Below are 50,708 nucleotides of genomic sequence, written 5' to 3'. Positions count from 1 at the left end.
CAATCATATGTGACATACCTATTTATTATTTCTGTCTGGTTCTCTTTCTTATGGAGAGCAGCCCACAAATGTGGAATGGACTACTTTACAAAATGGCCTGAATCTTACCCAATAAGGAACAAAAACACAGATCAAGGGAAAAATTTCAAATCAAAAGTATTTCAACAGATTTATGAGATTCTAGGAATCCATAAGACTCCAACCACAATCGGATGGGAAGCTGGAATGGGTCAAAGGCTTAAGCAGGCTAACTTTCTAGAACAACATCAGACTGTAACCAGCATATCCCATTCCTTTTGATGACTTATAAGATAGTCAATGAAAGTACAAAATGTACCCCAGCACACCTCATGTTTGCACATGAACTGGTAACCCCCAGTAAATCTCTTCTATAGAGTTTCTGGGAATGAACAACGGAATTTGGATCACTTGAATGATGTAGATATTCTACAGCCCAAAATTGAAAAAGCACACACATTTCCTAGGGAAAATTTGAAAGCATTTGAAAATGAAAAGACTTTATGGTTAAATGTCATATGGTGAAACTTTTTTTGAGGGGGAGGGGACCTAATCTGATTCCACAGTCCTAGTGGGATGAAGGGTAAGAGCCCCAAAATTGATTAATTACACACCATGCACACTTCCTAAAGGAGTCCCATTGCAACCCCAGACACCAAGCAGAAGGCAGGTGGAGAGTATTAAAATGCACAGCAAGATCATAGATTTCTCAATTGCCTCTTCCTTTAAGCAAGTGTATTGGACTGTTTGCATAGGAATTTTTTGTAATAACCTATGGTGTGAATTTAAACTGATATAATTATATCAGTATAATCCCTCATGTAGACACTCTTATTCTGGTATAAGTGTACCTCTGGTTTTGGTTTAATTAATGTTGCTTGGGAAGGGGTCATTGAATGTGCTATTGGGAGAAATTCATGTTTGATGACTACTTAAAAATTAGATCAGTTATGTTGCTCTGGCCTGTGACCTAACTCCAGATGTAGACACAGCTAGATGGACAGAAGAATTCTTCCATCATCCTAATTCCTGCCTCTAGGAGAGATGGACTAACTACGTTGATGGAAAAACCCCATCCATCAATGTAGGAAGGATGTACACTATGGTGCTAGAGTAGCACAGCTGCCGCGCCGTAGCTCTGCCACTGTAGTGGCTGTAGTGTAGCCATACCCCCAAATACTATGGTGATGATGAGCATGGTATAAGAACCTACATAGAACAGAATAGAATAAACTTAGTATGTCTAATAGTGATCTGTACAAGTAACAGAATATTTATATAATTTACCTTCACTAGTGATTTCCATATTTTGTAAAGCTTATGCATTTTAAATTGTAATGTTACTAAGTCTATTAATTGCTGGTACAATGATAAATTTACAAGGTTTTTTATGGTGAAATTTCCTACAAATAAGGCACAAGTATAAAATTAAATTGACATAAATACTTTGTGCTACATCAACATTTTCTAACTTGGATACCAACATATACGGACCTATGCACCACCCCGCCCCTTTAGTAGAGCTGTGTTCTTTCCCTTCTCTCACTGTTTATCTCATCTTCTCCTTTCCTCCATCTCTTCCTCCTTCCCAATCCTCCTTGCTTCTCCTTCCTAAATTATTCACAGACTCTCCTCCTCCTCCCCCCCCACCCACCAACCTTAGACCTACACTCAAGTCTTTAATTTTCCAAAATCCACTCACCCCCAACCACTTATGGGGTCTCATTCACTCATTGCAGGACGTCAGTAGACTTCTGAACCAGAGAGAGAAATGTTGGTGAGAGTTTTTCACTAGCTTCCATGGAGAAACTGACCATCTGCTCCTTCCTCCAGTAGAATGGAGGGCCACATGGGTCTGTGCTCCATTTCTAGAGACAGAGATCTTGTTTTTTCTTCCTCCAGCTTCGGAAGGGAGGTTGTAGAAGCCTGTAACTATTTTGCACCAGTAGATCACAGTTCAGACGTGATTGGGCCAGGCCTTGGTTTCAGCTTGCTGCTTGGATGGTAAGGCCAAGTCTAAGATACAAAGGGGGACGTGATAGAAGCTACTAGTTAAATACTTTGAATAGTTGCTTTATAAACCTAAATGAGAATTGGAACTGTTTCAGCCCCGAGATGGACACTCAACAGCAGGGAGCAGCAGTCTGCAGGAGATAAAATCTTGCATCGACTACTTAGATTCAGTATTCCTAAGGGACAGCTGAATAGGTGGTTGGAGAAACCACAGTTATGTTATAGCATGTCTCTTGAATCGAGGCCTCAGTGGGTACTAGTGTAAGTTAATAAATAATAATAAAATGAAATAATATTGGGGAAAAGGACTGTCTCTGACCATGTGTTTATACAGCACTGCTTTCAGTGGAAGGATCAGAAGGAAATGAAGAGTGGTTGGAGCCACTCTCCCTTTATACCAACAGACACTGCAGTCTAGAAGCTCATGGTGCATGTGCAGAAGCCACACCCTCAATGAAGGAACTGCTTGCTCTCTTCTGCCTCCCTCCGCCCAGCTCTGCCCACTACCCAGTCCCAAAACTCCCCCTTCCCACATTGCTCTCAGCTCCAGGACAGGGGACCTTACGTGGCTTCAGAGGGATCTGACAATGGCTTTACAGGCTCCTGAAGTGGCACTTCCCTGCCCTGGAGCCGAGTACTGAAGATTGGCGACGAGACAGGGGAAAGGCATATTCTACAGAAGCCCCTACCCAAAAGAGCTCTAGCCAAATCCTCCCACCAGCTGGCAACTGCCTCTTGCAGCAGCCCCAGCCCTTCTCTCCAACCCAAGAGTCACAGGACAGCTTTCCAGTCGGTTTGTGACTCAGCAGCAGCCCCATGCCAAGGCCCGGAGAGCTTGAGTAAACAACTAATCAGCTCAGGTCCCCAGAGCCAAGGCCTCCTGACCCAGGGAAGGAGCAGAGCTGACTGGAAGCCAAGGAATGACAAGGAGAGGACCCCAGCCCCTGGCAGGGCTGCAATGGGGGCAGAGGGAATCACAGAACCATTGGTCCCTTTGGGGCAGGAGGCTCCCTTCCCTGCCTGCAGACGGAGCGCGGAGTCCTCCGAAGTATCCCAGCCTGGAGCAATCTAGTAGGGCCGAGCCATCCAGCTGGCCTACCAGTCCGCCTCAAAGGGGTAAAAGATTCGTCAGACCTTAGACAAGGATGACTACATCAAGGGATTCCCAAACTTTTTTCTCTGAGGCCCACCTGTGCAGCTGCAATGGACACTGTGGCCCACTATTCACACTTCTTAATTTTAATTATTACATACATTAACTTCACTGTAAATAAATGTGTTTCCTTTGCATTTTGACATAAACAGTTATAATGATAGAAATCTCTAGCAATATGCACTCAAAGAAATGCTTCAAGGTCTTTGAAACCCAACAATTTGAGTAAAACTACACTTTGAGTAAAACAGCATGTTGAGAGCAAAATGTGGTGTTCAAACAGGGACCACATAATTGTGTATAAAACTGAACAATAAGCAACACAACAAGATTAACAAAATTGTTTAAAAACATATTGATATTTGTTGATTTTAAAACAAAAGAGTTGTCCAAGTTTGAACAGTATATTGTGTTTTTGATTTATTTTTAGTGTAAAATCTGAATTTCTGTGCTGTGTAAGTAAAGATCCAACCCGAATGTCTACTAGTTAGAAAAGAATTGAATATTGTAAATAAAAACATAAAATAACTTACAGACCAAGAGTCTTTCTAATGGGATGGAGGTGCCTGCTTCTCCTTGCACAGTTTTTCCAGCTGGTGCCATTAGTTAGGCTCAACCTGATCTCATCTTCAGTGTTCAGCCCCCTGCTGACTCCAGCCCTTAAGCATGGCCCCACCTGCTTTCCCTGTGCAGGCTCTATCAGGCAGGGAAAGTGGACAGGGCTGTGTCTCTTGGAGCTGCATTAAAGAGTCAGGAGGGGAGTGGAAAGATTAAGTTTGGGGGGGCAATACCCCAAATGCCCCTCCACCCAATCTCCTCCCCTGGCTTGATTGGAGAATGCAGTTGTGCTGTGGGCTACCTGGAACTGTGTTGCAGCCCACAATTTGGGAACCACTGAAGGAAGAACTGATGGCCTGGAGGGAGTTGATGGATTGGATAAGGGAGGAAGGGAGAGTTGATAGATCTGTGTGGGGAGGGGAAGGAAGAGTAGTTGATGGACTCAAGGGCAACTGAGGGAAAAGGGGGAGAAGTGATGTATTTGTATATGTAGGCCCCTTGAAGCTTGATGGAGGAGATTTGATAAGGACTTTGTACCCTTTGCAGCCTCTGGCTTCTGGAAACAGTGAGCTCACTTGATTTGTATAGTGTGCCTGCGGTGTTGAGCTCTAGAGCACATGGCTTAAATTTTGTGTGTTGGCAACAGTGAGAGCCCCTACACCTCTGACACGTACATTACCTAATTTGTAGTGCAACCTCTACAATGTTTGTAAGCCTGATACGGTAGCTACATCATTGCTAAACCCTTATAGCCATGCCCTGCAGTCCTCCCCCCTACACGATTCTCACTCGGAGCCGCTGACCCCCTCATGAGTCACGTAGTCCCAAACTGTGGGCCACAATCCTTGATGGTCCATTGGCACAACTACATTCTCCAGTCAAGCCAAGAGCAGAGATTGGGGGGGGGGAGGGCATTACCGCCTGAAACTGCATCTTTCCATTTCCATCCTGACCTTGGCTCTTCAATGCAGTTCCAGGGCACACAACCCCATCCACTTGCCAGGTCTGACATAGCCTGTGCGGGAAAAGCACACAGGGCCATTGACATGACAGTCTTACTGTGTTCTTGATAGCAGCCAGTTCTTCCCATCTGCTACAATCTATCTGTACAGAAGCAGCACAGTAAGTGAAAGCTGCAAACCCTCCTCCCCCCCCCACCCCATCAGGCCCTTAAGGGGTGGGGAGAAAGAGCTATTTGAACCCCTTCCATGGTTATACAAGTGGCCCCTTGCTTACCAGTCAGCAGCATTCCAAGATTTTTTCTGGTCACTTTGTTTTTAACTACAACTAAAGATTCAAAAGCTTCAATTTGATACAAATCAAGTCATAAAACTGAATTTAAGCCCCCAGCACTTCAGAACCAAATTCACCATTGGCTATAGTACAAGGGGTTAGCTGTCAGCAATTCGGTGTTGGCATTATAAAGAAAAACATTGATTCAACAGCCATTCTATTTATCAGCTATTAAAAATGTGTAATGATAGTGCATGGTTTATGAACCTCACTTACATTGTGAATCATAATAGAAAATATTATGAAGTTAGAATCCTTCCCACCAAAGCAACAAACCAAACATTTCATATTGCTGGTGCCCAGATCAGATGTGAAAGTGAGGCGCTGACTACTGTGATAGTTAAAAGACTCCACATGGCCTCTTTCATATGTTAAGCCTTAGGCTTGGCAAAAATGAGTAGTGACAGTAGTTTCTATTCATGTAAGTCCTTAAGAATGCCATTCTTCAGTTTGAGGCCCAACCTACACAAAACAATAGTGATGCCTATGTCTGCAACATACTTTATTTTTCTTAAGGATTAAAGTGCTGTAATAAAGGTAGTGGGCCCATTCAGGAGTCCAGATGGAAAAAAATGGAGGAACATACACATCTTCCAGCTCCTCCAATCCTAAAGTATGTATCTGAAATTGGCACAGAATTTGAGTGCTAGGAACCCTAACTAAATTTAACAGGAGTTTGAGTTGGTACAACTTACTTGCATGCCAAAGGGCCGGAAGACAAAAGTGCAATGAGGAAAGCAATGCACAGACGAATGACTTTTCAAACTATGACTAAGGACAGAGGTATAGAACCCAATATATACCATATTAAGTAAATGTCAGTTGACAAGGATATGGACAAGGTTTCTGTGAAACTTTGAACACTATGCAAAGAGAAGTGGACTGCTGCTGGACAATATATGAAATAGGGAGGACAGAAGTGCCAGATGTCAACTGACACAGCTGCACATCAGTGCATAAGTTAATGCCCCTAACTTGTTTTTAATAAACTGATTTAAACTAAACACATAATAATGGAGCAAGCGCTTGCACAACTGCAATCCTTCAGTGTCAGGAGGCTGTGGTAGAGCCATGGGAATGAATGCTCCGTTCCCAAATGCAGGAGTCCCTATGCCAGATGGTTGCTAGCTAATTGAGCAAACAGCATCTTCAGAATACGCTCACATCACTTTTTTCAAATTCTCTCTTTGGTAGATCTAGTGTTTACACTAGCTATAGCCATTCTATAGCATGGTGTCAGTTCCAAAGCATAAGTTAGAAGCTATGGAAATAAGGAGACCATTTGGATTTTGCAAGCCCAAAAGAAAATGTGTACTACCTACAAGAAGTGAATTTTCCAAAGACAGGTTTGCAGAAACGAGATTTTATTTACACAAGCAAGTCTATCTTGAGACTCTATTCAACTCTTTACATTTCTAGAATATTTACATGATTTCAAGATGCTTCATGAGAAGAGTGATGAACAAAAATTACAAAAGCCATCAAAAGCTTAGCAAAACAACAACTCATCCTTGTGCTTTAAAACTTATGGTCTAGAGTAATGTAGAAGAAATGTAATGTTAGCACCTGGGTCATAACGGTCATGCTATATATTCATGTAAGACACTTTTAGATAGCAGTAGGGATTTCAGAGGTGACCGTATCCAGAGGCTGCCAATGACAATTCATGAGTGAGTCATAGAGTTCTTCACTTCTCTCCATAAATTGTCTGTTCATTTCATCAACATCCAGATGGAGCTGTGGATCTGCAAAAATAAACCCAGTAAATAAAAATAATTGGACCCCCAGCACAAGACCTACAGAGGCACACAAAAACATTAAAAGCAAGAGCCTCATGTGTGACATGTGGTTACTTTTATTCATTATATCAAACAAACTTTCCATCTCAAAAACCAACCAAATAAACCCTCTTCAAACTGGACTTCAAAAAGACACACACAACTTTAAATTACATTAATGCTTAAGGTTAAAGGTATGGAGACAACATTATTACTTTGTAAAAGAAATTCAATGCTATTAAAACAAACTTGCAGACTTGTTGAAGGTCTTACCTAAATTATACACCCATTACTACAATTTTGGGAAATATTACTATCTCCACATTTGAAAAGAGGGAATATGTATGCCAGGATATGCTTTTCTAATATCTCAGTATCAAGCATACACTGTATGTATCAGGCATGAGGATGAAAAGTTGCTGAAGGAGTTAGGGTCAAAGTCTTACTTTGATGTCTGGTCAGTTTTAGACAATCATGATAACCAGCAATTCAAGCAGGGAAAGAGCCCTTGGCATAAGCTGGAGTGCCATTAGGGTTAGATAAATGGCAGGGATCCCTACTTTGTTTGGAAGGAGGCAGAAGCGTTCCATACAAAATGTAGCAGAATGTCTCTTACTTTTTAGCGTACAATTCTGTTAAACAGTATCTATACTAAACATGCTGTCCAAGATTTATGAAAACTGTTTCCTATTGAGATATTTTTAAAGCAGAGCCAAGGCTGTAAAGATAAGCTGGAGAAAATATTAAGAGATGGACAATAAGCAAATGGATGAAAGACTTATCTTCATGTAAGAGCAAATTAGAAGAAAGTCATTTGTTTTAAAAAGCACCAAGTCTGAAAATTCCTCATTCTACAAACAAAATGGTGCCTAAATTACATTACATTCCCAACTTCCTTACTTCTGTGCCTGTATTTAGAATAACTCATTTGGAAATGGAACATATGTACAGATATTCTTCATGAACTAGCACTACTTTGACTTTATAAATTTTCTACACAAAACAAACATTATCAGGACTAAATGTAATCTGGAAATATGACAGGGTTAGCGTTACCTTCAGTTATTAGTTCATCATTGCTTTCAGCCACAGTTGAGGTCTCCTGAAACAAACAGAAACACATTTATGTTAGTTTTATAAAAGTGTAATCATTATTAATTCCAGGTTCTTCAGAAAATCACATTCATTATCTGAAAAAAGGATTTTCAATGTACTCATGCTTCTTCATTAAAAGAAAAAGTCTTAAGAGCTCTAAAAATGGTGTTTTTCAACCCCAATCCATTTCCTTTTTAAAAAATAGACAATTTGTAGTTGTTTTAATCCATACTAAACTATAAAACTGTTTTTCTTCTGAAAAAAATTAAAGTATGTGCATTATGGACACACTGCTATTAGGATAAAAGAATTAAATAAAGATAACGTCAGAGCCACATTTGGCCAAAAAAAATATGCAAGAGCAAATGGTACACATTTAGAGGAGTATAGAGGTTTAATACTAGAGAAGTTTATCACATAAAGGCTTGGATTTTCAGTTCACCACTTTAGTCCCCATTTTACGTATCATCATAGGTTTTAAGTATGACTTATTTTAAGACCGGAAAATGGGGGGAAATGGCATGCAGGTCTGTTTGTTATAAATTACACAATTAACTTCACAATTTAAAATTTTGGCAATAAGTTATCTTTAATGTAAATTCAGTAACATCAATACCTCAAATACAGCTGGAGTCAGCATCGAGTCTCCTATAACAGAATCTCCAACAGCCTGCATGTTGTCATAGGAGGCATAGCTATAGTTGTAATCAGCATAAGGATCATAACCCCACTGAGAGTAGTAGTTCTGATAATCTTGATAATAATCATTATAGTTATAGGACTGATACCGCTGGAATTCTGCTTTCATTCTAAAAACATTTAAAAAAGTGTATAATTAGAATTTAAGAACTGGCTGCAAAATTGATTTTAGATTAAAATCAGACAATTCAGTAAACCTTTGTACATCAACTTTTGAAGATGAACATTTCTCAGAAAAAGTTGCCAGAAATGAAATCATTGCACAGTACTTTTCACCTGTATTTATAAAGAAGTAAATGGTCTCACCTCTGCCAATACGAATAGTAATTACTTCCCTGGGTAAAATCCAAACCCATGGAACTATTACTTCTATCCATTTACTTTAAAGTAAGTTTCAGGGTCAGTATAAGCACAGCTTCTGCAGCCAAAGCCTTGTGCTCTGCTAAAGATTGGTTAATTAGTACTTGTCAGACAGCTATCAAGGCCAGCTGCTTTAAAGCTACATTATTTTTTAATTAGCCCTTTATGTTTTACTTGGCTAATTGCTAAATCTTTATTCCAGAAAAAAAAATCCCCAACAGATCCCAGATTATATTTTAAGGCACAAATGACACTGCTGGGATGTTTATTTCTCTCTCTTTTTTTTTTTTTTTAAATAAACAAAAAAAACCAAACAAACAACATTTCCCCTCCTTTCCTCTCCCGCTGCTTGAACTTATTTTTGGGTGTTCAGCAGCTGCCAAAGTTTATTTCCCATCTGAAGTTATTCTATTTGTGACCATCATTACCACAAATTATGAAATCATAGAGAAGTGGGGAATAAGCAGCAAAAGCACATAGGCTCCTTTTTAGAGTTTGATTCATGTATTAATAAAGAACGAAGGAAGAAATGTAAAATAGTTGTTTTTGACAATTTTTCTTCATGATTAGAAAACTACCTATTTTAGATTAATTTGATACTCATTCATCATTATAGTCTATAAAATGAAATCAGATGGTCTGATTGCACATTCCAGAAAAAAAATCCAATTTTCTTTATTTAATGCCCAAATCTGTGCAGGCAGATTCTTGTGCTCATGGGACCCCCATTTACTTTGATAGGTCTCTAAAGAGACACAGAAAAGCCAGTTGTAAGGTCTGCGCCTTAACCAAGAAAGCAAAACCTAAAATATACCAAAAATAAAGTAAAACCTCTAGTTTAAACCTAAATTTGAAACAGGTTAAATGTCTGTTGGGTAATGTCTTCCAGATTTTAGTTATTTAAAAAAGAGGCACAGAAGTTGACCAGTCTGTCATTAATAAACTAGTAACATAAATCACTACAGGACCTACCATACTGCCTTTGTCATTAAAGCTGCACCTACACTTTAATGACACAGCTACTAGAGTAACAAGAGAATGGGATGGATATGTAAACAAACAACCAAATGATCTTTTCTCAGTTATTACACACAGGAACAATCAAGTAATTTTTACCAAATGGAAAAGGAAAAAAAGTCAGAGAAAGACACTGAAGTTTTTGAAAGGTCCTTATAAAAAAATAAAGAGCTTTTTGTTTGTTTTTAAGTATCCAACACCAATCCTGTTTTGGGATGTAAAAGAGACTTAAACATACCTCATATCACAGGATCACCAAAAGGAGAAATAGACATTTTGTTCATAACCTGACCGTTTGAAAACGGTGGTATCTAGCAAAAACAACAAGTGTGGTATCTAGCTATCAGATCAGCTTTGGGTAAGTGCTAGCTTGAATTAAAAGATTTATCTCCTTTAAAGTGGAAGAGGCAATATTTAGGAGGTCTGGGTTTAAATAGGCATAAAGGGATATTTACTCATTTAATTTTTGGATATTTCCCACCGCTATTAACAGGAACATAAGGCAAGGTAATTTAAGTATGCTTAGGAATTTTCCTCCTCTTTGTTACATGCAATTTCACCCACATACTGGATGAGAGAATATGTCAATTTGATATCAACCTACTCAAACCTAAATGGTGAAAGAGGGGATTGTCTCATAAAGTGTCTGTAACTGACTAAGAGTTTAGGAGGCAGAACAAGGAATCTCTTAAGAATCCTTATTTGCATGTTAAGAACTTCAAAGTCAGGAATCCTTGGACAACAAAGCACACTGATGGAAGTTGGTGTACTTTCTGTGTATCACATTTTGGATATGGTTTTGGCTTTTGTACCATCAACTTTTTTTTTTTTTTGGTTCTTTCTGTTTAAGAGTGCTCAATCACCTCACCAGACCACTATAAAATAAACCCTGTGCTATTTTCACAGGAAAAATATTTATTTATGATGTGCCTAATTTTGCTATTATGAGTAGTCACATTGATTTAAATGGGACTACTCATAGTAAAGTTAAGGATGTGCTCACTTACATGCTTTTGAAAAATATTTACCACAGGATTCTAGCCAGGCTTGAAGTATTCTCATGTTTACCAGAGATGAGAAGCACTAACTAGAAGAAATGCAAAACTAGATCTTTTATGTCATGAAATATGGGCTGACACCAGTATTATGGTAATTGAGACATGCTTGGACAAGGTGAAGCTACAAGTGTCTAATGAGTATCTTTAAGTCCTGTATCAGTACAAGGCTGATTCATTACCTTTTAGAAATTCCTATACTCAGTCGGATTCGTTTTCCACCTAGACCTGGTGCATTTTGGCAGTCTTGCAGTGCTCTCATCTGATCACCTTGTTCACCAAATCTGACAAAGCCATACCCCCTACAAATTCCAAAATGTAGAGATTTTAGTAATTCCAGTATACACACCAACAACATTATAACATAGTTAATAAGTTTAGTGTTTTCTTCTGCAGATAAAACCCTTGTTTGACATTGTAGCTACTAGGATTTACAGTACATATTTGGTTTCTAACCCCTTTTGAAAAATAAAAAAGGAAGAAAAACAACCAACTATGCTAAATGCTTTGGGAGCTCAAACTTGTGTCAAAAAGCAAATACTGACAGCTGATTGCAGTTAGATTAATTAATAGAGCAAGTTTCTTTTAATGCTGGTTCTCAAAAAAAGAACAAATAAAAAAAATAACATAGTTGCCTGTTGTCTAGCCAATCTCCATAATAATGGAGTATATGGCAACTAATTTACCCACATTCTCAATTAGTGTTAACCAAGAGTTATTAGTTTACAGTACTTAGCCTTTTAAGAAAGGGGAAAAAAAAAAAAAAGGCCACTCTCTCAGTACCTTGTGTTTCTTGCCCTCAAGGTGTAGTGTGGTCTGAACAGAGAACCAGGAACAAAGAGTTATAGTCCCAGCTCTGCCCCTGATTCATTGGATTGCCTTGGGCAAGTCACAAACTCTCTGGGCCATTTTTGTTGCTGGTTCAGCAGGTTCAAATTCACTGACTTCTGTTTATGTGGCCTCTTGTCTATTTTCTCCATCCATAAAATGGAGATAATACTTAGCAAATGACTGAGTAGATGCACTGCTGTATATAAGCAGAGCCCCATTAATTCAATGCACTTCTCCGTTGCTGCCCAGGTAAAGTTGCTGGCATGCAAATATGTGCTGAGTAAAGTCAGAATTTAGCTTATTAAGTGTCTAATCCAGACAAAGACTTGATATAGCACAAGGGATTTCCTCTAATATTGCTTTGTTTTTAAACTAACCTTTGTTCTACCTTCTCTTTGCCTTGGAAAAAATAACACAAACATGATACAAGTTTAAATGTGACTAAGTGGTTTATAAATATTAACTGTCTACAGTCTTTTTATCAGCAGCATTTTGATTGTGTAAAAATTACCTGGAGTATCCTAGTAGATCTGTGGCTATTTTGCAGTCGATGCATGAAGGGTATCTTTTCAGAAAATAGTCATAAAGCAGAAAATCATCCACTTCAGGAGTTAGCTCTCCTACAACTATTGAGAAATCTGGTCTAAAAAGGATTGAAAAGAAACAATTAGACTGCAAGAACATTGAAAACTTAACAGACTGGTCAGAAAGCTGTTAATTGGTATTGTATACATACAATGAATAACTAGGGGACTAATCCTGCAAACACTGCTGTCTTCTACAGCACTACACACAATAGTAATCATTGCACTTGGCAGTGTACATGTTTGCAGGATTGTCCAAATCTTGCAGTACAGCCACTGTGGTGCAACATGCTTAAAGATAATGAGTCCAGCCTACTCCTTTAGCTAAACCGGTTTTATTTCTCCTTTGAGAGAGCACAGATGTCCAAGTCAAGCCATCTTTTTTTTTTTTTAAATAAACTTTAATTGGATTTTTACTCTCTCTTAGCAAGAGAAAAGGAGTGATAAAAATACCAGCATCAAGTGAATAAATGTATAGTTTATGGATCTCAACGTACTAAGTAAAAAGGTATCCCAGTAAATCCCACAAAATACACTACTGGTGTCACCCACTTCTCTGCAAAGATTTAATAGCAGAGTGGTACAATGAAATCTCATTACAAAGACTTTGTTACTTTTACAAAATATACTAACAAATACTTGACACTTACATAAGAACCTCCATTTAAGAATCTCAAAGTATTTGTTCACTGCTTACTATTGATTTAGATGGATTGTTATGGACAGGGGCTAGTTCTTTAATTCTGTTTCAAGAGTTCTTTACCTGATTGAAAGATTAGCAAGACTAACATAGTCTGTTCTTCCTGCTTTTATTTTGTTCTTTTTCTTTCGTTTTTTCTGTGGTCCTCTCCACCAGCTATAGGCTTGTAGGCACTCTCTTTTGTGCTTTCCCATTATATCCTGCTGGAATGAAAAAAAAACTTTATAGTACTTAGTCTCATTTAAATTCCTCCCACCCACTCCCCATCACCACAGGTGATTTCCCCATATTCACCTTGCCCTTGAAAGAAGCCTGGGGTCCCATCTCTCCCTCCGCCTCCCATGAGGGAAAGCAGCCTCTGGGGAAAACGCCTGGCAAAAATAACAGAGCCAAAGGATTGTATGAACAGCCATATTCCCCTGACTTGTCAAACTGGCTAAGGAGTGAAAGCTTCCTCTTGGAATTAAAAAAAAAAATAAAAAAATAAAGCAGTTAGCTCTAGATGCTGGCCAATCCTAAATGTTAATCACCTTAAGGACTGGACTGTGCCTAAGTGTTCCATAGGACTTGCTAGAGCAGTGTTTCTCAATGACTGGTCCGAGATCTCCCTGACACAGTTTAGGAAGGCAGCAAGCGGGTCTTGGCATCAAAAAGTTGAGACACACTGTGCTAGAGCATTCTAGTTGCATTTTTGGGTAACTGAGAGGCACAACCAGGCCATCACTCTTGCCTAGAATGAGCCTCAATTGGCCCTGCCTCCCTTTTGCTGGGTGCTCTTCCCCTCCTGCTGCGAGACGCCTCTCCTTGCAGCTAATTGTCAGTCACTCGCTCAGGCCAAGATCCAAAGGGAGGTTGGTAGATGGGATGCAAGATGAAAGCAGGCCAGGGACAAACAGACTCTAGTTTGGATCCCAGGGGAACTCATGCCCAGATGCAGGGCAAGGAAGAAACAGGCACAAAGCATGCCTCATTCAAAAAAGAGGAAGGAGGTAGGACAACTACAGAGAAGAGAAGGAGGGAGATGATAGCCGAGTTAATGCAGGTCACGTTCCTCACCTTAGAATCTTAAGAATGAGAATTCTCATCCTTAGGGCTCCAAGAATTAATACATTTGGTATTTCTCAATACATTTTACTTACACAGACATTAATGTTCTACTTATAGGGAGTGCTTGCATATATCCTACTCAAGGAATGTTACAGGCAAGCCCCTCCATGAGAATTCACTTTTAAACAATGGGAAGTGCAATGCTTCATGTCAGGCTCCCCCAACCTGCTTCAGTTGATATAATTAGGTTTCCAGAGCAGGTGAGATTAATTAGTTAGCAAGTTACTTGGAGGAACCACAGGGCTAGAATCCACCCACTCAGAGAAACTATTTTAGTTTTATATTCTTGGTATGGTTTAGTATCCCTCCTGAGCACTGTGAACCTGGACTTGTTCTCATCAGATGATCTTACCTGGTTTGCCACTGTTCAGAAGTTTTCTTCACAAGGAATACTGCACTGCTTCACAATTTTTCCTGATCCTCTATCTAAAAAAAAAAAAGGGGGTGAGAGGAGAAGCTTTTATGATAAGTAATTCAGCTTCAACTAAAAAAATTGTTGCTGCATAGCCAAGAACTTGTTCACCTTGTCTTAAATCTGATTTAAGAGATTTATTCTAGAGGGCAGTTGGGAGCAGTTATTCTGCCACTACCTCAAGGTTTTACAAATATATCTGGTCCATGCCCTGCTATTATTTTAATAATGTGCTTGGTTAGGAAGGGAGAGGGCAGGTTAGAAATGAGGAAAGATCTACCATCCAAAAGCTTAAAAAGATAGCTAGTTCATTTCTGCGATCCAGCAAACACAGAACTAGATGGGCCTCTGGGTTCTTCCTCTATTTTGGCCAAATTCATTGGTGCCCTGATCGATGGTGTAAGAAGTTACATATCAATAAGAGAGTGCACAGTGGTGTAATGTATATATGGAAGAGGCAGCTGTAACAGGAAAAGCAACTAACAAGATGGTATAAGATAAAGCAGAGGGAGTTTATGCCCTCCTGTATCTTTTCTAGCTATCCTCTGCCTCCTTCCCTTCTGCCAGCTCGGTATGTAAATTTCACTCTCTTACTGACTTGTAACTTACATAGCCATTTACTGCCTCTGAATTGAGCCTTATTATTTGTATTACAATAGCAGCCAAAGGCCTGTGCTATAGCTACAGCTCTGTGCAGTCCTCTCATTCGTTTCAATGCCTTTTCCCTTTAACTCACTCATTTGTTCTGTTCAATTTTTAAGGAAAATCAGAAATAGTCATTCACTAAGTATTTTCTTTAAAATCACCTACCTAGTTTAAGTTGGGGATAAGAGCAAGACAGTGCACACAGCACTTTCTCTCAACAATTTTTCTAAACTCTCAGTTAGTCCATCACAAATTATTTTTACATTCAGTACTTTGTAATAAATGCCTGACTTATGAAATTTCACCCTATATTATTCCACATAACAGATTTTGTAACATACTACTCTAAAGTGGGATCTATGCAGCAAAATACATAGTGTAATCTTTCACTCTAATGACTATGGAAAAACTGTTAAAACTCCAGTACTGCAAAGATTTAGGGCTTGTTGACACAGAGTTATTCAGGAACAGCTATTTGCACTTTAAATTCACACCCTCCCTTAATGCAAATTAATTTTCATGTGTAGACAAGCCTTTAAACACATAACTTTAGACAGGTGAGTAGTCATTCACATGCTTTAATCTTTTCAGAATCAGCACCTTACTCTGAATTTAAGCAATTAATTTTTAACAATATGGGAGACTTTATAACAGCAATCTACTGTTAACTCTTTTATATGAGACAGTGATAGATGTCATTTTGCACAAATTATGAGGGATATAGATTAGCAAAATGTGCATTAGCAAGGTTCTACTATAGTTCTGCTATTTAAAGGGACACAGCCAACAGACTTCCACCCTCCCCCCCTTTTCTTTTAAATAAGAAAACCAAAAGTTCTAATACTAGGCCTTTAGATTAAAAGCTATCTAATTTACTTTTCATCATTTATACTGTTTGTTTTTTTAACTTACCACTCTGTGCACATTTAATGCAAGCTGCTGCACAATAAAAGAGCAATCTGACTGCAGAAAAATTGTATCAGAAAAAGAAGTGATGCAATAATATCTTGGTCACAGTTATTATGGTCTTCTATAAAAAATAGTAGTTTTGGTACTTTATTCTCAGAGCTTGATTGTTGTCTTTTGAGCCTTTCACTGCAATTCAAACATTTTTTTTTAAAGTTAGAGGTATGCACATTAATAGGATACATCACATATAGCAACATTAGCTACATGGATAGCTTATTATTTAGTTATTAAGGTCCCAATCTTGGAAAGACTTACATGCTTAACTTCAAGCATTTAACCTCAATAAGGCTACTCAATGGGACCACTCATGTTTAACATTAAGCATGGATGTAAGGACTTGTCTACATCAGAAAACTGAGTTACTTTAATTATACTCGTATAGTTAAAGTGGCACAAACACCCTAGGGTGAATGTAATTATACTCATATCAAAATGCTTATACTAGTATAACTTTTTCTGGGTTGGGAAGCAAAATAAGCAACATCAGCATACAGTACTTTATACCTGTATAACTGCATTCCCACTATGGCTTATAATATGTTGGTAGAAAATCAGCCCTGCCCCCAACTGACAGAGTCCTACCAGTAAAACTTTTCTAGTGTAGACTAGGCCTTGCTATTGCAGGTAGTGGCACCAAGAAAATATTTTTAAAAGTAAGATCAAAGAAAGACTTATGAAACTAATGCAGTTTAAATATCCTCAGCTGTGATTTTTTTCTCAGACTTTATATTAAAATGCAAAATCCATGGCCAGTGAATCAGATATTGAGGGTGGTGTACGTCCCTACACAGTAAAAACCGCGCGGAGGGAGTGTGTGTGTGTGTGTGTGGGGGGGGGGGGGGGGGAAGAGAGACACTTTCGGGATCTGCGGGTGGGGGTGGCTTGGGCTAGGCCTGGGCTCCGTGGGGCTGGTTATAACTGATTGGCGGGGTGGGTGGGAAGCTGTTGCCTGGGGTCTGGCTGTGACGGTATATTTGTCTTGCGGGGCGAAGGCGCAAAAAGCCTTTAAAAGGTCGGTGGGGGGGAGGGGATGTTTCACCCCGACCCAAGGACGCGACCCTCTCCCCCACGCGGATTGCCCCGGCGACTCCCAACGGCCGCCGCCCAGGGAGGGGTGGGGGGACGATGAGCCGCCGACGGTGGGGGTGGGGGCGGCTCCGCGATGGGCCCGGGGGAAGGTCAGACGCCCCCTCCCCCGCCAGGGGCACGATAACAACCCCGCGAGAGCGAGAGAAGCCCCCCTCCCGCCTGCCCGCGAGGCCCTCACTCCCCCCCCGCCCCAGTCCCGGCACTAACGTCTCCCATCCACGGCGTCGTCGCCATAAGGAGCAGTACGGGTCCTACTTCCGCCCCCGCCCGGGACCTCACGCCGAGGCTGCCCCCAGCAATGCCTGTTACGCCGAACTCTCCCCCCGGCCCCTACCGCGCCCGCAGCCCCAGTGTTCCGTATCCGATTCGGCAACTGCAAAGGACCCGCCCTGGCTAGGAGACGCGAGAAGTGGGCCGCGGGCTCGGAGTGTCCAGGCTTTGTCAATTCCGGCGCAGGCAGTGACCGGGCAGACTCTGCGACGGGCGGGTAGAAAGACCCCAACCGGCGCTGCTACTGACTGAGCGCGCGGGGGTCGGACCCGGCGGCGCGCGCGCCAGGCAGATGGAGGTGGTCGGTGGCTGTTATGAGCAGATTCTTTTCGGCTTCGCAGTGCGGCCGGGAGAGGTAACGGCGCTAGCGGCCCGGACCCTGAGTCTCCCAGTAACTTACCCCGGGGGGGGGGCGTGTGTGCGCGACCGACGATACCCGGCTCCACGCACGCGGGCTTTAAGCGGCGTGGTTGCGCGCGCGCACGCGCGCGCGACGCCCACGGGCTCTCCCCCTCCCCCGCGCGCGCTGGGCGCTCGTGGCCGGCTGGAGCCTCGGCTCTACGGCTGTGGGAGCCGGGGGCCGGGCGGGGCTGCTCGCAGCGGAGCCGATCGGGGCCCGGCGTGCGTTGCGGGGGTGCCGGAAGCCCTGCGCTTGCTGCACGTCGTCGCCACCAGCTCGAGGCCTGCCCCTGGGGCCGTCCCAGACACGTGGGCTGGTGCGACTCCGCACCCCGGGGTGCCTTGTGCACAGCGCAGCTGTAAGAGCAGGGGAGCCTTATGGCAGCCCGAGATGAGCGGCTGCAGTCAGCATGAGGCCCAGCCGCCACTAGAGGGGCCCAGAGCGCCACGCTTTGTGTGGATCTTATCTTGTGTGTTCGCTGTGGTAGAGCCTCACGATCGAGAAAAGGGCCCCGTGTGGCTGGGCCTTGTACAGGCGTAGAGCACTAGACGGTCTGCGTCTTGAAACGTTTACAGGCTAATTAGACGAGACAGTCACGGGGGGTGGGAAGGCGTATAACCTATCAATGGAATACACCATGTGATTGCAGCTAATGGCACATGGGTTACACGATTTACCATCTCCACCTCAGCTAGAAAGGAGTGGGGTATGTCCTGAACATAGAAATATAGAAGTGTATGACAGGAAAGGACCTCAGTAGGTCATCTAGTCCAGTGCCTTGCACTCAAGACAAGACAAAGTAATAACTAGACCATTCCCAACAGGTGTTTGTCTAACCTGGTCTTAAAAACCTCCAGTGACAAAGATTCTACAACCTCCCTAGGTAATTTGTTCCAATGCTTAACTATCCTGATAGTCAAGAAGCTTTCCTTAATATCCAACCTAAACCTCCCTTGCTACAATTTAAGCCCATTGCTTCCTGTTCTATCCTCAGAGGTTAAGAACAGTTTTTCACCCTCCTCCTTATAAGAACCTTTTGTGTAACTGAAAACTATTATCATTCACTCCTTCAGTCTTCTTTTCTCCAGACTAAACAAACCCAATTTTTTAAATCTTTCCTCATAGGGAACGTTTTCTTAGACCTCTAATCGTTTTTGTTGCTCTCCTCTGGACTTCTCCAGTTGGTCCACCTCTTTCCTGAAATGTGGCACCCAGAACTGGACACAATACTCCAGTTGAGGTCTTATCTGCGTGGAGTAGAGTAGAAGAATTACTTCTAGTTGTTTTGCTGACAACACTTCTGCAGATGCATCCCAGAATGATATTTGCTTTTTGTGCAACAGTGTTACACTGTTGATTCATATTTAGCTTGTGATCCACAATAACCCCCAGATCCCTTTCTACATACTCCTTCCTAGGCAGCCATTGCCCAAGTGCTGAAGGAGAAAGGGCAGATTGGGCTTGTGTTTTCTGAAGAGCCTCTGGAAGCCATAAATCCTCTTTCCACACAGCACTAATCCCTCCCCCCCATCACCAGTCACAAGGGAAGCTCTGGAGACTGGAGAATCGTTAGGATGATAGTGTCTTTCTAGTCATACAGTGACCATTAGGAAACTTCCTTCACAGGTCTCATTAGGTTTGTAACGGATTATAACTTTTTTGTGTGTTTGGTAAAATGAGCATGGCTTGTTGTTGCTATTTTAAAAATTAGCCTTTGGGTATATTATGATATGGATGGTCTAATCAACTTACAACACATCACACTGGGAATGCTTCAGAAAAGGCTCATTCGTTTTATATTTCATTTTCAGAACTGGACACCTGTTCCTGACTTTACCCATCATGCCCACACTGCCTCATTAACAGCAGTAGCTGTGAATAACAGATATGTAGTCACTGGTAGCAGAGATGAAACAATCCAAATCTATGACATGAAAAAGAAGATAGAACATGGGGCATTGCTGCACCATAATGGTAAGGGAACTTTTCTTCTTACAGGTATTAATTACATGATTTACTGACCGGTGTGTCTCTGTAACAGAGAATTGTCAATTTTTAATGGGCCTCAGTTGAGATACTTTTGAAATGGACTAAGGAATTATCAAATACATATAAATAAATACATAAATAAATTACTTTAGAGGACGAGGGATCAGACAGAATTCAAAATAGTATGCTGCTACGGACAAGGACAATAGAAAGGCATCATGATTTAGAATTGTAGTTAAACTTATTTTCATGAAGAAATGTATGTAGGTAAGCCAGGTTTCATCTAATAAGTAGAACAAAAGGCTGGCATGTTTGGGAGTTAGAGCAGGCTGTTCTTTCACAGTTCCAAAGGTACTGCTGCATGTTTTGTGCATGCATTATTCTTGCAAATACTGTATAAGAACGGCCATACTGGGTCAGAACAATGGTTCATCTAGCCCAGTATCCTGTCTTCTGACAGTGGCTAATACCAAGTGCTTCTGAGGGAATGAACAGAACAGGTAATGGTGTGTACTTGTAATGTTGTAATTCCTAGACAGTTGTTATGTAAAAATATATCTACATTACAGGTGTGATGCAAAATGAAATCAATTTAAGTGACTTACATTTTGCACTTCATATGTGCACTTCATATAGTTTCATATGTGTGACTTTATTGGTACTTATGCAATTAAGTTTTAAAATACTAGCATGTCTTTAATTGAATATCTTGACATTTTATATAAAACATTTCTTTGTGTAATATTTTTATTCAAGATGTCATAATGTAGATTAACAGTGCTGATCTTGATCTGTAGGCACAGTAACTTGCCTGGAGTTCTATGGGAATGCACACTTACTGAGTGGAGCAGAAGATGGATTAATTTGTATTTGGGACACAAAGAGATGGGAATGTCTGAAATCCATTAAAGCGCATAAGTGAGTCTTCTTTTTAGATATATTTGGCTATTTATGTGACAAAGAAAATCCATGATTAACTTTTGTTGTTGTTGACTTTATTAGGGGGCATGTGACCTCTCTTTCTATTCACCCTTCTGGAAAATTAGCTTTGTCAGTAGGAACAGACAAAACATTAAGGTGAGTCAAAACTGGCTGAAAATCTTATTTAGTGATATTTACTAAATTATCTCATTGCATTATAAACAAGGATTATATATTTGGGCTAGACTGTGAAGCAAGGATCAGGAAAGCATCTGTGACACTGCTCAGTTAACCTATGTAATAGTATATGTTTTCACAACTGCAGGATTCCTGGTTTATCAAAAGTTTACCTTTTAATTTCACTTTGTTTTATACTAGGCAGAGATTATGGAGGGGATAAGGTTCACACTAGAATCTAGACAGAGTTCATCTGTGGCATGGCCTACACTTAAGTTAAGTCAGTGTAGCTGTGTCAGACAGGGTTGTGATATATATGTGTGGTTTTTTAAAAAGAGAAAATTGATGTTAAACTCCTTCCAGGCTGTAAACTATGTGGTAAATAGTGGTATATAAAATAAGTGCAGACACAAGTTTACCCACCCGATAACTCAGTGTTACAAACAACATATCTGGTAATTAGTTGCTCTAGTTTTACAATACAGCATAATGCTGTGAGCCACTTTAAATGTTTCTCTTCAGTGTCTATGGTTAGTAAATGGTACTTTAATTTCTCTGTTATTTTTAAGTGATGTATATTCAACCCCCTTTTGGATTTTACAGAACATGGAATCTTGTAGAAGGACGATCAGCCTTCATTAAAAATCTGAAGCAAAGTGAGTGTGTCAGTCTAATCTGCAAAATATTTATTAAAACTAAAATTAGATGTGTTCATTTTGCATATGTGCATGTTTATTTAAAAGGTACACTGGGGTAGCCTTTGACTTGCAAAATGATTGACTTTTTGATTAATTCACTCTGCTCTACCTTTTACTAAAGATCAAAAGTGAATGTCCTCAATACAGAAATTGCCATGAACAGGCTGTAGTAATACTATAGTAAAAATCTTATTTCTTTCCTCAAAGACACATAGTTAGGCTAAAAATATTTTTTTTAAATGCTTTACCTCTTTTAATTATAACACTTTATATTAACACAACTGAAAAATTAAAATATTTAGTTTACTATTTATTCTATTTTTTTATTACTTTATTATATTATTTGTATTACTCATTTACATTTTGCATTTATATCTGCTTGGACATTGAAAATAGACTAGCCAGTTTCTAAAGATTTTCACTTTTAGATTTTTATGCACTAACATACATGAATCTGGGTTGCAAAGACTACAGAAGAATGTTTGTTTTAAAATATAACTATTGGAAGTTTCTGTTTTTAGTTCTTCGAAAAGTTGATTTTTGGTAGGATTTTGTAAAAGCTTGTTTATACAAAAACTACATTTTGGGGCCTAACAAATGTCTAAAATCTGTTTGGCTAGTACTAGATTTATTCCAGTAGAAGGTTTGATATGATTTATCCTTCTGCTTGGTAATATAATCCTCTATCCTGCAAACACATGTGCACATGTTTACATTCACTACCGAGTATCATGGAAGTCAATAGTACTAATCCTGATAATTAAGCATGGGCGTAAATACTTACAGGATTGAAATCATATACTGTGCACGTTAGAGATTGCAGAGTGAAAATGTTAAGAATGAAACAGAGTTTTTTAGTTATTATTAAGGCAAAACTTATGTTTCTTCTGGTTGTTTTTTACTTAAAATTATTTAGATGCACACATAGTTAAATGGTCTCCCAGTGGAGAGAAGTATGTGGTGGTTGTAACTAATAAAGTGGATGTCTACAAACTTGAAACAGCATCTGTCAGCGGTGCCATCACAACTGAGAAGAGAATTTCTTCAGTTAGATTTGTAACGGTAAGTACATAAAAGAAGGCAGTGGTAAGCTAAATTGCTTGGAACATTTGAATTACTTTACCTACACCTGTATTTTCTTCTCTCCGTCTTCAAGGATTCAGTCCTTGCTGTTGTTGGAGATGATGAAGTTGTAAGACTGTATGATTGTGATTCACAAAAGTGCCTTTGTGAATTTAAAGCTCATGAAAACAGGTATTTTATATTTGTCCTCTTCAATTGTTTTAAAACTTATGGCAGTTCTGAATGCACACTTCAGCATGGTTAGTGGATTCATTCAGCACATCTTGGCTTAATACAGTTTATTTTTAAAATAGAAATAAACTGCCTTGTTTCTGATGTACTGAGTTGCAAATTCAAAACAAATTTGTGCATTCTCATTTTGTGTGAGTGTATGCATATTTTATATGAATCATAAGGGGATCACCACGGTATGAGAGTTAATTTAATACCTCCCCACAGGATACATAATGATGTTGAGAATCATGTGGTCTGGATGGATCCATGTTAACCCCTAGTCGAGTGGAAGGACCATCCCCCAACTGTATAAAAGTTTTGGGAGGATGGGGAGCAAAATGGAGAATGTGCAAGGAAGTCTTTTTATATATGGTAAATACAGTATGTTAAGTTGTGTGTATGTGATTTTAAATTGTCATGCCAATATTTTCCCACAATAGCATGAGCTCATGTCTTCTGTGGATGTATTATTTTTTTTAATCCATAAAATAGTTACAGCACAAGCATTGCATAATTACCTGCTTTGCCCCACCAGTGTGCCTCAGATCAGTTCTTGAGAAACTGCTTTTTAAGAGTGATAAGGATTTCAGGTTCCATTTCCAATCAGTCCCTGGCAGCAGGGCTCCTCTTGGTGTCTTGGCATTTTTTTTATATTGTTCTCCAGAATCTCAGTTTACTCTTTTTTGGTGTTTGTTTTTCATTAAAATTTCGAGCCCATATGGTTGAGGAGAGTAAACGGATGCAGAGAACTGGAAATCATAGCTCTGAGAGGTGTGAAGTGCTCTGCTAATCTAAATGGATTTAGCTCAGATGCCCAGTGATGATAATTTAATCTATATTGTTAACTATTTTACTACTGATCAAAGCATGTAACAAAGGAGAAGAGGTATTTTTGAAGTATAGATTGCCAAAGAAGGATACAGACAGTGGAAAAAGAGGTGGAACAAGTTCAGTTGGCGAAATACCCAATTTGGCCTCAATTCTACTCTCATATACATCAAAGGGAAAACTCTTATTGACTTTATTGAGAGCTAGGTAGGCTTTTTATATCCCAAATTAACAAACATGGACCATAACGTAGTTGCTTTGGTAATGTCTGCACTTTTTCCAACAAAGCAGTCATGAGTCTTGCCCAACACCAAACATTAACTCAAACAGTTGTCTGTCATTATCAATTTTTAAATCAAGATTGGATATTTTTCTAAAAGATACGCTCTAGGAATTATTTTGGGGGAAGGTTTGGCCTTTGTTATACAAGAGCTCAGACTAGATGATCACAATTGTCGCTTCTGGCCTTGAAATCTATGCATAAAAATAGAAAAAAATGGCACATGAAGTCTGTTATTTCACATGCTGTTACCAATTTACAATCTTACATGGGTGTCCATGTAAAATAGCACAGTTGGACGCCATCTGGGTCAGTAAAAAGGGAATCTTATATGTTCTCTTTTATCATTAAAGAAATATCTATTACTCTGTCCTAATTTAAGTGCCAATTCAGCAAAGCATTTAACCATATGCTAAAGTGCTGTTGATGTCAGTGGGTGTTCAGCATGTGCTTAAAGATAAGCATTTACTTGCTTTCCTGAATCAGGCCCCTAACAGCCTTCAACATGCGTTTTTAAAGGGCACATATTGCATGTGTAGAATGTTATCTCTTCATTTTTAATATCCGTCAACTTTTTACTGGTTGGCCTTATTGTTTGAAGCCAGATGTTATGGTATTAAGTAACCAAGTATTATATTTTGTTCTAGAATAAAAGACATCTACAGTTTTGAAAAAGAAGGACTACAGGTTATCGTTACTGCATCCAGTGATGGATACATTAAATTGTGGAGTCTTGAACTCGATACGGTTAGTACATTAACAACTCATGGAAAATTTCTGGAGAACTAATTTTCAGATTAACATTAGGTTTTAAAAAGCATGCATTTCGAGATTATTTTTAAATCCTTGAATAAAGCTGTTTGCATTTTTGGTCATGATTTTAAAAAATCTGAAATTCTCAACCCTCTATCTTGTGCAAGGTTATGTTCTTCCTGATATGTAACTGTCCACACTTATAATTTCATTATCAGTCTTTTATGTTTTGGTGGTTACTATGATCTTTTGTAATGTTGGTGACTAACACCACTTTTTAAAAACCACAAAATATATTGTTTATTTTATGTGTGCAAGAGGGGGAAAATACTGTCTTGATTGAAAAATATCAAAGATGGTGATACACTCATCATTTCAATTTTATATTGAGCACCTTTATTCCAGTATTCATTCCAAACATTTTATTTTTTAACGAAGCAGATGCTTTTTATCCTAACATTTTTTTTCATGATGCATAAGGTGAACAGTTTTAGTAACTTTAGTTAGCCAAGGTTTATAAATTACTTATTCTTCTTTGAAATTTCATAGGCCTAGTCCTCACTACAATTTTTAACCAAGTTTGTAGCCAATTACTGCCTTGGTTAGCTCTAGTCGTGGGTTGTCCTCACGTTTTTTTTATCATTATTGTTATTACACTAGCATTTAAGGACCTCAGAAATGGCCTTTATTGTGTTAGGACTGTACACATGACATAAAGACAATCCCTGATTCAGAAAGTTCACATTCCAAGATTTAAACAATATTATTAAAGCTCAGTTAGTAACCATGGCAGCTAACAGTGTTTGTTTGATTTCAACCAGAGACCTAGGCTGGCACATGATTGTTTTACTGTTACTGATTCAGCACGCTTTTTCCCCAAAGTGCAGCTGTCCTAAACATGTTTACATAACTGGTGTGCCTGCTCCTTCCTCCTCCCAGCTCTCTGTGTCATCCCAAACTGCAGTGCTTCCTGGACTGCTGTTGTAATTCTGCATGTCCTCGGGACGCACTGTGTCTTCATGAGATATTATGGAGTGTTTGTATGAGTACACCTGGGGAAAATCTGGGCAAATATAATTAAGCCGGTATGGTAGATGTAGATGCACAAATGTGGTTGTGATTGCAGAAAAGCTGCTGTGTGCACATAAACTAAACCACCTTAACCACCTTACTTGTAACCAGTTAGGCCCAGTATTCGAGGAAATAAAGGCGGTATGGGGTATGTTTCAATCATGTTAGCTTAACACCATTGAGCCCCATTAAGTTGCAGAAAAACTTGTCTGAAGCCCTGTTAGATAGCTTTGTTGAAGCCTAGGTTCCCCCAGGCTACAGCCAGCCCGTTAACAGGGTTTCAGTTGTGCTGCGCTCTCAGTTGAATCAACATGATTAAAAAACACACCCATCTTGCCCCTCAACATGTATTCTTAAGGCAGCCATGGTTCTGACAGCATTACAAAACCACCCTTAGCAGCCGTGATGTGGAGATATGAGGCCTTAGAAGTAGATATACAGGTTAAGTGACTTAAACTATACTGAAATAACCTTTTAATGAATCCATTTCTATATTTTCCTCAGATCCAGGATATCCCATCTTTGCTATGTGAAGTCAATACCAAAGCCAGGCTTACATGCCTTGCAGTATGGCTAAACAGAGCTTCAGAAACCAAAGAGAACCCTGACAAAGCTACAACCTCTTCTTATGGTAACAGAGGTCAATCCTGATTATTTTATGTTTAAAATACTTTCTATTATGTGCTGTTAATATAGTGATAAAACAGAAGATATGGAAGTAGATGGGAGTTTTTATTGTATGTTTTGTTGCTGAATGTGGTGCTCTTAAAATTAAGGGATGTGATAGCATTTCTTACTTACAGAATCATACTGATGGTGCAAACTTTCTGGCCTAGCCCTAATACTGTCTCAGTCTGGAGCAGTAATGCCACAACTACTGAAGATGCAATATATAAGGAACCATACAGTGGCATTTTGTAGAATCACTTTTGAAATGGAACTACACTTGAAGGATTATTCTTCAGTTTTCCCAGCAAAAAATACAAAATTTTCTCAAAAACACATGTCCCTGCTTACTGACTGTATTATTGAAATGTGACAATCTGACACTTTGGGGGTTCATTCAGACCACTAAGAGGTTCTGTTGCTGCCTGCTTTGTAACCCGGGGTTGTCTGGCATGTGAATTTTGAAGTCTCCTGAGATTTACAGTGCAAATGATCTTCCTGCAATCTCCAATGTAAATGAATGGTCCGTTGACTCCTTGTCTCTGGTCACACCTGGCTCAATCTGCAGTTGAGCCAAAGAACTGTTGGCTTTTCTCCTTTGTCTGGAAAAAAACCTCTTTTCTTTCCTTTGTCTGTTTACAGACTCCAAATCAAAATATCAGAGTATCCATAATTTTACATACAGCATTATTACACACACTTCACAGGGATATTAATGAGCAGTGGATTATTAGTTTTCAAATTACATATTACAAGACGCCTTTTAAGTGACTATCATGACAAATGCGGAAGGTGTATTGAACTGGTCAGGGCAGCTGAGATTTATTTTTATATACCAGAGAGCTGTCATTTGGCGTTAGGATGCACAGCTAGTCTGAACAAAATGTTAATTCTCTGCAGTCTTCTCTGAGCACCTTGAAGTAAGAATTAGGCTGTAGCTATATTATAGTTTAAGTTGACATAAGTTATGTACTCAGGGGTGTGAATTAGCCACCCCTGAGTGACATAAATTATGCCGACTTGAGTGCCAGTGTGGATAGCACTATGTAAGCGGGAGAGCTTCTCCTTCCGACATAGCTACTGCCACTCACGCACGGATGCTGGAGTAATTAAGCCGACAGCAGAGCTCTCTCCATCAGCTTAGAATGGCTACACAGAGCTTACAGCAGCGCAGCCACATTGGTGCAGCTGTGCTGCTGTAAGCTCTCTAGTGTAGCCATAGCCTGAGTATGGTAACATATATATATATATAATCTTCAGGCTTTTAGAATACTATTTTTGATTGGTAGTATATCGTGGGAGGGTCCTTAAACCTGTTGGGTCAGATTTTCAAAATTAAGCATATGCAATTTTGTGTACCTAACAGGTCACTTGCATGTCAAGTATGTATGCATCCAGTAGGTATGGACAGATGTAGGCACCCAATTGCTTAGGCCTAACTTAAAAAATCTAGCCTAGTATTTTTTTTACTCAGTGGTCATGCACAACTATCTATTTAAATACATTTTACTTGCTCGCTTGACCTTTGAACACTGCTTACAAAGTAACATACATGGCGCTTTCTCATCTCTTCCACTAAAATAGATTACATGCTGTTTCCATTTCTTTTTAAAATGGGAGGGGAATAAATTTGTACTTCATGCCAGCAGAGATTCAAAATACTGAATTTAAAAACTCATTAATAATTTAATAACTTTCTGCTTTGATTAATAACTTTCTGCTTTGTTTCAGTAAATGAAGATGAACAGCCATTGATAGCTAGGAAAACGAAAGTTTGTTGGACTGATAATAGTGATAAATCAGTGAAGGGAGATAGGCAAGTGATGCCCAAGAAACGAAAATCAGAAAGTGCACAGCAGAAGAAGAAAAAGAAACTACAGAGCTCAAAATGAATGTAACGTCTTTACCACTCAAATAATAAGCTGATATTAATAAATTTCAGTATCACTGTAATCATTTTTTACATCTCTTCTACTCAAGCCATTTTTTTTTCCAACTCAACAAGGCATGTAACTCTGAAACTATCTAATTTTGGAAGTAGAAAATTTTTCTACATTGGTAAATGACCATTCAGAATTTTGGAAGGTGGCAAATCTGATGGTACTCACTTCTCTTGAAATATACAATTCAAAGGTAAACACATAATGTAGTATATCTAATTTATATTTTTAATTATATTATGTATAGGATAAAAATGTCTCTTTGAACAGTTCTGAAATTCAGTTTAAAACTACAAAAAATTGTTGCAGTTCTGCATTAATATACTTGGATTTTCTGGTTTTTATTCATTAAAGCAAAAGCTTGAAAATAGGTTTCAGTGAAATATACTCTGAAAATGTCTGTAATTTACCATTTCCACACGGGTAAATTGTTTGCAATGGGACTGGCAGACCATAAAGATCTTCCACAGTCTTTGGGCACTTAATTTTGGAGGGGGCCAATTTTTGATAAAATTCAGGGAAAATTGTGTTTTAAATACACTTACTAGACTGGGTTTTTTTACTTTAAAAAATTTCCCTACCTTTGGCACTTTAAGGACTATTTTTAGGTAATCTCCATGATGTCAGAAAAATATGACTACCAAAAATATCCTTCATATATTCACAAAAAGAAAACTTGTGTTTAATCCTTGAGACAGCAATGAAAAGAGGGTGTAAAAGCAAACTGTATACTTTTTGCCTTCTAATATTTCAGGGTTTTAATTTTAAAAAGACCAGTCTGCGTCCATAAATTGAACTCTATTTATGTCCTCTTTTTCTAGAAGTTGATTTACTTGATTGAAACAAACACTTGTAAAGTGCCTGCATAAAAGTTACTGAAGTATTTACATTTACTCTCAAGAACTGTTGAAATGCCAATGTTAATAAGAAGTTGGTTAGAACAACTTTAGGATGTTCTATATGTTTTAAATCTTTATGTTCAAAAAAATCTAATATAAATTAGTTAAGTTGAAAAACCTTATATTCATTTCTTTCCTTTTCCTTTTCTCCCCTAAAAATGTTTATCAAGTCTGTGCTCTGGGATTTATTGTGTAAAACAAAGAAAGGGTAATATTTACTATGTACTATGCTTAAAGTTGTCTTGCTGATGAACCACTATATCAGTGTTTCTCAATTGGTGTTCCGCGGAACCCTGGGGTTCCGTGAGCAGCTGTTCTCCGCGCCACCGAAAAAGGGAAGATGTCTTGGATTTTCCGGCGGAGGGTATCCAGTGTAAGTGTAATTTAAGTGAGAAATGCTGACCTTTGCTTATTTCGACATTTGAAGACTGCTAAGAGTTTGGGGGGTTCCGCAATTATTTATGGAGTTCAAAAGGGTTCTGTGGCCAAATTCAATTGAGAAACACTGCACTATATCATTGTGCTAAGTATTAAGTAAAATCATGCCCAGTACGTTCTTTAAAACAAGCAGGGAATGTTCAGTAGTCAAAATAAGAATTATGCCTGACAATAGGCACTAAAGCAAAAAAAGTTCTCTACCCTATATACAAATTTGATTACCTTGACAGGGATAGTTTAGAGTTGCACCTTTAATTAAACTTGCACAACTCTGAAAATACAATAAGGCCTAAAATAGTTTTTTAGAAGCTTCTGGTTTTATACAGAGCTTCTACCTATATAAAATAAGCCTGATCTATTTGAGGGTGCAGTGTGAGATATATCCAATAAAACTTTTAACTGATTGCTAGGCCATTTTGGCAGATATTTGGAGTTTTGTATGGTTCTTTGAAACTATATTTTGTATAGTATTTTCAGATGTATATTTTTTTATTTCTATTTAATATGCCTATGGATTGAGGTGATGGATGCCACTTATACATGTGTAAACACGTAGATAGCAGTTGTGGGTTTTTCAATGTGTAGGACGAATATTCACAAACCCTATGATATATGGAAACATACAGATTAATCTCTGCCAAAAAAATGAATCATATACATTTTTAAGAATGAATCTGGATCAAAAACTTCGTTTCTTGGCTACTAAGACCTTAATCCTGCAAAGACTTTTGCCCTTGCTTTCTGAGTAGCCCCTTGACTTCAGTGGAATTGCTGAAGTGTGTAAATCTTTAGGCCTAGATCCTGCAAAGAACTATAAAACATCAGCCCCCTTCCACAAACGGCTTCACAGCCATTCTGTTGGCCCCAAGTGCAAGTGCACTCATGCTGAGTATAGTTTGCCTCTGCTTCTGGCTCTAATTTTAGTTAAAAAGTTTCAGTGGTATACAATGTTGGTTTTGGACTGCTCACTTTTTTGCTTTGAAACCTGAAATGTGTGCATTCTGAATTCCTCTTCAACTCCTCTCAGGTTCTTTGAACCCTGTAGTACCTCTGAATTGAAAAGTCTTTTTTTTTCTCCACAGTGAGAAGATAGTTTAAGCACTTGTTCAGATGGTTTTGTTTAAAACTTAGTTGTTTATAAGAAACATTGTTTATATTCTTTGTATGACTTGGGGGATGTATTTTACCTCATGGTACATAAGGTGTTGGCAGAAAATATTAGTGCAAAACACTTTCTTCACAAAATGTGTCCATTTTGCCACTGTTGCATAGTTACTATAGTGGAAGAAGCTGTTGCATTTGCTGCAGTTGTGAATGCATTTGATGTGGACCAGAGGGATCCTCTGTAACTGGGCTTTCAGCTAATTGCTACACAGAAGAAAACATATTGAAAAAACTACTAATTAAGAACATCTGAAATATTGAAGTGTAACATATATAAGGGCTGAGCTACAGTGGAATAATACTGTTTACTAGATATGAAGCCCAGTAATGAACTTATTGTCTGGATCTGAATTTCCTAAGGATTTGTGGATGAGGTTTGGATCTGGTGTTTCTGCTTAGGCCCATCTCTAGCTTTTACCTCTCTAACTGTAGAGGAGTATATAAACTATAAATCATTTTATGCTAGCTATAGGCCCAAAACTGGATATTACTCAGACAAAATTTCCATAAATCAAGCTTCAGTCATTATAGAGGCAGTTATCCTAGTTAAGTCTGAAATGCATCTTCTATTGTAAACTCTTTCTTTATTTTGTTTATTATTAAATAAAGTTACTGATAACATTCTTAAACTCCTTTTGGGCTGAAAATAAATGTTTTTCATGTTTGCTTTTAGGCGAGTGGTGATGTTTAAAAAACACCAACAAAAAACTGTCACCCAAATCCATTAAGCCTTTTTTTTTTTTTTTTTTTTTTTTTGAGAGGTAGATGTAGTGACAGACCAACCACCTTCTTCCACATGCTCCTGTCAGATATTTTTAGCAAGTGGATTCAGCAATAATCAGTGGGGGGACTGAAGATATCCATGTTTAAAAAAAAAAAAAAAAGTGGGTTCTTCTAGGTAAGCAACGCTTCTTAGCTGAAATACGTCCCACAGTGTACATTGTTAGCATGTTCTTATCTTATAAGTACAGTCTACATGAAACCTATAGTAAAGACCTTTTCCTATCTTACTTAGGAAATCTAGGAGAGAAGCTTCTTATACAATAGACACACTGAGAAGAGATCAGAAGCACCAGGCACAATGGCTAATGATTTATCACAACTGCACCCAGTGGTTCATTGGTTGGTTGGTTGGTGACTGTCTGTTTTCTTTTGTAAAACCTGTGGGGAGCTGGTGATTTGGAAAGAAATATGTGAGGTTCCCCTTGAATAGTTTCTCTCAAAATGTCCTCTTGCAGGATGAGCGTTTGTATCCTTGCTCTGGCAGGTCTTCAAACCAGCTTGATCTCCAGTGATCTGTGTTGATTCCAAGGATCAGCAGGAGCCTGTGTGCCTCTGCTCTATTTGCCTCTGTCTGTTCCTTGCCATCCCCTGCTCCTAAGCAGCATAACTCCAGTGGAGCTGCCGTGCCAGGCATGACCACCCACCCCATGTCATAGTTGCCTCATGCCACACTATTAAGGGGTATCCATGCCAAGGAGTTGTCTCAACAGCAACTGGGGAAACTGACCAACTGGCTGATTAGAGGAACAAGGAAACAAGAGTGCTGTCAAAAATACAAATGAGTGAGGCAGCTGTTTTCTCTGATCGCTGTAGGCACTAGGTGTTACCTATAACCAGAGCAGGGCAGTGTCAGGCGAGCAGAAATGTAATGTGTAACTTGCCGCTGTGCCTTTAAAAGGATGGCTGTTAAGGAAATAGCAGCCACACACACCTCCCTCTCTAAGCAGCCTCCTTACTTGCGTGCTGCATCCCCCCTGCTGGGAGTCTCTGTTTCTAAGGGCCTCAAGCCTGCTTTTCTGGGCCCCTACAATTCCCCTGTGCTTGACATCCGTGGAGCGGGCAGGGAAGGGCCTCCGGGTCTATGGGCTGTGCCGGGAGAAAGTGAAGGTGGAAGAGGAAGCCGGCAGCCCTGGCACAGATGCACGCACCCCCCAGACAGACCGGGGGGGGGGTGTGGCCCAGGGCCGGTCGGCCCGCAAGCTGCCTCCTTGGGAGACGAGGCTCTAAATACACCGTGAGACCTGGGGGCAGGCTGTGACACTGACTAGGCGCTGCTGAGGCTGGGAAACCACCAGCCCCGGGCAAAGCGGGAGGGAAACCCCGGGCAACCAGCGGCGCTCGGCCGCCCTTTCCCACCCTGGCGCTTGTCCGGGCGCGGCTCTGGTTGGCTGGCTCGTGCTGTGCCCCGCCCCGGGAAGGTTCGGAGAGGCGGGGCGCCCCGGGGCTGCCAAGCGAACGTTCTTCCGCTGCCGCTCGGCTCCCCAGGCAGGTCAGTCAGTGCGCGGGGGGGAGGGGTGCGGCTGTGCCCCTTGGCAAGGCGCGTGTTGCCGCCGCCCCTGAGGGTTTGCACGCGCACAGGCTGTCCGGCACCCTGCGGCTCCCGCCCTGCCCGGGGGGGGAGTGAGCGAGCGATCAGGGCAAGTGCCTGGCTTTGCTCTTCTTGCTTGGTGCTGAGCCAGGCTGTGCTGGGGGGGTTGGAGGCGGAAGGAGGTGCAAGTACTCTAGGTGAGGTGTCTTCTCTGTGTTGCTGTTGGGAACCCCAGACTCTGGTCCACTCTGGTCATGGCTGGTTCTCTCCTTGCCAGGGCAGGCCTGTTCTCTGTTTGCTAGCGCCTTGCTCTCAGTTTGCAAACTGCTTTCCAGTAGTCACGCCGCATCCCTTAGGGTGATCATCGCAGTGGTCTGTCAACCCTTCTTAAGGAAGCGAGCCTGAACCAGCCCCCAGCTCTGAGTTTCCACAGACTGTGGGGAGGTTTGGATCCAGACTTGTGGCTGGCCCCTGTGTGTGTACTGGACTGAACCCAAACTTAGATCCAGACACCCCTGAGCCTGGAGAAAGTTCTGATCCAAATCTGATCGTGACAACATGGCCCAGTCTCTGTCTTTTCAGGGAAGTTCTGGGCTAAAGCTATTGCAGGACAATGAAGTTTGTTACTCTTTATGTTCTCATTACCTGGAATTGCTTAGGATGCTTGATACAGAAACATTTCCAATGGCCTTTATTAAGGAGCAGTTCCAGAGTAGCTGTCTCAAACCATTAGACACTCAACCACCTTCCTAACACATTGATGCCTTCTAGTGCTTCTCCTTGGTCTTCAGATTCAATTTTCATCAAAATTTAAAATCTACTTTAATATTCTATACTTAGTGTGTTTGATATCCTTTCACTTAGTCCAGAACTATTCACCCATTCATATGGGATGTTTCTTCCTCATACTTGCATCCAGCTACGCAAATATCATGGTATATGGTGTATACTATACACTTTCATGATTTTAGGATTAATGTTCTGAAGAATGGGGTAGATTGCACCTTCAGCAAGTTTGCAAATGACACTAAGCTAGGGAGAGTGGTAAATACCCTGAAAGGTAGGGATAGGATGCAGAGTGACCTAGACAAATTGGAGGATGGGGCCAAAAGAATTCTGATGAGGTTCAACAAGTACAAGGGCAGAGTCCTGCACTTAGGATGGAAGAATCCCATGCACATCTACAGACTGGGGACCGATCGGCGAGGCAGCAGTTCTGCAGAAAAGGACCTGGGGGTTACAGTGGATAAGAAGCTGGATATGAGTCAGCAGTGTGCCTTGGTTGCCAAGAAGGCTAATAGCATATTGGGCTGCATTAGTAGGAGCATTGCCAGCAGATCAAGGGAAGTGATTAGTCCCCTCTATTTGGCATTGGTGAGGCCGCATTTGGAGTATTTTGTCCAGTTTTGTGACCAAGCTGGAGAGAATCCAGTCGAGGGCAACAAAAATGATTAGGGGGCTGGAGCACAAGACTTATGAAGAGAGCTGAGGAAACTAGGCTTGTTTAGTCTGCAAAAGAGAAGACTGAGGGGGGATTTGATAGCAACCTTTAACTACCTGAAAGGGGGTTCTAGGGAGCTAGGCTGTTCTGAATGATAGTAGATGACAGAACAAGGAGCAATGGTCTCACGTTGCAGTGGGGGAGGTCTAGGTTGTATATTAGGAAAAAGTTTTTCACTAGGAGGGTGGTGAAGCACTGGAATGGGTTACCTAGGGAGGTGGTGGAATCTCCATCTTTAGAGTTTTTTAAGATGGGGCTTGACAAAGTCCTGGCTGGGATGATTTAGCTGAGGTTAGTCCTGCTTTGAGCAGGGGTTGGACTAGATGACCTCCCGAGGTCCCTTCCAACTCTAATCTATGATTTTAAGTTTGTGGTGTGTGTTTGTTCCTATTTTTCAATGATTGTCAATAACTTGCCTAAAAACAGCACTGTATAGGGAAGTTTCATTGCTGTTGCCCAACCTGTAGTCATTATATGTAAACTATACATTATACATACCTAGAGGACTTCCGTTTCAAGTGTTATCAGGCCTAATACCTTTGTGAGCATTAAAGTAAGTTAAAAATAAATTTTAATTGTATTAAATGTATGTAAAAGAAGGAGGGAATGAAAAGAATAAATATAACTCTGATTTTCTTGTTATGTTCCCAGAATGGGTTTGGACTGGATAGGCTTTGGCTATGCAGCATTGGTTGCATCAGGTGGAGTAATTGGCTACGTGAAAGCAGGTATAGTATTGATAAATCCTCTAACTCTGTGGTGCATAATTGAATCAGATGTTGGGGGAGTGGAAACCCTCCCCCCCCCCCATGTAAAAAGCAAAATATCAAGTTTTCTGCACAGTGTAACTTCTTATTGAAACAGGCTATCTAAATGTTCATGCTGTTCTTAACTTTGACAGTTTAAGGTGTATGCAGATCTTTCACTGTAGTTAGGGTGGAGTGCTCTGCTTTTGAATTGGTGCTCTTGCGTGATAAGCTCACCGTCTGGCATCTAATGCATAGAATAGTCTACTGATGGCCTTCATGTTCTTTGGGTGAATTTCTTGTAAGTTTGCTTCAGAAAGTCTATTGCTGATGTCTTGAATACCAATGACCTACTTGTATATTTTCAGCTAATATATAGAAAGATTAATTGTTAATTTTTTAACCTTCTTTATAATTGCTACTAGCACCACCTTGTATATCACAAATGGTTCCCTTATCACTTCTAAAAATGGTACATGTTTAGAGAGCTTAACTTTCTATTTTAACCTTTCTGTAAGTAATCTGACTTGTTTGTGCTGTGTCAGAATTATTTAGCAATATTTCTTTACAGAACTGCACTGAACATAGAGGCACTTGAAATTTTATTCCCTGATCTGCTGCTTCCAATTCTGTTGTTCTTGGTTTGCCCTTCTTGGTGCAGAACTGTGGCTCATCAGCTGAACAATTCTTGCAGTGGGAGACCTCAGTTCATGTGGGACCCTCATGCAATTTTTAGGAGAAACCCATGTTTAATGTGGACTGAGGAGTTGTGACCTGGGGGCCTGCTCCTGCTTCACTGAAGTCAATGGGAATTTTGCCAATAAGTGTGAATAAATTGGAGCTCTGCTTGTTAATGTGCTTTCTGCTAGATTGTTTCATCCTTTAGACCACCAGTGGGGATGGAGGGAAAGAACAACACTTAGAGCTTAGACAGCCTTTTTTATCAGTAGTTCTCTGAGCATGTTACCAAATGGTAAGTATTATTATCCTCCATTTACGGATGGGGAAACTGGGGCCTAGAGTTTACGTGACTTGTCTGAGGTCATGTAGTAATTCAGGGGCAGAGCCAGGAATGGAACCTAGGTTTCCTGGCTCCTAATCCTAGAGGAAAGGGGATCTTTTTTTGAGGGGACGAGTCTTTCTCTTCATATGGCTGATGTAAATGTAGAGCAACAACTATAATATTATGCAGAGGAGTAAAAGCAAATGAGGTGATTTGGCAGGGGAATGAGAAACTGCCATATCTTTGCTAATAACTGAGACTGGCCTGTGACAGTAAAAATACTGCACAAGCACATTGAAAATAGAGGAAGAGTAGTTTAAAAAAAAAAATGGCCCTGTCCATGATGATTTTCACTTTATTCAATACCCATCTATTTTTAAACTTAAACCTAAAAATGTTCAACCAGTCAGATCAAAGAAGTGACTGACCATTCTGATGTCCTTAGGGAAAAGTGATGCCTTATATAATGATGTCACCACTGACTGAGTAGCTGTTTTAATAATTTCAGATTTTTTTTCTTTTTGGAAATAATATTCTCAGTGTAAAAGAGGTTTTAAATTCCCATGTGCATGCTGATAAGCACCGGCTGCTTGTGCTAATCTTTTCCTGTTGGTGATACGTTCGTGGAATAAAAGAGAACTGCTTTACTTCACCCCCTGGTCCTTTTAGACAAATGAATAATTTATCATGGATGATCTTTTGAGGAACCAGCACACAAGATGTTGGCGATCAGGCTAAAGCAGCTAAGTAGATGAGAGATCCTAGATACAGGGTAATAACGCTTCATATGTACATAATGCCTTTCATCTCACAATCCCAAAGCACTTCACTAAAATGGGAGTGATGGTGAGATACAATCCTTATGAATTAATTTAGAGGACAATCTTGTGCTGTAACAAGGGATGTTTCTGGCCCTGTCATCTGTGAAATAAAGGCGACCTGTTCTTCTTATGTATGTTGTTATCTGAACTGCTCTTGCAGTGCCTTTCCAATGTCAAGGGACAAATCGTGGTGTATGTGAATAATATATTGGGTCAATCTACAATAGGGAAAGAATTAATACTGTGGCTAACTAGTGGCAAATGAGTTGGTTCTTAACTCGTGCTGCTCACCCAAAGAACAAGTATGTTCAGGGTAAACTGTTAACTTGTTAAAGCAGAAATCATTCATTCCCAAAATTTATTTCATCCTTGTAAATGAACAGTGTTAGATCTACTTAACAAAAACAACCCCAGACAAACCACTACGATATATTACCTGGGTGGAGATCCTTATGATCTTGTGATATCAAGTTCATATGTCAAATCTATGACTGTAGTGCAAGTCTAGGGAGCGTGACCTTGCTTCAACTCTTATAGGTGGAGCTCCTCCCTGACTGTTTGTATATGCAGAATGTCCAAGTGTGTATGTGATGCCTTAAGGATTGGTTACGTTTCATTACTTACGATGGAGTCAGTCCTGCCTATGTGGTATTCAATGGGGTGCTCCAAAGCCAACCTGCAGACACGTTGGGGAAACCCTGGCATCAGGCCACCTAACCTACCTCCAGTTTGTGCCATGGAATATAGAGGGGGGGAAAAGGGGCACCACGTGTGAGTAGTTGTGGGCATGGTCATCACATTACTATAGATCATGGCAAAATTCTGCTGTGCAGTGGCCATTTCTTTGAAAAACCAGTTACTCCACACTTGCAGGAGAAACTATAGCTACACAGCTGAGGCTGCTGAACTGGATGGGGAATAGAGTAGGTACTTGCTAAGGTGCCTATCTTTTCCTTGCACAAATGAGTATATCCTGCACCTCCTCTCTCTCCATCCCCTGCTTTATCCAAAATGTGGGATCTGAACCACTAATGCAGCTGATGTGTTTGATGACTGGAGAATGATTAGTTTCCTACAGCACTAAGTGCTCATCATTCTGGTAAACTTGCAGTGAAGACCTTTATCATGCTGGTCTTGCAATTTCAGATCCTTTTAAAGGTGAGATGCAAATGGAACAGACAGAATGCTATCGCCATTAGTAATAGGTGTGGAATACTCCTCTTAGCATGGTTAAAGGAGGTATTCAGCACTTATTAAAGGTGATGACATTTTGTCAATTCCATTTACAGATTGTCTACAAATCACTGAGGATGGGACTGGAAATAGCATCCATCTTCTGTCAATAGTACAGGGTTATCCTTTGCAGTAAGGACCAGATCTAAAGCCCCACCATTCATTTCAGTGGAAATCTTTTTTTTTCCCCATTTTCTCCAATGGCTTTGGATCTGGGCCTTTTGCGTGTTTAACCTTGATGACATCTGTTGTTGGTGCTCAGTGCCCTTGTGACAAGTTGTTCAATTGTTTAATTTTTTGTCTGGCTAGTTTAAATTTCCTTTTTCTAATCTCAGGCCGTTACTCTGTGATCACTACCACCCTACATAATTAATCCTTACATTTCATGCTACTACCTCTCGCAAGCTCCTGGAAACGTTTTTTGGGGGGCGGGAGTTATTTTCCCCATCAGGAGTCATGCCTGATGCTTTTATTATTATAGTGACTTTTTGTATTGTCGTTAGTTCATCAATGACTTATTTGCAAGTTAAAGAACTAAATACCATAACGTTATCTGCATCTAATCTAGGGTTATTTGGTACTTTGTTGGGATCTGCATAATGTCTTTATTAGTAAAAGCCAGCCTGTTCAAATATTAACATCCTCTCACATTTGATCTAATCTCTAGTCTAACTTATAACAGTGAACAAACATGATTGTTATGTTTGACAATGTATGTTATGGATCAAGTTTATGTCTGGTCTTCTAATAAGTGCACTATCTTTGATTTATTCAAGGTAGTGTCCCATCTCTAGCTGCTGGTCTTCTCTTTGGGAGTTTAGCTGGACTGGGTGCTTACCAGCTGTCTCAGAATCCAAAGAACGTGTGGCTTTCACTGAGTAAGTCTACTTTAAAATATATATGTAAAACAAGCTTACTGTAAGGTTAATAATGCTTCAAGTATGTATATTATGGGGCAGCAGTAGTGTACACCATAGTTAAGATTGTGCTCCAAAGTTCAGTTTTAAGAGGACATTTAAACCTTTTTTTGGTAAAACTCTCACTGAAATGGCAAAAAACAATACATAGAATATAAACTTAGAGCACTGTTTGAATTTTTCATGATGGTTTCACAAAAAATGAATTGATACAGAGAGAATAATAGGAATTTAAAAATCATCCCCTTTGGTGTTTCTCCCTCACACCCTCCCTGCTAGACTGTCTCATTTTTCTTTGTACTCCTTTTACAATAAATCGAAATCACTCCAGGCCCTGGCTTTTAGCCACATTGTTGTCTTCATGTGCTGATTCTTAGAATATCCGTTATACATCAGGTGTGTTTGTCTCCAGAGCATTGTCTGACATTTTAGCCTTAATGGAAAACATATGCCAAGCCAAACCTGCTAAATTTCAACTAGATGAAAAATCTGCTGCAGGTATGAATGTCATTACTTCCAGAAATAGTGAGAAAGAAACCCCCAAGGAAAGAGGAGACCAGGAGTTGAGCTCTCATCTCTTCTGTGTGCTGTTTAAATTCCTCTGCAATTCACTCCCCCTATTATTGACTACAGCCATAAACCCCAACCTAGAAGACAGTTAGGAAAGAGCCACTGACACCCACCCACGAATAGGGGAAACTGAGGTGCGCACAGGCTTAATGATTTGCCCAAAGACTTGGAGGGAGTCAGTGCCAGAGTTGTGGTTAGAATAATTTATTTCTGATCAACAAAGATGCACATTTTACCAAGGGAACGTTAGGCTTATACAGCATGTGCAGTTTGTAAAACCTGGGTTTAAAGCATTACCCCTTACAGAACAATGTGGGTTTTTAAAAAAAAGTTTAGCGTTTTTCTTGACTTTCATTATGTTAAATTAATCATGTTTCACACTTGACTTGATGCTCTTATTTATCACTCCTTTTTTGCTGGCTCTGTGTTACCATATCTCTCTTGTGCACATACCCCTAAAATGGCTCTAACTGGTCATTGTATCTTTCATTTAGTTGCATCTGGAACACTGACTGGAGTTATGGGAATGAGATTTTACAACTCTGGAAAAGTCATGCCGGCAGGGTTAATTGCTGGTGCCAGGTACTACACAATATGCTGTTTCTAATCTTACCTCCCTGTGTTTAATTAAATTGGGATTAAATTACTGTATTCTAAGATTATAAAATATTTAAATAAGATTTCATGTATCTTTTTAAAACCCGATCATTTCATTTTTCTACTTGCTTTTGTTTTTTTGGGGGAGTCTGGAAGTTTGAGCTGCATTTTTTTTAATTCAATGCATTTATGGTGTTTTCCTTTAAACAGTCTGTTAATGGTTGGGAGACTTGGATTGAAGATGATTGAAAAGCCTCATGAGCCGTAATTGTGAACATTATGCGACTTAATGTGTCAATAGGAAGCCTGAAAATGCAGCTGCCTGAATATGCTACAGAGAGTACACAACTGTTCTTACATCAAATAATTTTTTTTAAAGATTGGAAGAAATTGATGGGGTGGCTGAGTATTATATATACAAAATATTGCTTTGTTTCAGCAGTCAATATTTACCCCCTCTTTTGTGCTGAGAAATTGGGTTAGTGTTAATTTAAATTTCTCCTCATACATCTTGTCATTAACCACTCCCATTTTGGGCAATCCAGAAAAAGAAAAAAAAAAAAGCATAGACAACCTATGAAAGAGGGGTGGGGAACTGGTGCCTAATGTAATGATAAAGAAAATACCCATTGTGGGCCAACAGGAGAACTTGGTCAAATATAAGACAAATAGATATGGTTCTCTGCATGCAAACTACTAGAGAATGCTTTACCTGACGGGGGTTTGGCTGTAAGAATGAATCTAACACTAGATGAATATTTTTATTACAAAATGATGTTGAGCAAAATGTCACTTAAAGGAGATTTGATTTTTATACAAATAAACTGAGAATTTATATTGGAAAAACTATATCCTTTATTGGGTAAGTCTGGATTTGGGTGGTTTTGTGCCCTTCTTGTGGCTGACTGTGTCTTAAGGAAATCTTTTCAGTGCACTGTTACCCCTATGCAGTCTTTGATCATGTATAGAAAAATAACTCTCCTTAAATGGAGGGGAAGAAGAGTGAATGAAGTGTGTACATTGTGTTAACACTGCAATAAAGACTCTTTAAAGAAGAAACCTCTATTGTGGATAATTTCAGCAAGATTTATGCAAGAGTATTTAAATGGTTGAAGTCAGCCTAAAATACACAATCACTTGAATACTCAGAATAGAATATAAAATAAGTTCTGGTCTTCCCTACTAACCCTTTAGTTTCTGACAGTGCGTGAGCATTTATAGCATCTGTTCAGTTAATGAATAATGGACAAATGGGTGGCTTTTCTTTATAATCATTAACACAAATATCTCCGATTTCTGTGCAGTCTGTGGCTTAAACTGTAGTACATCCGTGGACGATAAGGTTGGTCCAGTACAGTTCTACCCTGTAGCAGTGTTATAGTAATTATAATGACATGTATAATGACATCATAACAACATGTATAATGACTGACCTGAAATATCCTAAAGTGTTTTACAAGTACCAGAATTACTTCACACAGTAACAAAGTGCAGCCACTTCTTGGGTGGAACTGAGCAGCTCTGTAATAATACATGGTAACAGTGCACAGTGGTTTTAAACAGAAAACTAAGCATGCTGTACCCAAGGTGGATTTAGGTCACCAGAATCTAACAAATTAGAATCTGGCCACAATTCCAGGATTAAAAAATCACTACCCTGGAGAGAGGAAGTGATGGGGGCAAGGAGGGAGATCTTTAATAAGCATGAATATTCAGAAATTTAGGATTTATCTCTCATCCCAAAGATAGTGCCTCTAGCAGCAGTGACTACTACTACCATAGTGAGGTATAGATGCAGCACTGTTTTGGAGAGAAGAGGGCTAGCTACTGACTCACCAACTACTATGCGCAGCAGCTAATGTTTTCCATTAATTCTAGTTTATTAAAAGACAAGTTAGCAAAACCCATTTCACTGTTAGCAGAAATAATATGAGCAGAGAACTGAACTTTGAAAGCAAACTGCTGGGGAGGAGAGAGCCTTAATTAGATGAGAAAAAATTAAAAGGGAAATGGTTTACAAGTTATTACCCAGGAGCTGCCCTATATTTCCCCTTGCTCTAAGCATATAGCACATGACTCTGTTTTTAATGCAGAGCATCCACCAAGCTGTTGTTCTGTTGAAGGCTCTGAAAGTGCCATTTGCCCTGTCCCAGTTCTGTCATTTATCGTGCTGTGAGCTGATAGCACCTGGTGTCTCCGGCTGAGGATCAATCCCTGCTAAGAAAATATAGCCTGAGGTATAAAGCAGCATCATTTTGTGGTGTTAAACGTCTGAGCTTGCCCTCATTACATTCACACTCTCTGGATGAACATTTTAATCTCTTGGAAAAGAATGGGCAGAGACCCTCCAGGCAATTATGACATAAGGTGGAAAGTCTTTGTTCCTTAATATTCCTCATCACAGGGTGTATCTGCCCTATAGCACTCGTTTCTGGCCAACTGTGATGCTATAGGTGCTCCCTCCCTCACTTTCCCCCAATGTCATCAATAAATTAAGATGCTTTACATAAGGAACAATGCCTGAAGGGTTTTGTTTATTAACCAAAGACCCAATGAAAATACAAGCAAGGCTTCACCCCAGCACCTTAACTGGGAGACAGTCAGTCTCACTTTATCCAGTCTTAGCTGGGTCCACCACTCCCTTCCAGCAAGGTTCTCTCCACTGAGGTCCCTTCCCTGGAGTTAGGTCTCTTATCACTAAAAAATCCTTCCCTGGAGCCAGGAGTGGGCAGAGCTCTGTCAGCTGCAGCTCCTCTATGGGGCAGCATGTAGTTCTGACAGGTTGGATTTCTTGCTAGTGTTTGGGAGTTCCCTGTCCCTCAGAGCAGCGGTTCTCAAGTGGGGGGTTTGCCAAGCAGGGTCAGCGTTAGACTCGCTGGGGCCCAGGACAGAAAGCCAAAGCCGGAGTCGTGCCACGGCGGGGCTGAAGCCTGAGCAACTTAGCTTTGTGGGGCCCCCTGTGGCATGAGGCCACAGGCACTTGCCCTGTTTGCTACCCTCTAACGCTGCCCCTGGCTTTTAAATGCAGAAAAACAGTTGTAGCACCGGTGGGCCATGGAGTTTTGATAGCAGGTTGGGTGGGTCTCAGAAAGAGAGAGGTTGAGAATCCCTGCCTCAGAGCACGCTTCACGTCCCTAGATCTGATGGGCTCCTTCCCTCAAGAGCTTCTTGTCTCTAGGTGCCACCTCAGGTGAGCACTGGTAATCCTTTATCAGACCAGTTAACTGCCAACCAGCCACCTCAGGATGTAATTACTTTCAGCTGACTCTGAGTTAGCTTGTGCTACCTTACAGGAGACTGTCAGAGGTCGGCTGATTCCCCTGCCAGGGCCAGCCCCTGGTACACCCCTAAAAAATAAAATGTAAAATGCCAATTTAAAAACAGGCTCAAACGGATGGGGGAGTTGGCAACAGCTCCACCCCTCCTGCTTTTCAGATATGCCACAATGGAATAGATCAAATAGCCTTGTATTTTGGTGCCAGATTCCCAGCTCTCCTGGATGTCGTGTGTGATCTTTGGCATGTTACTTATTCTCTCTGTGCATCTACTGCCTACTATTTGTGACGTTCCCCCGCCCTCCCCTGCAGTCCAGACTGGTGTGTAGCTTTGTCACCCCAATTCTTCTCTCTTGGGCCCCTATTTACCCAGCTTTGCTCTGTGAACCACCCAATCCTGGATCAGCCCACACCCAGCCTCTTGCGTGTAATTGGTCCCTCACCTAGTGAAGGAGTGTTTTGGCCAGCCACTCATGGGATAGACCCCTAGCAAACACCCCCAATCCCAGAAGCAACCCCAGGAACTGCTGTCTTTCAGGGTTCAGTGCTGTACACTGCACCGTGCAAGCTCATTTACACTTGTCCATCAATTTATCAAAGAAATTGGTATGTACCAGCTCTGTCACTCTGAGTGAGGTCTCTGCACACACTCAATCCACATGCGCTGTTTTAGATCAAACAAATAAGTTTATTGTCTACAGCAAGATTTTAAGTGATTCCAAGTCAGACTAATATAAACCAAAAGATTCATAAATGAGTGAAGGAGTTGATCACAATTAACTAAAAGATAACTTGCATCTTAACCTACGACTAATATTTCAGTCTGTATTCAGCTTACCACACAGGCTGGTTGCAATGCCTCTTGCAACCAGGGCCCCCTCCCCCCATGGGTAGATTCTCAGTCTTTGGTGTTGCTTAGAAGATGGATTCCAGGGGAGAGCCAAGAGACAAAGATGCCTCAGTTTTTAACAAGCTTCCCCAACCCCCCCTGGGATCAGGTGATCAGCCCTGTCCGGCAATGGACAGGATTTCTTCTACTTGAGACGAAGTGCTCACAGGTGCTTAGGCCACTCCATTGTTCCTGTATGCATGCCTCTGCGGGGCATGGAAACACAGCTTTGTGTTCATCTGCATCTATTCAAACCATGTGAGACACACATTTGGGGATATGACACAGCAGAGTTTTATATCTGCACATATTTATGACATTGCAGGAAACATGCTACCATAACAGTAATGTTCAGTATGTCATGAGCATTCCAAAAACACCATTATATGGCATACTTTGCATCAAACCATACACAATTACACTATAAGGGTGAACATGAATGATATACAAAGCTCATGCTACCTACCTCCCAAGAGTTCCATGAGGCTTATTTTATTAATGTTTGTAAAGCACTGTGAGGTCCTCTTACAATTTTATTTTTAAAGATGAAGAAAAGACATCACAACCTGGACCTCATCGTTCCCCCTGCGCTCAGCGTATGGATAGTCGCTTCCATCAATGGATCTCGCCCCTTGTCTGCTGGTGGACAATGGGTGCAGTCATATCTGTGGCATCTTTTCCACTTGCCCTCAGCCCTGCTGATAATCCTTTTGGTGATGGGAGGTCTTTGGCTCTGGAGCGGTGTGCCAGAAGAATGATTGCTTTTACATATGCACCATGGGAGCCATGCTGCCCAAATAACAGGGAGCCTGGGAGTAGCTGTGGAGGTAAAGGATCTCTGTGTAGAAGAGGCAACTCAGTGTACTTTTCGAGCTGCTTCCTAGTCCCACAAGCTTCCAGGTGCATTGTAGGAACTAGCCTGAGACTGCCAAAGTCATTTCCATTGCAATCAGACTTGAATATTTAGTCAGTTCCATGCAAACACCCAGGAGGGAGGTATCAAATTAAGGTACATTGCTAGTTCTTTGGTTTAAGTTTAATGGTGACCTGCAAGGGAGAAAAATATTGGGCATGTGATCTTTTTTGCTCCTTTAGGATGTATAAAGAAGGACTGCATTTTTGTTCTGTTTGCTTTTCACGTTAGAAATTCAGGTCGTTTCTAGGCTGGAAGATTCTATGATTAATGGAGCACTAGTGAAATGATGACATCACAAGAGACCAGAGACTGAAAGCCATGCAATAGATAGGGAAAGGAATTTTAGTCAGATAGTCGTGTAGTTTTGTTATCACCTGCTTAACTCCAATGCCTAACATTTTGGAACAAGGAAGCCTTTATATTCATAATATTTCTAAGAGATAAAGCAGCAGTAAAGAAACTAACCAACCCTTCAGGTCCCTTCATAAAGAAGCACAGAAGGACACATGCCCATGTTTAAAAAAATCATTGCAGGTCACTTTTAATATTCAGACTCGGGTCGTATACACAAAAAAGTTGTATGACTAACTATATCATATAGTTAAAGCAGTACAACCCCTCTGCTCCAAGCGTGGGTGCACTTATACTGCTATAAAGGTACTTTTTCCTGGATAGCTATTTCTGCATGGGAAAGGGAATAACTATGACAAAACTCCTTTGTACCAGTATAACTGTGTCCACACTGGTGGTTCCACCATGAGAGCCATGCTGCCTGGGAGATGAAATAAGACTTGTGACACTTACATCAGTTATGCTGTAGTCAAACACAAATTATTGGGCTTTAAACAGGGGTAACTGGATGAAATTTAATGGCCTGGAACATGAAAGAGATCAGATTATGTGATCTAACAGACCTTTCTGGCCTTAAACTCTATGAATAACTGTACTGCTAAAAAACACACCCCTAACTGAAATAGTTACTGTATACCAATGCAAGATATATGTGGAGGTCAGGCATTTATGTATTAAGTAAAGGTCGAAGAGGGGACAGAAGAAAAGCTCATGTTAACCTACTGCTCCATGTACCTCCCCACCTTGCTTCCCTTCTTTTCAGGAGCTAATGTGTACAAATAATAATAGATTCATAGCAAATTTGTTACTATTATTAAAAAATAATTATTCTGTCCGTGTATTATCCTTCTAATCACACAGACTTTCTATTAAACTTGAACTATGTTTTCATTTGTAGTGTTCTGCCCTTCTGAAATATAAGGGTCTGTTGAAAGCTCAGGCAAGTTGCAGCAACACTTGTATCTAGGTTTCACAGAACTCTTCTATATATGCAATGCATTTTCTTTGCAAGCTCCCCTGCTTATATTTTTGACTAGCTGGGACAACAGAGGGCACTAGAACTGCACCTATGTTTATGCTCTGATAAAGCAAAATATCTATTATCAAAGAAATAATAGACAACAGGGTGAAGAGAATTCCTTCAACACTCATCCCCTTGTAAAGGCAGAAAATTAATCATGTGGGAAATGCTTCCACCCTTTGATCCTAATGAACAATCCCCTTCTCAGTGCTGCAGAGGAAGGCTAATAAATATTATATTAATAAAGAAATTTCAGTAGAAACCCTGACATTCTTTCCTATATGTCCTGCAGAAAATTCCTTCCTGATTTTATATTTGGAGCTCAGTTTAGCTTTGCTCATGTGAGCAGCAATCAGGATAGGTAAGCATCTAATCCTACTTATAAGTGGAGATAATACTGATTGATGTGCAAGCAATTGGCAGGTTGAAATAGGTTCTGCTGTACCACTAGCAGAAGGGAATTAAAAATATTGGCTACCCTCTATGCAATGGTATTGTCTAGCTTTACTTCTTTAAACCATATAACATAGCCTAGTCACCTGTTCAGTGTATAAACAGGGAGAGGATGCAGGATATGTTTCTTCCATGGCGATGTTCTTTAAGCAGAGATATTATCAGACAATGCTAAGAAATGACTGGAATCAGCTAAGTGCTGCAAGTAACATAAAAGCATCCCTTAGTTAGTAAGGTTGTTGGATCTGCCAAAATTATCAGTCCCCTTCACATGTTCCCCTGTAAATCTGAACAGCTTCCTTTGGGCTTGGACCAAGTATTGTTTCATTAATATTCAGCACCACATCTAGCACAGAAGAAAATTACACACAGGGAAGAGAGGAGATAGATGAAAAGCAGTGGGAAGAAAGTAAATGCTTCTAAATTCTAGAGTGAAATTTCTGTTTGCTACTCCCCCTCCTCCATCCTCACTCTACATAAAGGAACTGCCATGTGACATGTGCTGCAGCTGGATTACAAGTGGCTCATAAGTAATCACACTAGTCTGATTCACAGATGTTTCATTTAATATTTCCAAGTCAGTACCATGGAGACATAGTCCTTGACTAGGGACTCTAGGTGCTACTTCAGTAACCTTAATAATTCATAATCAATAATCATACCCCAAATTTTTATATTTAACTAGTTTGTATTGAGAAGATAATCCACACAATTGTTGATGAAAGAGTGAGATTGGTCCATGTAGTATTTATGTTTTCTTTCCTTGGCCCTATTCTCCATAAACGGAAAAAATATTTTTCTGACTGGGAGTAAGAGCTCAGACACCCATGGTGGTGGATGAAGATTAGTAACATAAATGTATCCTGCATTCATTTTGCTCACACCTAACTTCATCCATAACATTATTGTCCTGGCCTGTCTATCTGACCATGACATCCCCATCATTTACTATCTCCCATGGCTCCCTGTGCTCCATCATCAGATTTAAACTTAAAGCCCTTGCTTTCTAGACCCACATCGCTTGCTTCCTTCCCACTTACCAACCTGCAGGCAGATCTTCAGTTGGTGTAAATTGTCATGGCTGGTGTATTAATAGTTGACCCCAGCAGAGGATTTGTCACCAGGTCTCCTGTTGCATCAACATCTGCCCCATCAGCTCTGCCAATGATATAGCCTTGATGCCCTGTTCATCTGTTTCTCCCATAAGTGCCTCATTGCCTTTTTCACGCTGCCCTGCCCATGCTGGTTTGCTAAAACTCTACTTTTCTCTTCATTCATCTTCCTCCTGAAAACACATGTGATGCCCATGATAAATGAGTCAATAATATTCACTAACGTCTATCTCTACTTCTGTCTAGAAGTAACTAAATAGTCGTCCACGACGTACATGACTGTCCTGAGTATCCACCCTGCTGTACTGCCGTTACCCTCCGGCTTTTCCTCACCCCACTCCAGCCTTGCTGTGTCACTTTCACAAGGTAGACCCCAATCCTGCAAGCTGGTATACGGCTGTGAACCCCATTGTAGTCAGTGGCTTTCAGGGTTCAGCCCATGTGGTTCAGCTTGCAGGACATGAGGTCTCACGTTGTAAGTTCTTCAGGGCAGGATAGGGACTACGTCTTCTGGAAGCACCTGCCACACTTTTGAATAGCATAAAATAGTAAATAGATACAGGAGGTGCGTGGTGGTCCAGATTCTCAGGCAGCACAGAGGGAGCAGAAATCGCCCCTATATCCCCAGCTGGGTAAGTGAAGGGGAGTCCCTGACAGGCCTGGAGCCAGCTCCCACAACTTCCTGGCCTCCCCTCCTCCCCTGGCCTAGGGTGTGTTGAGGATGTGGAGGTGTGTGTCTGGGAGGTGCAGACAGAGAGAGTGGCTGGAGCACTAAGCGCTCTGGCAATCCCCATCTAGCACATGGTACCTAGGTAACCACTGCCACGTGGCATGGTTTATAGTTTATAGGGGAAGTTTCTCAGCCTGTGGTACGCATACCCCTGGGGGTACGTGAGACACAGGCAGGGGGCATGCGGCAAAAAACCCAGTGAAGGGAGGCGGGTGGCAGCTGCCAACTTCTGGAGAAGGTGGGTGACAGCCACCCACTTCCTGCCCAGTCCCACCTCCTAGCTGGTAGGTAGACGGCAGCCACCCCAGTCCTGGAAAGCTGGGCAGCAGCCGCTGGCTTCTTGGGATGCCAGGCAGCAGCCGCTGGCTTGGGTGGCAGCTGATGACTTTTCAGGAAGCTGGGTGGCAGCCGTCCATGTCCTACCCAGTCCCAGATCCCAGGTGGGAGCCTGGTGGCAGTCTCCTGCACCCTGCGAGCTGGGATTGCCTCTGGGTGGCTGCCACCCATGCCCCAGCTCTGAGCCAAGAAACAGCCTCCCGCACCCTAGCTTGAAGCTGGGCAGCAGCTGCCTGCCCACATCCCTGGGTCCCAGCCTGCGCGGAAGCCTCCTCCGCCCCAGCTCGGAGCAGGTGGAAGTTGCCCACCTCCCGGGCTGGCAGCCAGGTGGCAGCCGACTACAACTTGCCCAGGTGGCAGCTCCCCTCCCCGGCTCAAAGCCCATTACCCAGAAAGCCAGGCAGAGAGCCCAGTGGCTTGCCCAGTCCTGGAGCCGGGCTCTACAGTCAGGTTTACTTGTCAATGTCACTGCTCTAACTGAGCAGTGACATTGACAACTTTGACAGCCCCAGATTTTACCAATATAAAAATCTTAAGAGGGGCCCACATAGTGTGATTTGCCCCAGGCCCGCACCCCACCTAAGGATGGCCATGGGGAGCGCTGCTATCCACTCTGGTGGGCTGCTAGCACCTGCTCCTACCTCACAAGTTCCTGCCTGTGTGAGGAGAACAGCATCAGGCCATAGTGATTGGCTGGCGTTGATCTTTGCTCCTATATGGAAGAAGGGGAGGAGGAAAGAGGGGAGAAACAGCAGGGGGT

General features: G+C 40.8%; 3 protein-coding genes across 10 annotated transcripts; 2 read left to right on the top strand and 1 right to left on the bottom strand.

Moving 5' to 3' along the window:
- Positions 1-6,382: 6,382 nt before the first annotated feature.
- On the bottom strand, positions 6,383-18,038 carry LOC137166611 (tRNA selenocysteine 1-associated protein 1-like). 5 transcript variants are annotated; one of them, XM_067568405.1, is made up of 10 exons: positions 17,711-18,038; positions 16,231-16,413; positions 14,614-14,687; positions 13,449-13,525; positions 13,218-13,357; positions 12,382-12,513; positions 11,222-11,341; positions 8,525-8,717; positions 7,870-7,915; positions 6,383-6,780 (listed from the first exon to the last, which is right to left on the bottom strand). In XM_067568405.1, exons 4-10 carry the CDS (start codon positions 13,476-13,478, stop codon positions 6,644-6,646), a joined length of 798 nt encoding a protein of 265 aa, XP_067424506.1. In that variant the 5' UTR covers positions 13,479-13,525; positions 14,614-14,687; positions 16,231-16,413; positions 17,711-18,038; the 3' UTR covers positions 6,383-6,643. The 5 variants fall into 5 exon arrangements, with proteins under 5 accessions (XP_067424506.1, XP_067424505.1, XP_067424507.1 ...); XM_067568404.1 differs by lacking the exon at positions 17,711-18,038 and adding an exon at positions 17,584-17,697; XM_067568406.1 differs by lacking the exon at positions 17,711-18,038 and adding an exon at positions 17,584-17,697 and having other exon boundaries at positions 13,218-13,354.
- Positions 17,905-28,678, top strand: PAK1IP1 (PAK1 interacting protein 1). 3 transcript variants are annotated; one of them, XM_067568401.1, is made up of 10 exons: positions 17,905-18,001; positions 19,858-20,020; positions 20,833-20,953; positions 21,038-21,112; positions 21,737-21,789; positions 22,748-22,893; positions 22,988-23,085; positions 24,883-24,982; positions 26,564-26,690; positions 28,457-28,678. In XM_067568401.1, exons 1-10 carry the CDS (start codon positions 17,939-17,941, stop codon positions 28,615-28,617), a joined length of 1,107 nt encoding a protein of 368 aa, XP_067424502.1. In that variant the 5' UTR covers positions 17,905-17,938; the 3' UTR covers positions 28,618-28,678. The 3 variants fall into 3 exon arrangements, with proteins under 3 accessions (XP_067424502.1, XP_067424501.1, XP_067424503.1); XM_067568400.1 differs by having other exon boundaries at positions 26,564-26,699; XM_067568402.1 differs by lacking the exon at positions 17,905-18,001 and adding an exon at positions 18,912-18,929 and having other exon boundaries at positions 26,564-26,699.
- Positions 28,679-33,032: 4,354 nt separating this feature from the next.
- On the top strand, positions 33,033-41,924 carry LOC137166612 (transmembrane protein 14C-like). 2 transcript variants are annotated; one of them, XM_067568409.1, is made up of 5 exons: positions 33,033-33,438; positions 35,630-35,706; positions 39,558-39,659; positions 40,763-40,850; positions 41,076-41,924. In XM_067568409.1, exons 2-5 carry the CDS (start codon positions 35,631-35,633, stop codon positions 41,131-41,133), a joined length of 324 nt encoding a protein of 107 aa, XP_067424510.1. In that variant the 5' UTR covers positions 33,033-33,438; position 35,630; the 3' UTR covers positions 41,134-41,924. The 2 variants fall into 2 exon arrangements, with proteins under 2 accessions (XP_067424510.1, XP_067424511.1); XM_067568410.1 differs by lacking the exon at positions 33,033-33,438 and adding an exon at positions 33,593-33,674.
- Positions 41,925-50,708: the final 8,784 nt, after the last annotated feature.

The sequence above is a fragment of the Emydura macquarii genome, unplaced genomic scaffold (genome assembly GCF_026122565.2).
Source record: "Emydura macquarii macquarii isolate MOO-44397 ecotype Brisbane River unplaced genomic scaffold, CSIRO-AGI_Emac_v2 contig_2890, whole genome shotgun sequence".
NCBI lineage: Eukaryota > Metazoa > Chordata > Testudines > Chelidae > Emydura > Emydura macquarii.
This window is presented reverse-complemented; position numbering and strand designations above follow the sequence as displayed.

What these genes read in the sequence shown, in the direction of transcription:
- LOC137166612 (XM_067568409.1), top strand. Translation starts at nt 35,631, where the DNA reads ATGGGTTTGGACTGGATAGGCTTTGGCTATGCAGCATTGGTTGCATCA. An exon ending in AATTGGCTACGTGAAAGCAG is followed by an intron (nt 35,707 to 39,557) that starts GTATAGTATTGA and finishes GATTTATTCAAG; the next exon opens with GTAGTGTCCCATCTCTAGCT. An exon ending in GGGTTAATTGCTGGTGCCAG is followed by an intron (nt 40,851 to 41,075) that starts GTACTACACAAT and finishes TCCTTTAAACAG; the next exon opens with TCTGTTAATGGTTGGGAGAC.
- LOC137166611 (XM_067568405.1), bottom strand. Translation starts at nt 13,478, where the DNA reads ATGGGACCCCAGGCTTCTTTCAAGGGCAAG. An exon ending in AGTATAGGAATTTCTAAAAG is followed by an intron (nt 8,718 to 11,221) that starts GTAATGAATCAG and finishes AAATGTTTTTAG; the next exon opens with AATGAAAGCAGAATTCCAGC. An exon ending in TGATGAACTAATAACTGAAG is followed by an intron (nt 6,781 to 7,869) that starts GTAACGCTAACC and finishes TTATTTTTGCAG; the next exon opens with ATCCACAGCTCCATCTGGAT.
- PAK1IP1 (XM_067568400.1), top strand. Translation starts at nt 17,939, where the DNA reads ATGGAGGTGGTCGGTGGCTGTTATGAGCAGATTCTTTTCGGCTTCGCA. An exon ending in GGAACAGACAAAACATTAAG is followed by an intron (nt 21,113 to 21,736) that starts GTGAGTCAAAAC and finishes TGGATTTTACAG; the next exon opens with AACATGGAATCTTGTAGAAG. An exon ending in TTTAAAGCTCATGAAAACAG is followed by an intron (nt 23,086 to 24,882) that starts GTATTTTATATT and finishes ATTTTGTTCTAG; the next exon opens with AATAAAAGACATCTACAGTT.